Source organism: Nannospalax galili, unplaced genomic scaffold (assembly GCF_000622305.1).
Source record: "Nannospalax galili isolate Female #2095 unplaced genomic scaffold, S.galili_v1.0 scaffold137, whole genome shotgun sequence".
NCBI lineage: Eukaryota > Metazoa > Chordata > Mammalia > Rodentia > Spalacidae > Nannospalax > Nannospalax galili.
Genome location: NW_008340203.1, coordinates 2,492,264 through 2,560,647, shown reverse-complemented (window position 1 = coordinate 2,560,647; position 68,384 = coordinate 2,492,264). Strand labels below are relative to the sequence as shown.

The 68,384-nt window shown below is 45.7% G+C and overlaps 4 protein-coding genes across 6 annotated transcripts in view; 1 reads left to right on the top strand and 3 right to left on the bottom strand.

Annotated features, from left to right (window-relative positions):
* Positions 1 to 21,884: 21,884 nt before the first annotated feature.
* Positions 21,885 to 28,196, bottom strand: Aoc3 (amine oxidase copper containing 3). The gene is made up of 4 exons (XM_008835347.3): positions 26,466 to 28,196; positions 24,661 to 24,946; positions 24,175 to 24,304; positions 21,885 to 23,480 (listed from the first exon to the last, which is right to left on the bottom strand). The coding sequence occupies exons 1-4, from the start codon at positions 28,063 to 28,065 to the stop codon at positions 23,205 to 23,207; spliced, it is 2,292 nt and encodes a 763-aa protein (XP_008833569.1). The 5' UTR covers positions 28,066 to 28,196; the 3' UTR covers positions 21,885 to 23,204.
* A 450-nt stretch (positions 28,197 to 28,646) lies between these two features.
* On the bottom strand, positions 28,647 to 35,152 carry Aoc2 (amine oxidase copper containing 2). Of its 2 annotated transcripts, XM_008835345.3 has the most exons (4): positions 32,234 to 35,152; positions 29,887 to 30,172; positions 29,558 to 29,687; positions 28,647 to 29,251 (listed from the first exon to the last, which is right to left on the bottom strand). In XM_008835345.3, the coding sequence occupies exons 1-4, from the start codon at positions 33,819 to 33,821 to the stop codon at positions 28,985 to 28,987; spliced, it is 2,271 nt and encodes a 756-aa protein (XP_008833567.1). In that variant the 5' UTR covers positions 33,822 to 35,152; the 3' UTR covers positions 28,647 to 28,984. The 2 variants fall into 2 exon arrangements, with proteins under 2 accessions (XP_008833567.1, XP_029420455.1); XM_029564595.1 differs by lacking the exon at positions 29,558 to 29,687 and having other exon boundaries at positions 29,105 to 29,251.
* A 180-nt stretch (positions 35,153 to 35,332) lies between these two features.
* On the bottom strand, positions 35,333 to 42,838 carry Psme3 (proteasome activator subunit 3). The gene is made up of 11 exons (XM_008835344.3): positions 42,572 to 42,838; positions 41,895 to 41,927; positions 41,742 to 41,804; positions 41,469 to 41,573; positions 39,905 to 39,953; positions 38,815 to 38,927; positions 38,559 to 38,627; positions 38,364 to 38,431; positions 38,226 to 38,280; positions 38,015 to 38,101; positions 35,333 to 37,063 (listed from the first exon to the last, which is right to left on the bottom strand). Exons 1-11 carry the CDS (start codon positions 42,611 to 42,613, stop codon positions 36,983 to 36,985), a joined length of 765 nt encoding a protein of 254 aa, XP_008833566.1. The 5' UTR covers positions 42,614 to 42,838; the 3' UTR covers positions 35,333 to 36,982.
* Positions 42,839 to 63,665: 20,827 nt separating this feature from the next.
* Positions 63,666 to 68,384, top strand: part of Becn1 (beclin 1) — a 16,164-nt gene continuing 11,445 nt past the window's right edge. Inside the window, exons 1-3 of one of the 2 annotated variants that reach the window (XM_008835338.2) lie at positions 63,666 to 63,820; positions 64,078 to 64,206; positions 68,075 to 68,142. In XM_008835338.2, the coding sequence (XP_008833560.1) occupies positions 64,080 to 64,206; positions 68,075 to 68,142 (195 nt within the window). In that variant the 5' untranslated portion in view covers positions 63,666 to 63,820; positions 64,078 to 64,079. The remainder of the gene's footprint in view (positions 63,821 to 64,077; positions 64,207 to 68,074; positions 68,143 to 68,384) is intronic. The other variant, XM_029564594.1, reaches the window with a different exon arrangement.

Genomic DNA, 68,384 nt, shown 5'->3' with positions numbered 1-68,384 from the left:
TAATTATGGAAGTTGGCAAAGTATAAGGAATAGGGGGAAAAGATTTACTGAAGCAGAGGGGTGTGAGAGAACATGGGGTCAGATATTAGAAGGTCTTTTAAAAATTAATTTATTTTTATGTATGAGTGTTTTGCCTACATATATGTAAGTGTACCACATGAAGGCAATGGCCACAGAGGCCAGAAGAGGGTGTCAGATCCCATGGAACTGGAATTATAGATGGTAGTTAGCTGTCATGTGAGTGCTGGGAACTGAACCTGGGTCCTTTGCATGAGCTCCTAACCACTGAGCTGTCTCTCCGGCCCCCAGATATTAGAAGGTCTTGCATGTCATACCACAGAGTTAACTGCGAGTCTCCAGGTCACTGGTCACAATACTTTTTTAATTATATCTCAATAGAATTTACAGCAGCCTATGTTCCATATTAATCCATAAATAAACTCTTTAAAAGACGTTTTTATTATGTTTATGTATTTATGTTCTCTCTTGTATTTGAATAAGCACCTGTACCAGGTGGGAATGTGAAAATCAGAGGACAACTTGCAGAAGTCTGTGTCTCCTTTCACCATGTTGGTCCCAGAGATTGAACTCAGGTTTCCAGGCTTGGCAGTAAGTGCCTTTACCTTCTTAGCCACCTCGCCAGCCCTAAGAAGCTCATTTTAAAGAGTTCATTGAGCTAGAGACAGGGTAGTTAAGAGTACTTGCTGCTCTTACAGAGGGCCTGAGTTCAGTTCCCACACCAATGCTGGACACCTCACAAGTGCCTGTAACTCCAGCTCTTGGGGATCTGATGCCTTTTGGCTTCTGAAGGCAACTGCACTTGTGTGCATATATACACACAAAAGCACACATGCATGCCCATAGTTTTTACAAATCAAAATTAAAGAATATTATTTTTGTCTTTTTTGAGACAGCGTCTCCTTGTAGCCCCAGATGTCTTGGAACTCACTGTGTAGACCAGGCTGTCCTCAAACTCACAAAGATCCGCCTGCCTCTGCCTCCCAAGTGCTGGGATTAAAGGCGTGTGCCACCACACCTGGCAATGCTTATTATTTTGATTTTATGTGTATGAGTATATTGCCTGCATGTGTGTAAGTGCAACTGAGTCATGCAATGCTTACGGAGGTCAGAAGAGGGCATTGAATCCCCTGAAACTGAAGTTACTGATGGTTGTTAGCTGTATGTGGGTACTGGGAATCCAGGTCACCTGCAAGAGCAGCCAGTGCGTTTAACCTCAGAGCCATCATTCCAGCCCCCATGAATCTAAATTTTTTCTTTTTGATCTTTTTGAGACAGGAGCCCCAGCTGGCCTGGAGCTCACAGAAATCCACCTGCCTCTACCTTCTCGAGTGCTGGCATTAAAGGCATGAACCACCGTACCCAGCTATAAATTTTTAATTAAGTAATAATTTACATGATTAAGTAAAAATTTCAAAGGGTTCAAAGGAATGTCCAGTGAAACCAGTTCTCCTGTCCCAGGATATCTAGACACCAAGGTTACTAGAACCAACTTGGTCCTGAGGGGCACATGACTTAACAGAAGGCCTCACAAGCCTCTAGCAAAAGTCCTCTCCTCACATGGAACATAGTGGGCTTCTGATGGGAGTCCTGCCCTGCACTCTGGACTTGCCCTCTCCCCTGCCTCTGGCCAGTTTTTCATCAATTCCTTTAATAACTGGGAACATTTCACGTCAAACAAACACCCATGTTTTAAGGTGCACTCAGTCCTGTCCTTTTCCCGGAGCCCAGCTGGGGCAGATTATTAGGAAATGAGTAGTCTTGGACCCTTTCAACCCACACCCTACCCCCGAGAGAGTTCCCTGATGCAGAGAAGGGAAGAGGTGAGGTCCCAAGTTACCAAGAAAACAAACAGTGAGGTTAGGGAGGTCCTATGAGATGAGCCGCCTGTGAGCAACTATTTTTAGCTATGAAAACACAGCAGGACTGGGCTAGGAAGTAAACAGCCAGTCTGTGACTCCTCAGTCCCAATAGTGCCTGATGGGGATGGAGAGAGAGGCAGGGTGAGGACAGGCTCGCCGGCCTCCCTTCTGCAAAAGAGAAATGAAAAGTGGTGATTGCTTTGTTTTTCAGACTTTAAGCATTTTGGGGCTGAGGATGTTCTTGCCTAGCAACTTCACTCAATGAGAGAGCATTGGGGAGCAAGGCCCTGCCCCAGGCAGAAGGGGAGTGGGTGAGATCTTAAGCACCTTCATTTTAGGAGGTTTGGAATGGAAAGAGGTCATAGGATCCAGGGCATCTGTCCAGAAAACAGAATGCCTGTTGCTCCCCTTGTGCCCCAAGGGAACTTGGCCTCTTCTGCTCTATTGGAAGATTCCTATGACCTCCTCGTTGAATCTCATTGGACTTTATATGTCTTGCTTCCTCCCTAGTCACCTAACCATATGTGACAAGATTGATGCTGTGATTGCTATGTGTGAGGTTGCTCTAGTGAGTGCTCTCTCTCCTCCTTCTGCAGTTAGTGTGATGTTAGCCCCTAACCCCAAGGGGGTGCTGCCTGGTGTCCCATGCTTTCCCCACATCCACAAGTTCCCTCCAGAGCTGTTCCCTCCATTCCCTGCTGCTATCCTGTGGGCACTAAGCCTGGCATACTTGTCATTCTTGACAGTCACTCACTAGGTGCTATCTGTATATTTCCTATTTCCTACTCTTATTTTATGTAGTGTTTGTGTGTGTGTGTGTGTGTGTGTGTGTGTGTGCGCTCATGAATGTGTGGATGTGATTGCCAGTACATGTACACATGGAGGTCAGAGGTAGATGTCAGTGTCTTCCTCTATTGCTCTCCATCTTACTTTTTGAGGCAGGGTCTCTCTCTCTCTTTCTCTTTCTCTCTTTCTCTCTTTTTTTTGGGGGGGGTCTTTTTGAGACAGGGTCTCCCTGTAGCCCCAGCTGGCTTGGAACTTGCTTTGTAGACCAAGCTGACCTTGAACTCACAGAGATTAAAGGCCTGTGCCACCATGCCCAGCTTCGACAGGGTCTATTACTGAACCCAGAGTTTGCCTGTTTTGGCTAGACTGCCTGGGCAGTGAGTCCCAGAGCTCCACTTGTCTCTGCTGCCAGGTACCTGAGTGCTGGGATTATAGGTGCAAGCTACAAGCCGCTGCCCGTGCCTGGCTTATGTGGCTGCTGGGGATCTGAACTCAGGTTCTCATGCTTGTGCAGGAAGCTCATCATTACCTACTATGCCATCTCCCCAGCCTCATTTCCTCTCTTGGTGCTCCTGGCCAAGGGCTCTGTCTAGACCCCTAACTCCGTCATCTGGTAACTATCTACTCCCCTTTCACTCCTAACCTCAAGCAATCTGACTATTGGCAAGAGGGACTTTTTATAATATAGTTCTTTTCACTTGTCTTCTAAAAAATGTTCAGTTACTCCATTGACTACTTAATGAAGTTCAAGCTCGGGTTCACCCACAGTCAGATCCCAGGATATCTTTCCAGTCTCCTGCCCTACAGTCCTTCATGACCCCCACATAACAGATATGCCTTGGCTGTCCTAACACCTTTCTTCTTTCCACGGGGAAAAGATTGTAAGAGCCAGGGAGAAGGTGCATGACCATATGGAAACAGTCCTATAGGTACCTGGGACCCTTCTCATGCAAACCTACAGCAATGGTATCAGCATGCACAAGACCCATGCAAACTTAGGGAGACAAAAACCCAGCACAGAATTGTGGAAATGAACAACAGGCCTCAATCTTAGATAATTATTGGCAGCTGATTACTGCTGGGTGAGGAAGAGCTGATCTTCTTGAAGGGAGAGATTCTAGATAGGCTGACTAAACCCCAGTGGATGAACTTGCAAACTTGCACTGAGGGACATCTTGGGACACTAACTTTACATAATAGGCCTTAATACAATTGAAAAAATGAATGAACTCCAGTGGGAGGGGGCTATGGGAGGGTGCCAAAGGGGAAGGGGGTATAAAGATGATTTTATGTATGAAATACACAAAAATTCAATAAAAAAATTTTCAAAACAAATATCTGGTAGGTGCTAGTTAATAAAAAGTTGAATAATAGCTAACATTCACTGAACATTTACTATGCATAGGATCAATTTTAGGAAAATGAATGAATTAATTCATTTAATTCCCATAATAATCCTGAAGTAAATTTTATTACTGTCTGTATTTTACAGGTGACAAAATTGAGGTACAGGGATGTTAAATATCTCTTCCTAGGTCACATTTGCTGGATCTGAATCCCAATGGTGTAGCATCAAAATCACCTTTGCTTGCCCAGAATGAGGAAACAGCATTGATTGATCTACTGCCTCCAAAGCAACCTCCACACACATTTGAAAGAGTAATATAAACGACCAGTCCAGTTCCCCAGTATGCGCTTCTAACCCTCCATGCCCTCTTGGGTCTGCCTCTGGGCTCTCGGTTCCTCCTTGGTTGTGTGGAGAACTGCTTCTTCAGACCCACGCATATATATCCACCTTCCCAGGATATTTGGCCTCCCCTCTTCCCTGCAGTCTTTGCTGGGCATGAGCTCAGGTAGTGCAGCTCTCTCTTTCCATCTGGAGAGGAGATGCTTAGGCTTGTTATGTCAGAATTGCCCTTTGGCCCAGTGTTCCAGGTAGACAGTAGAACAAGGGAGGTTTTTCACCCGGGATCTTTGGACTTCCACTCTTTTTGAGGTAGTCATGAGAAAATGGATGTGAAACAGCTTTTACATTTACGACAAAAAGTTCTATGAGTGGGGTGCGGGGTAGAGCGATGGCTCAGTGGTTAAAAACTTGCAGCTCTCCCAGAGGACCTGAGTTCAGTTTCCAGCACTGGGGAGGTGGAGGCAGTAGAATCAGAAGTTCAAGTCATCCTTGGCTACATAGTAAATTGGAGACCAACCTGGGCTACATGAGACCCTGCCTCAAAACAAGAAATAAGAAGCTGTGCTCTAGAATTTAGGTGTGAAGTTCACGAGTGGACTTGGTGTCAGCAGATGTCAGCTGACATTTCCCAGGATTCTTGGAGATGGTTTCTGGATGCATTTGCCACAATCCAAGGTATGCACTGAATCAGAATCTAGACTCATCCAGGGAGACTATTTTTCAGAAAAGATCTGGATCTACCCATGTAACACCTGAAGACCAATATATTTACTCACAGTAACTGTCAAAGCAAAAGCATTGATTACAACAAACAGTTTATTTACAACAAGAGATAGCAGTGGGGCTGGTGAGATGGCTCAACAGGAAAAGGCATTTACTGTGCATTCTAGTTTGCTTTCTGTTGCTGTGATTAAAAAAAAAAACAAACCACTGTCAAAAAGCAACTTAGCTTTTTGGCTTATATTTCCAGGTTACAGTCCATTGTTGAGAGAAGTGAGGGCAGGAACCCAAGCAAGAACTTGAAGATGAAACCAGCCCACTGTGGGTAGCATTATTCCCTGGGCCAGTGGTCCTGGACTATATAATAAAGATAGCAAAGCACAAGTCTGCATGAGAACCAGCATACAGTGTCCTCCATGGCTTTTGCTTTTGTCAGAAAAACAAGAGTCACCATGTTGGGAATGTCTTCTGCCTGTAGCATGTGCAGAAAGCCAGCTGTTACCCAGACCACCAAGTCCTAACAAGGAAGAAAGAAGATCACAAGATCTGAGTTTGCTAGACATGCCGATCCACCACAGTGACCTCCAAGGAAGAATCCAGCCCATACTCTTGTATAGGAAATCATCAAGTGTCTTGGTTTGTTTTGGTTTTTGGTGCTTTGAGACAGGATCTTTCAGGATCTTTAACTCACTTAATATAGCTGAGAATGATCTTGAACTTCTGATCCTCCTGCCTCTATCTCCCAAGTGCTGGGGTTAAAGGCATGGGCCACCACACTTGGCTATGAAGTATTTTTCTTTTCTTTCTTTCTTTTTTTAAATTTTGTTCTTATTATTTTATGTGTATGCATGTATTGTGCATATCCATGTGTACCCATGTCATGCAATGCCCGAGGAGGTCAGAAGAGGCTGTCAAATCCCCTGGGACTGGAGTTATGGACAGTCGTTAGCTGCCATGTGGGTGCTGGGATTCGAACTGAGGTCTTCTGCAAGAACAACCAGTGTTCTTAACTGCTGAGCTATCTCTCCAGCCCTGAAATATTTTTCTTAGTGAGTTTTGAAGAATATGGCTGGGGAGTGAAGTGGCTTGTTCTTGGTCCATGCCCCACTCCCCCATTCACCTTCCCGGCCCTGCAATAAGCTTGTTGGTGAAGTGAGTAAAGTCCTCGGTGGGTGTCCCAGGGGTATTCACATTGGAGAAGCTGGTGCTACTCAACCCCTCCTCCTTCTTTTGGTCACAGCCAGTCAATACCTACAGGAGATTTTGATTAGACTAAGGGTCATCAGCCTGTCACTGAAGTAGGAACACAAATGGAAAATAAACAGAAGTCCTGACTAACTGAATCTTTTCTTCCCCTCAGTCGTGCAAATAGAACCCAGGGCCTCAAGTATGGTAAGGCAGCACTATACCACTGAGCAATAGCCCCAGCCCTTACTATTTATTAATACAGGGCCCTGCTATATAGCCTAGGCAGGTCTAGATACTCAGATCCTCTGCCTTTGTCTCCTGAGTCCTGGAATTACAGTTGTGACTACCACTCCTGGCTGCATCATATACTTTTACTTCTTTTTTTTTTTTTTTTTTTTTTTGGTCTTTTTGAGACAGGGTCTCCCTGTACCTCCGGCTGGCCTGGAACTCACTATATAGACCAGGCTGGCCTCGAACTCACAGAGATCTGCCTGCCTCTGACCCCCGAGTGCTGGGATTAAAGGTATACACCACCATGCCCAGCTTACTTTTACTTTTTATTAAATTTATTTATGTATTTATTATAATGGTGCCATGGGGGGGCACATGTGCCACAGCATGCATGTGGAGGGCTGAGGACAACTTTGTGAAGTTGGTTCTGTCCTTCCATCTTTATATAGGTTCTAGGAATTAAACTCAAGTCACCAGGCTTATGCAGCAAGTGCTTTTACCCACTGAGCTCCTCATTTTTGTTTTTTGTCTTTGAGACAGGGTCTTACTATGTAGCCTTGGCTGACCTGGAACTCACTTCAGGCTGAACCTGATTTCATAGAGATCTACTTGCTTCCAAGTGTTGGGATTAAAGGTGTGTGCCACCATGCCTGGTGCTGGTCTTTATTTATTTTTGGAAACAGGGTCTCACTCTATAGTCCAGGCTAACATAGAATTTACTATGTAGCTCAGACTGGCATTGAACTTATGGCGACCCTCCTGCCTTAGCCTCCTGAATTGGGATTACAGGCAAGACCCACTATGCCCAGCTTCAAAAAGAATTTTCAGTTGGTCATGGGGCCTTCAGCTCCCCCCTGTGACATCCTTGTCTACCTCAAAAGATAATACTAAAAGCTACCACTCATGTAGCAGGTCAGCAGTGTTGCTGGGGAATTGATACCATACATGTTTTCTAGGTGTTGGTCCAGACTCTCACAGTAGCAACCTTGATAGAACACTTTCTGGATGGTTCAGCAGGCAGCGTCCAGGGCCTTGTGATCTACCAGAGCTCCAATCCAATGGGGTGCAGGTAAAACCCAGCCTCTGAGAGACTGTAATAGAGGCCAAACCAGGCGGCCCAGTCCTCTGATTGCAGGCCACAGGGGGTGGGTGAGCATGGTCATTGTCACCAGGTTGTGTCCCTGATGTTGGTAGAAGCAATAGTGATGGAGGAGCCCAGTGGTCTGGGGCAGCTCTCTGTAGTAGATCATCTGGTCAATATCCAGCCACCCTCTGGCCAGCAAGGGGTGGCAGTAATAGGGCAGGGGGCCAACCACGCTGCTCCACAGTCAGTCACGTCCCACATGTAGAAGCGATGAGGCAGAGGCCCCACAACCAGCTCACTCGCCTAAGCCAGTCACCAGAACACTAAAACAGGTAGAGAAGAACAGACACCCATAGCTCAGTTTCCACCACCCTCAGGCTCTTGTTCAGGGTGCAGATGGGAAATAGAAAGACCAAGTGACAGACAGGACCTCAGCAAGGGATGCCTCTCTCAGCCTCAGGAGGCTCCTGGTCTCTGGATGGTGCTAAGGGCAGAGATACAAGGAAAACTAAAAAAACAAACAAACAAAATCCCAGAATACATGAAAAGAAGGATGATTAGGGGCACAGTGATGGTTGTAGGCAGAGCTAGCAAGAACCAGGGGGTCAGGTCAGGTGCAAAAGGTGAAGCTGGGGTAGGAAATCAGACTTTGAGTGACCCATAGAAGTCTCTGTCCTGTTCCAAATCAAACAACACACTCAAGACCAGGGGTGGGGAGCCAAGTGGGTTGCAGGGTGTGTTCTGGAGATTACAGCTGGTAGGAAGCAGAAAGCAGCAAGGACTCTGGCCTCCGGCACCTCTGTCTACCCTCTCCTGGCTGCAAGCTGCAGACAATCTTGCCTGCCCCCAGACTCCCCAGCTGGATTCCCTCTTTCCCTCCTTCCTTCCTGTAGTTTCTAACACTTCTGGAGCTCCTCCCCACCATATTCTGTGTCTTCTCCAGCACCCACAAGCCTCTCACTGGAAGCAGGAACGCCAGGAGCAGCCATAGGAGGAGCTGGAGTGCACGGCTGAGCCATAACCTCTTCATGGAGGTCCTGAGTGGTTTAAGCACTAAATAGGAATGTGTGGGGTGCTGAGCAGAAGCTGGCTGTTCTTTGATGAGATGAGGACGAGACGGGCCATGTACCTGAGACCCTCATGTCCCCTTGGACAGAACTGACTGGCAGGTCAGGTCAGAGGCCAGGTGGAGCTGAGGGAATTGGTGCCCAGTTAACCTAGCAACCAGTGCTTCCAACCCAGGAAAGTCCTCTATGATGGCTAGTATGTCAACTTAACAGGATCTGGAATGGCCTAGGAGACAAACCTCCAGGGACACCTGTGAGGGATCGCTTAGCTTCTGTTGTGCCTGTGAGGGGTTGTGTTGATTAGGTTAATTGACGTGAGAAAACCTACTCTAAAAGTAGGTGAACACCATTCCCTCAGGGCTTGGGTCCTGGACTACATAAAAAAGAACATTGTCAAGCTGAGTGTGATGGCACGCCTTCAGTCCCAGCACTCAGGAGGCAGAGGCAGACGGATCTCTGTGAGTTCAAGGCCAGCCTGGTCTACATAGCGAGTTCCAGGACAGCTGGGGCTACAGGGAGACCCTGTCTCAAAAAGAGAAAAAAAAGAACATTGTCTGCTCTAGCAGAGGACGCCCCTCCCCCTGCACTCCCCTACCCTGTTCTATCCCCACCTCCCACATGGCAGCTAACAACCATCAGTAACTCCAGTTCCAGGGCATCCAACACCCTCTTCTGACCTCTGAGGGCATTGCATGGTACGGGTGCACTTACATATATGCAGACAACACACTCATACACATAAAAAATAATAAATAAAATAATTTTTTAAAAAAGAGAAAGGTGCTGGGCTTGGTGGCACATGCCTTTAATTGTAGCACTTGGGAGGCAGAGGCAGGCAGATCTCTGTGAGTTCAAGGCCAGACTGTTCTCCATAGCAAGTTCCACGTCAGCTGGGGCTATAGGGAGACCCTGTCTTTTAAAAAAGAGAGAGAGAGAGAAACTGGGCATGGTGGTGCCCACCTTTAGTCCCAGCGCTCCGGAGGTAGAGGCAGGCAGATCTCTGTGAGCTCGAGGCCAGCCTTGTCTACATCATGAGCTCCCTGAAGCTACAGGGAGACCCTGTCTCAAAAAGACCAAAGATGAGAGAGAGAGAGAGAGAGAGAGAGAGAGAGAGAGAGAGAGCTGAACACCATCCAGCCCTCTCTGCATCCTGACTGCAGAGACCATGTGACCAGTTACTTCAAGTTCTGGGCCCTACCCTGGAATTGGGAGCCCCCTCAATGCTGCCTTTCCTGAGTTTCTTTGTTAGATTATTTTATCATAGCAACAGAAAAAGTAAATGAGACACCCTCTTCCAAAATGGTACAAATGCACCTCCGCTACCACCACATTGTCAAGGCTGGCCTCACAGCAGCAAAAAGTGACTACCACCTGTAGCAGCCTGAGGAGGCTTTTTTCAGAGTCCTCTATAAAACACAGTTCTCATATCAAAGAGAGTGAGAGACAGTTTATTCCTGAGTCAAATTTGACTATGGCCTTGGATTTACTTTGCCCCAAATAGCCTGTTCCATTGTAGAAACGGTTTCAGGGAGTTTTTATAGTTACAGAACCAAAGAAAGTAAAAAAAAATGCATTTTCAAATATACTAGTTGGTACCTCAGGTATGTGGGTTACAGCAAAGGGAGAATCTGCTTTGTATTTCAGATGCTATCTAATTGTGTTCTTGGCTTTGGGGTTGTTGGGTATCAGTAGATGCGGAGTTAATACATTCCAAAGGGGTTTGATTGGTTTTGCTTTCTAATTTTTTTGGGGGGGGGCTCTATTTGAGACAGGGTCTCCCTGTAGCCCCAGCTGACCTGGAACTCACTATGTAGACCAGGCTGGCCTGCCTCTGCCTCCCAAGTGCTGGGATTAAAGGTGTGCACACCATGCCCCACTAGTTTTTCAATTTTTTTGAGATGTGGTGTCATGTGGTCCAGGCCGACCTTTTGCTCATTTTGTAGTGGAGGATGACCTTGAACTACTGATCTTCCAGCCTCCACCTTCCAAGTGCTGGGATTCTGGACTTGAGCTACCACGCCAGGTCTCCAAAGGTTTTGGCTTACAGTCCCAAGGATGTTAGGTGAGATATACTGGTAAGCAATAAATTACTATTAAGGAAGCTAAAAATGGCTCAAGATAATTTGCCTCTGGACCTGTGGCATCCCCCTCTCTTCAATCATGATATTCTAATCAGTCAATAAGCTGTATAGAATCTTTACATATCTGTGACATTTTTTCTGGGAGCATCAGTTCGCAGAAACTGGGATTATTGGTTTAAATGTTGCAGAAAACAATTTCAGAATGACTCATTATCAAGCCCAGTTGGCATTTATTAAGAAAAGGATTTAGAGCTGGGGGTGGTGGCTTACACATGTTATCCCAGCACTGGGAGGCTAAGGCTGCATGATTGCCCTGAGTTCCAGGTCAGTCTGGGCTACAGGGTAAGACCCTGAGTGTGTTTATGTGCAGGTTTATATGTGTGCGCGTTCTTGTGCGTATACATGTGTTTGATGTGTATGCACATTACATGCATGTGCAGAAGTAGGTGTATGTCATGCATGTATACTCGTGTACACATGTGTATATATGTGAGCGTGATCGTGTGTGCTCATGCATACATGTATGTGCACCTGTGTTTTGTGTTCATATGTATATATATATGTGCCATGCACATTTGTGTTTGCATGTTTGTTCACAGTGTGCATGTATGTATGTGTGTAGGTGCTTGTGTGTACGCATGTTCCTGTGTTCATGTTTGCATTTGCGTGCATGTTTCTCTGTATGTCTGCTCATGTGTACTTATGTATGAGTGTTTATGTGCATGTGTGCACATGTTTCTGTGTGTACATGTTTGTATGCATGTGTGCATTTGTGAGTGTGCATGTGTGTTGTGCCTGTGTATGTGCATGTTTGCTCTTTGTGTGTGCATATATGTGTGTGTTTGTACTTGTGACCATGTGTGTATTTGTGCGTGTGCATGTTTGTGGTAGTGGGGCTCTAACCTAGGGCCTCTTTTTTTTTTTTGCAGTTTATGAATTCATTTTCATTAGTTCACAATTCCTAGCCATACAATATTAAGCAATATCTGGATTCTTCTTTCCTTTTGTTTTTCTAGCTGTACAAGAACTCCGGAAGGTTTTTTTTTTTTTTCTTTCTTAGTGCAGGTGTTTTGATGGTTTGCTTTTCCAATTTTTTAAAAGTAATTTACTGAGAGAATTGTCTACTGTTTACTCATTTCTGCCATGTTTTGCTTCCTGCATTTTGGGGCTCAGTGTTAGGTAAATATATAATTATTGTATCTTCTTGATAGATTATTAGATTTTTTTTCATTTTAAAAGTATGCTTTCCTCCAGTGAATTAAATTATTTTTATTTTATGTGTATGAGTGTATTGCCTGAAGGTATGTGAGTACACCCATGTCGTGCAATGCTGCAGAGGTCAAAAGAGGGCTTCGGATTCCCCTGGAACTGGAGTTAAGGATTTCATAGCTGCCATGTGGGTGCTGGGAATTGAACCCAGGTCCTATGCAAGAACAGTCAGTGCTCTTAACCACTGAACCATCTCTCCAGCCCCTATTATTTTTTTAATGGGATTTTTGGCTACTCTAACATTCCCCCCTCTGAAGAGGTAACCCTAAAATCTTTTAACCTGGGACCTCTTATATGTCACATGCTAGGCAAGTATTCTGTCATGATGTCATTCTAAGGATGGATGGCCTTGCTCATATCTAGGGTATTCAGTGGATGGGATCATAGGGTAGGATAGGATAGGATAGAATAGTCTCTTAGATAAACAGAGGTCAAAGGGTCAAAGGACTCCTTACTATGCTGGGTCACAAGGACTTTAAGACCTTCTCTTGACTCACAGGCAGCAGGGGAAGGGCTCCTTTCCATTTCTATCTCCTCTCAGTTCCCCCCTCTTTCTGCCTCAAGGGTGTCACTGTCAACTGAAGAAAAGCCTTCCATCTTCACTAGCTCCAGATCCCAGAGTCTCACCTCACCTTAAAATGAGCGCCCCTGACACACAGGCCTGAAATTGAATTTCTTGCCAACCACGGGGTTTGGGACTTGAACTGGTTATCTGTTTTTGTTGTCTATTTATTTATATTTTTTTATGGGGCCCTAGCCTCTTGCATGTTAGACTACCGATGAACTGCCCTCCCAACTGGTTATCTGATATTTAAAAATAAACTTGATAGCCAGGTGTGGTGGCACAAGCCTTTAATCCTAGCATTCGGGAGGCAGAAGCAGGCAGATCTCTGTGAGTTCAATGCTAGCCTGATCTACATAGCGAGTTCCAGGCCGGCTAGGGCTACGGGCAGATCCTGTCTCAAAAATACCAATAAATAGGGGCTGGAGAGATGGCTCAGCAGATAAGTGCACTGACTGCTCTTAAAGAGGACCTGGGTTCGATTCCCAGCACCCACATGGCGGCTACGAACCATCCTTAACTCCAGTTCCAGGGGAATCTGAAGCCCTCTTCTGACCTCCGTGGCATTGCATGACACGGGTGCACTCACATACATGCAGCCAATATACTCATACACATAAAATAAAAATAATAAATATTTTTTTAAAAAAGAAAAAATACCAATAAATAAATATATAAATAAATCTAATATTTAATACCCTTAAATGTTGGAGGTAAAATTCACAACCAGTATTTCATCCACTGCACAAACCATGGAGATGAGGGACTGGAGAGTTTCTTACAGTTGAGGCATAGTCAACAGAACAACTCTAATGAGGCAGGAAGTGGCCACGGGAAACAGGTTGTGCAATTTATTTATTTTTTTAACTTAAAAATAGCCAGATATAGCCAGGCGTGGTGGCGCACGCCTTTAATCCCAGCACTCGGGAGGCAGAGGCAGGCAGAGCTTTGTGAGTTCAAGGCCAGCCTGGTCTACATAGTGAGTTCCAGGACAGCTGGGGCTACAGGGAGGCCCTATCTCAAAAAGACCAAAAAAATAAATAAAAAATAGCCAGATGTGGTGGCACACAGCTTTAATTGAGCACTTGGGAAGGAGAAGCAGACGGATCTCTGGCCAGCTGGGGCTGCAGGGAGACCCTGTCTCAAAAAGACCGAAAAAAATTACATTTATTTATTTATTTTAGTGTGTGTGTGTGTGTGTGTGTGTGTGTGTGTGTGTGTGTGTGTGCTGTCAGAGGACAACTGACAAGAGTCAGTTTCCTCCTTTTACCATGCAGGTCCTGGAAATTAACTCAGGTTCCCAGGCTTACTGGAAAGTGCCTTTACCTCCTGAGCATCTCTCTGGCCCTTTATTTTTATTTTTAGGAGACAGAGTTTCACTCTGTAGCCCAGGATGCCCTTGCCTTGAACTCATGGCAACCCTCCTGCTTCAGCCTCTCAAGTGCTGGGATTACAGGAATGAACCACCATCATGTGCCCTCAGGAATATGAAAGAGTGGGAGTTGAGGAGGTGACTCAGTGGATAAAGTGTTTACTATACAAACATAAAGACCTGAGTTTGGACTCTCAGAATCCAGTAGCTTGTGTCTATAAGCCCAGCATTCCTACAGCCAGATGGGAGGTGGGGACAGAGGGGTAGGGGAGCAAGGGATGAGTCTGAGAGATGGGAGTGTGGTAACAGAGAGAACACGGTGTTTCAGATGACCTAGAGATTTCCTGTGAGTGACTAGGTATGACAGTAAGGTGGGGGACTTTCACCAGGATGAGGACAAATATGCGCAACAGGATTCTGGGAGGGATAGGTTGGAATTTGAGGCTCCTTTGAGCTGCCCCAGTGAAGATGCAGAGGCAAAAGGCTCCTGGAATGCAGGAGAGCTACTCTAAGCTAGAAAGACAGATGTAGGCAACAGCTGATATCAACAGTGAAAAGTAAGGTAATGTGAAGTCACACAGGGACGATTGTTAGAAAGAAGGGAGTGCTAGTGACACAATCCTGGAAAGATTCAGAAATTCCTCGAAAGAACTCCTGGAAAGTCTTTTTAGAAAGAATAAATGTAGAGGAGGTGTCAGAATGTGAGGGAGGAACGAGTTCTAAGAGAATAGTAGGTGTCATCAGCACTGAGAGGGCCAGAGAGAAGAGCTCATCAGCTTTGCATTGGAGAGGTCATGACGTTTGCCAAAGCAGTGGCCACAATCCGTGGATCACCAGAGGAAAGACAGTGGGTTGAGGGGTGATTGCCCAAGGTCAGGAACCAGACCCACGAGGTATAGACCACTCTTTGGAGGAAGGAGAGTGGGAAAGTGAAGAGAGAGCAGAAGACTCCTGCCGATAGGAGCTATGGGGCCAGACAGCAGACTGATCTGATCTAAGAAAGAACTGATCTGTGTTGAGAGACTGAAAATGCAAAGTCTCAGCTGGAAGGCTGAGGAAAGAGCATCACAAATCCAAGGCCAGCCAGGCCTGTCCAGCACGTACGAGGCCAGTCTGAGCTACACTGAGACCCTTTCTCAAAAAAACCTAAATAAATGAGTAGAGAGAGAAGATATCAGGATATTCTGGAAGGAGCTGGGTCGGGTGGGGTGGCTTTGCCTCCAAGATAAGGCTGTGGAATTTTGTAAAGAAGCAATCAGGAGAGCACAGAGCCTTACCCACCCCCACCCCGCAGACGCTTAGTCATTTTGCGTTTGTGTTTGTCCAGCCACACTATATGTTGTATAAGTGTACAAGGATGGTCCAACCAATTATTGGGAAATTGGTTTCCTAGAAAGGGAGATTGATTGGTGGGTGGGCTCTTACTTTGATCAGCAATTAACAAGCTGTTCTCTGACCTGGAATAGCTAGCTCTCCACTCTCCTCCCTCTACCACAGGAAACTTTTATCTCTGTCAAGATCAGTTTAGACACCCTATCCCTTAGGAAGCCTTCCCCAGTTCCTGCCATTGTTTTCCTCTATTCTTGACTGTAACTGCAATTTTATGGCCTCTCTTTCCCCTAACTGTAGAAACTGTCTGTTCACAAAGCCAGGTGTGGTGGGGCACACCTTTAATCCCAGCACTTGAGAGGCAGAGGCGGCCAAGGAACTCTGAGTTGGAGGCCAGCCCGGCCTACATAGTGAGCTTCAGGCCAGCCAGGGCAACTCTGTCTCAAAAAGACAAAAAAAAAAAAAAAAAAAAAAAAAGAAAAGAAAAATTGTCCAATAGCTCTCTGGTGCTCTCTCCACAGTGCCTGGAATTTAGAAGCTTCATAAAAACATATTTTTGAGTGGCGGGCATGGTAGTGCACACCTTTAGTCCTAGCACTTGGGAGGCAGAGGCAGGCGGATCTCTGTGAGTTTGAGGCCAGCCTGGTCTACATAGTGAGTTCCAGGAGAGCTGGGGCTATGGGGAGACCCTGTCTCAAAAAGACAAAAAAAAAAAAAAAAAAAAAAAAAAAAATTTTGAGATGGGGGTCTCTTTAAGTAAACATCTTAGTAACTTTTTCTTTACTGTAAGAAAGTAACACAGGGAGCTAGAGAGATGGCTTAGTTGTTAAGAGTACTGGCTGCTCTTCCAGAGGACCAGGGTTCAGTTCCCAGCACCCACATGTCAGCTAACAATTGTCTGTAACTCCAGTTCTAGGGAATCCAATGCCTTCTTCTGACCTCCATTAGCATTGCACAGCACGGGTACACTTAACATACATAGAGGCAAAACACTCATACACATAAAATAAATTAAAAAATGAAAAAAAATTGGAAGGAAGGTTTGTTTCTAAAGGTCCAGTGCATCATGGTGGGGAAAGCTTCATGGATCAGAGTATTTCTCATCCTGGTGGACCAGGAGTAGAGCAATATTAAAGGCCCACCCCAAGGGACCTACTTCCTCCAGCTTCCTTCTTGCTCCTAACTTTCTAAAGCCTCCCCAGATAGTGCCACCATCTGGGGACCAATCACTCAAATCACAACTGTATGGGGTCATTACATATTCAAGCTACAGCATTCTGATCTCAAAGGCTCATGGTCATTTTATAATTCAAATGCATTTAGTTAAGAGTTCCCCAAATTTAACAGTTCCAACATTGTTTTGAAAGTCCAAAGTTTAGTTTCTTCTGAGACTCAAGGCAAAAGCTTAGCTCTGAGCTCCTGTAAAATCAAAAAGAAAGTTACATACTTCAATATATAATGGTGTAGAGTAAGTATTCCTAATCCAAAAGGGAGGAATGTGAACATGGAAAGGAGGGATGGGACCAAAACACAACCAAAACCCACCGGGGGAAAACATTAAATCCTGTAACTCTATGTCCTGCAACTGGGACATAGTGTTCTGATGTGAGCTCCAATGGGCTTGGGCCACCGTGCTCCTGTGACCTTGCTGTTTGAAGTTCACAAGGCCTTTCTCTGAGGCTGACTCTACTCCTTATCTGATGCTTTTCTTGACAAATGTTCCACATTCCTGGCATCTTCGGCATCCTGGGTCTCCACTGTAGTTTTGGCTCCATGATGAGGGCTTCACACACCGCCCTTTCAGGAGCTCCCTACCCTGAGACCCTGCGCCACAGCTGTCTGACCACTTAGGCCTTCCTTAAAAATCTGGGTGGAAGCCTCCGTGAGCGTGTAAGTTTTCTTGCATTCTGTATGCCTGTAAAACCAGCACCATGTGAATGATGCCAAGGCCTGCCACCAGCTTGAGAAGTAGCTGGTTCCTCCTTGAAACATAACTGCAGTGGCCTCTGAGTGCCAGAGTGGCTGAACCTGGGAAAACATTTGCCTAGGATGCCCTGTGTGTGCAGAGTGCCTAAGCTGCTCTCTCTTCCCAGTTCAAATGAATGTACAGTTTTACACTCATGCCTGTGACGTTTGAGGTCTAGTAATTTTCTCTTGTCTCACTGACAAGAGAAAAAAAGCTTCTCTTTTATGTTGTTTTAGTTTTTGTTTTGAGACAGGGTCTCACTATGTAGCCTTGGCCGTCCAAAATTTGCTATGTAGACCAGGCTGGCCTCAAACTTACAAAGAGCTACTTGCCTCTGCCTCTTGGGTGTTGGAATTGATTAAAGGCATGTGTCTCAATGTCCAGCCTAGCTTAATTTCTCTTTACTGCACTAATTTATTTAACATCCACATTCTCCTTGTTCCTTTCAAATAGTTCCCTTTGAGAGCATATTGTATGTTTTTGTTTTGTTTTTAATATTTTATCTATTATTTTTATGTGTATGTGGGTATTGCCTGCATGTAGGTAAGTGCACCTGTGTCGTGCAATACCTGGGGAGGATGGAAGAGGTTGTCAGATCCCTTGGAACTGGAGTACGGACGGTTGTTAGCTACCATGTGGGTGCTGGGATTTGAATCCGGGTCTTCTGCAAGAACAGTCAGTGTTCTTAACCACTGAGCCATCTCTCCAGCCCCTGAGAGCATATTGTATGTTTTTAAAAATATTTTATTTGGCCAGGCATGGTGGCGCACACCTTTAATCCCAGCACTCGGGAGGCAGAGGCAGGAGGATCATTGCAAGTTCAAGGCCAGCCTGGTCTACACAGTGAGTTCAGGTCAGCTGGGATTACAGGGAGACCCTGTCTCAAAAAGACAAAAAAAAAAAAAAAAATTTATTTGGAGCTGGGCGTGGTGGTACACGCCTTTAGTCACAGCACTTGGAGGCAGAGGCTGGCAGACCTCTGTGAGTTCAAGGCCAGCCTGGTCTACACAGTGAGTTCCAGGTCAGCTGGGGCTACAAGGAGACACTGTCCCCAAAAGACCCCTCCAAAAATTTATTTGGGGGGCTGGAGAGATGGTTCAGTGATTGAGAGCACTGACTGCTCTTGCAGAGGACCTGGGTTCAATTCCCAGCACCTACATGGTAGCTAACAGCTGTTCCTAACTCCAGTTCCAGGGAATCTGATGCCCTCTTCTGACCTTCTCAGACACTGCATGACATGGGTACACTTACACACATGCAGACAATACATTCATATACATAAAATAAAAATAATAAATAAAAAATTTTTTTGAGACAGGGTCTCCCTGTAGCCCCAGCTGGCCTAGAACTCACTATGTAGACCAGGCTGGCTTTGAACTCACAGAGATCTGCCTGCCTCTGCCTCCCAAGTGCTTGGACTAAAGGTAAATAAAATATTTTTTAAAAGATTTAAAATTGCATGTATATATGTGGGGGTTGGTCGGAAGTAGGTATACAAGTCAGGTGGCACAGAGGCTAGAAGACAGCTTTGGATCTCCTGGATCTGGAGTTATAGGCAGCTGTGAGCTACCCAGTGTAGGTGCTGGGAACCAATTTTGGTTCTTCTGTAAGAGTAGTACACAGTCTTAACTGCTGAGTAATTTCTTCATGTCTTGCATGTCTTTCAAATATTTCCACTCTGCTTTTTTTTCCTCCTTCTTTGGACAAAGTCTCACACAGCATAAACTGAACTCACAAGGGTTCCTTGAATGTCTCATCATCTTGCCTCCACATCTTGAGTGCTGTGATTACAAGAGTATGCCACTACACATGGTTTCTGTGGTGCTGGGGGTTGAATCTATGGCTTTTTTGGAACCATTCTGACATTCCCTTCCAAAATCAAAAATTCTAAAAAATAGATGGTCATAGTTATTCATAGTCACAACCCTACTCCTGGTACTAATTTTCTGTATTAATTTTCTTTTAATTAATTAGTTTTTGTGTGTGTCTGAAAAGATAGGAAAAATATCAATTTAAGAAAGGAAGATTTGTGGGTTGGAGAGAAAGCTCAGTCATTAAGAGCACTGACTGCTCTTACAGAGGACCTAGGTTCAATTCCCAGCACCCACATGGTAGCTAACAGGTCTGTAACTCCAGCTCCAGGGAAATCTGACTTCTTCTGATCTCCTCGGGCACTGCATGACACACGTGTTTACACACGCAGGCAATACACTCATACACATTAAAAAAGTAATAAAATATTTTTTAAAATTTAAGAAAGGAAGATTTATTTTAGTATAGTTTCAGGTTCAGTTCATCATGGTAAAGGGGGTATGGTGTCACAAAGCAATTCAAATCATGGTGGGGCCAGGAAGCAGAGAGAGAGAGAGAGACAGGAAACAGCCAGGGAGAATATGCCCCCAAGGGCCCACCCCCAGTGACCTACTTCCTTCAGTTTAGCCCCATGTTCTAAGTTTCTAGAGCCTCCCAAAATAGTGCCACTATCTTAGGGACAGAGCACTCAAATCATGAAACTATGGGGGACATTACATACCTAAATCATACAGTATATGTATCTGGCCTTGAACTTATGATCCTTCTACCTCAGACTCCTGAGTCCTGGGATTACAGACATATGCCACTATAAGCCTTTGTTTACTGTGAGAGAATTCTTTCTTGCCTAGCTGGAACTTGGAGCTGAACCTGGAGAGGCTCCCAGAGGAGTGGCAGGTGGGCACATCTTGTATTCCTGAGTGGGTGTCTGAGTCTACATTCCTGGAGAAGTCCTGGTCATGCCCTTTGTTTAATCAGCTTCTTGTTCTCAGGTCAACAGCCCCCATTCTAAGGATCTGAACCAGTTTCTTCAAATCATCAAGATGTCAGTTCATTGCTATTCACTCCTAACCATCTGATAAACGTGAGGTCAACACTGTAGAAAACTTCAGCAGTCTATAGAAGAGACTAGATGGGGCAGAGCCCACTGCAGTCCTCCTGACCTGAGCTGGGCTGAGATTCTAATGCTCTAGATGTCTAGATGTTCATTCTGTCTCCCCCTGTTTGGGGTTGAGGGAGGGAGATGGCAATCATTATCCTTATAATAAGATATGAACAGACATAACAGTCACATTTTCAAATTAAATTGTGTGAAGTCACACACACACATACACATACACACACACACACACACACACACACACACACACACACACACCACACACCACCACCATATACAAACTCTTGGGCTCTTTCATCTAGAGATGGGCTTTGAGGAAATGAGTTTCAAATGAAGATAGAGGCAGGTAGCATTCCTTTGTCCCCCTTCTCATTAGCACTGGCCATGGAGCCATCAACTATGAGAAGGGACCATAAGGTGATGTGAACAAAAGGATATGCATTTAAAGAATTAACTGTTTAGGTTAGAAGAATGAGAACAATGTAGGCAAGCAGTCACAACTGGGCAGACACACCCTTTTGGCTTCCATGTCATCATAATATGCTGGCCCTCCATCCCTCTCTGCTCATCCCAGGCCACATTATAAACGAAGCCAGTCATTGCTGGCCCCTGCTCTTTACGGGTCTTTCTCCCTGTTCTTTGGGATCTGTTTTTTCTCTATGAATTGACTCTTTCTCCATTGTTCCACGTCAACCTAGGGTAGAACCTGGGATTGGGGCAGGACAGAGAAGATGGCGAAAGGTTCCACAGTGTCTGAGCTCTTGGAACATGATATCCCTCTGGCCAGAAGCTGAGCACCATCCAAAACTGTTACCAGGACTTCACTTCCAGGACTAGCCTGGGCATCTGGTGAGTAGAAGCCCCCCTCCTCATTGCTTCTCATTTTCCCCTCCTCTAAGAGAGACAGAGATGGATCATTGACTGAAGTTTAACATTTCCTGAGACAGACAAGAAAAAGTAAAGGAGGTACTAGAAGTCATGAGTCTGGGTCTCAAGAACTGGAGAACTTAGTCTTCGGACCACCCCTTAGCCCACTGCCCCACCACACACCTATGCCACAACAGCATGTTAGTAAAAAAAAAAAAAGGCAGTTGTTTGGATCCACTAATTTATTCTGATGAGGCAACATAGTCACATGGTTCAAAATTCAAGATGTACGGAAGGTGTGCAGTGCCAAGTTCCCTCATTCACCAACTTCCTCTCTAGGGGTGATCAGCATTACCTCCTCAAAAATGCAGAGATAAGCAAATATATATTTATATCCTCTTTATTTTTATTTTTCATTTTTAAATATTTATTTTTATTTATGTGTCTATGTGTGTGTCTGTGTATGGGTTTATACACATGAGTGCGCATGCTGATGGAGGCCAAAAGAGGGCATTAGATCCCCTGGAGCCAGAGTTACATGTAGATGTGAACCATCCGGCATGGGTGCTGGGAACCAAACTTGGGTCCTCTGTAAGAGAGTACATGCTCTTAAATGCTGAGCCATCTCTCTAGTCCATTTCTTTTGTGTTTAACAATGCTAAGGATTAAACTTTGTAACATGCTAGGCAAATACTCTACCACTGAGCCAAAGTCCCAGCTCTTTGTTTAAAATTATTTTGGGGGGAGGTCTTTTTTGACATAGGGTCTCCCTGTAGCCCCAGCTGGCCTGCTACTCGCTATGTAGACCAGGCTGGCTTCCACCTAACAGAGATCTACCTGCCTCAGCTTCCAAGTGTTGGAATTAAAGGCATGCACCACCATGCCCAGCTCAGGCCTTGGTTTGAGAGAGGGTCTCACTATGTAGTTCAGTCAGACCTCAAACTCTGATCCTCTTGTCTCTAACTCCTGAGTGCTATGGTCACAGTTGTGTACCAAAACATCTCCCTATATTCTCCTCCTTTTAAAAACACAAATGAGGCGTGAAATATATACATTTTGACCTTTTTCACTTGAAGGTCACCCCCTATTAGTATGGAATGACATATAAATGGTTTTCAACTTTAGAGATTGGATAGTAAGGCTATATCAGCATTGGGTCAGCCAATTCTCTAGGAAAGAATATTTCTTTGAACCATCCCCAGTGCAGACCCCAGGAGAGACAAGTAGTAAGGGAAGCCTAGAGCTGGTCCCACGGGGCCAGGCCCCTCCCCATCATACAGGCTCATTTGCATGGCTGCTTATAATTGGACAGCCTTCACTGGGGCATAGAGGGCCCAAGGCTGCTTGCTTCCCACCTTTGTTCCTCATACATGGTTCCTAGTGTCCCAAACAGGCAGCTGCAGAGCACTGAACCCACCGTCACACATGGCCCTGGAATAAAATGACCATTCTCTATGGTCACAGCACCCTCAAACCACTTGCAGCACTAGATAGAGGTGCTACTGTCTCTGTGACCATCTTCTTATAGAGAGCAAGCAATAAAATGGGCAAAGAAGCACACTCTGCCCCACAACAGACTCCGACTCCTGATATTGACAGATATTACATGACAGACAAGCATAGTCCTCTACAGTGAGGTGTCTCATTTCAACTTTGATACAGAGCAGGCAGGGACCTCAGGAGGAGGCAAGACAGAGAAAGGAAAGAAGGGACTTGTGAGAAAAGGAATGTTGGCAGAAGTCTCTTCTAGCTCATCCATGGATATGTGGGACTCAAGGGAGCCTACCTTGGGGTCTCCAGAGAATAATCACCATTGCAGGGTCTTCAAAGCTGATTTAACAATTTTTAGGAAAGCCGAAAAAAAAAAAAAAAAGAACCATCTGGAAAAGATATATACCCATCACTCCAGGCTCCTAGCCAAGCCATTCTTCTCCCAGAGGCAGGAACTCAGTAGAACTGGGATCAACAAAGCCCTTGTTCCTGAATATCAGGTATCACTGGCTCAGGATGCTCTAGGCGGGGAGTGAGAGGCAAGGGAGGGGAGCAGAACAGAGAGGACGAGAGGACATCAAGGATGTGGGGAAGGAGAAGAGGAAATCATTCTGCCCCATACAGCTGTTGTTTGTTGCATGCCTCCCACCCTGACCCTGGGTCCCTTGGCTAGACTGTCCATCCAGGACCACTTAGTTGTGAGCAAAGCCCGCATGGGAGAAGGCAGGGAGGTTAGGGGCACAAGTAGCAGTCTGGGACAGGCAAGCCAGGGGGTTGACCTCACAGGTCCCAGCATCCTGGTCCTTCAGGAAGTAGATGGAATCAGCAGAGTAGAAAGAGGGGTCTTCATCAAAAAAGTTGTAGGGCCGAAGGAAGAAGCCCACTCCATTCCCCACGGTCACTGTGTTGGGAATGTCTTCTGCATGTGGGATGTGCAGAAAACCAGCTGTCACCCAGGCCACCAAGTCCTAGCAGGAGAGAAAAAAGATCATGTGATCTGCTAGACATGCCAACCCTGCACAGTGGCCTTTCAGGGAAGTCAGTTCATTAGCCAATGGATCTTGAATCTTTAAATATTTTTTCCTTCTGATGTCAAAACAAAAAGCTCTTTCCATTCTGGGAGCAACACTGTTATCTCAGGGCCTGGCTTGCACCTGATCTCCAATGTTTTCCATGACACAGCCCTCTGCTTACCCTCCCCAGAGGGTGATACCCACAGGCTACTTCAGCTCCTCTCTCCCAACTCTCCAAGACTCCTTAAAGTACAACTCTGGGGAGAAGCATGGAAGAGGGACCATCAGGCGTTGGAAGGCAGAAGTAGGCTGATATGGAAGATACCTTCAGCAGTCAAGGCAGATGGGAAATATGGTTTTCCCTGGTAATGCTTCCAGCTCTACATGAGTCCTAAGGCCTGGAAGGGGCTCTGTCCCCAAAGCTGTGACTCTGAGGGTTTTAAGCTTGAGACAGATCCCTGTCTTCACCCAGTGTTTGCACATGACCTCCCAGCTCTGGAAGATTCTTTCCAGCAGTAATGATCACTAAAGTGCAGATGACAAGAGTCAGCTCTACCTCTGGAGAATTCAGATGGTTCTCAGGGACCCACCCAGGAGAAAGTGAGGTTCAGTCTTGTACCCCACTTGTCCACCGCCACAGTCAGCTTACCTCTCCAGCAATGGTCTCATTGTTGATGAAATCAGCAAAATCCACAGTAGGGGTCCACGGGTCATTCTGATTGAAGATGCTAGAGCTACTGGGCTCCTCTTCTTTCCGCTGGGTCACAGCTAAGTGGTACCTAGAAAGGCACTGGTCAGGCCTCCATGGTCTCTAAGCCCATCCTGATGCCTGCTTATGAAGAAAGAGAGCTCAGTGCTCCCGCCCTGCTTATGCATGTGCTCACAGCAATGTTAGGCTACAGAATCCATCACCTATCTGCCATTTCATCATATACACCTTCCTCCACCCCAAATGGAAAAGAATTCTCCCTCTCTAGCTTTTGCTCTCCAAGGGAAATGAGCCCCACTATGCACAGGTCAGGCAATGTCCCCAAGGCCTAACAAACAGTCTCAACTGTTTCCAGGTGTCCCTTTACCATTCTGGCTCCATTCCCATGCTTACCTCCCCAACCTCCCCTAACTGCCCACCACTCACCTTCCCCAGCTGAAGGCTCTTTCTATGGAGCTGCTCCGAGGCAGCGGATCCCCAGCAAAGCTGAGTGTCTGGATGCGGTAGGCCCGCCCATGACCCCACTTGTTGCTGTGGTTGCTGGCCAGGTACACATAGCGTGGGGTTGCACCTCCCAGGGGGAAGGCTGCCTGGTCTTCTGTTTCCAACAGCTTCTGTGTCACCTGCAGCCTCTGTATCTGGTGCTCAGGGTGCCATGGCACAGATGAGGGTACAAAGGTCATGTCTTCTGCCCAGGCCCAGTTCTTCAATCCTATGTAGAGCGTGTCAAGGCTGGTCATATGATGACCCTGGTCCTCTCTAGCCCCCATTTGCAACCAAAAAGCAGCTCAGGACTGACTGCAGCCTCTGCTTCCCTTCCCTGTCCCAAGATCTCCCCAATCCTTCAGACAACACTGTTAATCTATAAACTGAAATATTTTTCTAGGATCTCATTCATTCATCTTTTCAATTCCTTTTAGTGGTGAGGACTGTGCTTGCCCTGGAGGACAAAGCTGAATAAAACCCCCACCATTACCCTCAGGCTCTTACCCCAGAGGAGTAAAACACAGGCTGGCCTGCAGGGTGGGGAAGCTCAAGTGAGGCAGGGTAGGAGTACTGGTGCTGGCAGGGACAGGACCACGCCAGCCCCCAGGGGAAACCTTCAGACTATCCTTCAAGGTTATCTTCAAGAGAATGGACTTGGAAAGTCATTCTAGGCAAGAGTAAAGTTAAAACAAAGAATCTGTGGGCTGTGCATCGAGAACCAGGGAGGATGTGTGCGCAGCCAAGGCAGAACACTGGGAAGAATCTCAGGGCAGGTTGGAGCTGGCCCAAGAAGGGAAGCACCTGGTAAGTCATTCTGCAGGTGACATCCTGCAGGTGCTGTGGAAGGGGGGAGGCCGTTGGGGGTGGCAGGCTAGCATGGGTGGGGCAGTCATCCCTCTGTACACAGCGTGGACCTTGGAACTGAAAGTGTAAGAGCAGAGGTAGCAGTAGGGAGGTGGGGGTGAGTTTGAGGGAACATGGGGGAGGGGGTTCAATGTGACCAATTTGATACACTGCATCAAATTCTCAAAGAATCAATAATATATATGCATTAAAAGAGTGGAGGTAGTAGAGAGGGTTGACAGGGACCCAGTGAGGGTTCTAAGGTATTTCAGAGGCAGGAGAAAAAAAAAATCAGTGTAGAGAAGAAAAAAAGGGAAGGACAAAGTCTCCAGGAAATCAGAAAGCATCGGTTGTCTGTGACCACAAACTCCAGGAACTATCTGGAAATCTCCTGAGTATCCAGTATACTCCTGTAGTAAAGTGAATGGCACCCAGAGAGTGATGGAAATTCAGGGGAGAGAAGGGCCCATCTTCCAAGGAAGTGTAGAACAATGGTTGTGGCATGCATGACCGGCTTTCACAACAGAAGGCAAACATCCTCCAACACCCCAGCACCACAGGCCAGACACAGATCCCAGTTGATAAACAAACAGCTGCTTCCTTGAAGGCCCACATAAGCTCAAAGGACCCTGTGAAACTAAGTCCTACCTTCTTCCTGAGTTTAGTCATTCCCCAAGATTTTCTAAGGACATCACATGCATAGTTGGCAACTTTGCACCCACCCAGGCAGGGAGCTAAATCCAAATAAAACCCAACAGCCCACTCTCTCCCAGTCAGGCCAAAAGGAAATGTAAAAACCCTAATCTTTTTTTTTCAATGGATGGCCTACATGAAACCCACAGCAAACAGTTAACACTTAATACCCTCCTGGAAGAACCCTTGTCTCTCTCAGGACCTCTTACCTGCCACATCCAGGTCCACTTTGAAGTGGGCACTGTGGGTGTGCACTGTGCCCAATGTGTGCTGTGCAACTCGGTTCCCAAACCGTTTGCTGGCACCAAAGTAGAAGGCTGAGCTGATATAGCCTGTGGCATGGAATTTGACTTCTATGGCCCCATTGGAGTGGAAGACCATGTCCCACACATAGTCGTAGTTGAGCAAGGTGGACACAGATCTGACCACCAACACTGTCTCTGCAAGGCCCCCAAAATAGTGAGAGGAGAAATCTGAGTGGTGTCGCCTCAGGGGGAGGCCTTGGTTCTGTTCAAACACACAAAAGGCATCACGTAGTGTCTTGGGGGTCTGGGACTCCTGAAGGAAGTGCCAGTCTACATAGGTGGCCAGGTAGGGGCAGTCGACTCCACGGGTCAGGGGCGTAGAGTATTTGCCAATGCCAAAGTTACCATCCATATAGCAGGTCAGCATTGCTGCTGGGGAATTGCCACCATACAGGGCTATGGCTTCCTGGACGCTGATTTCATAGGCCATTCTTTCCCCCTGAAAGCGGATATCAAAGATCCTTGGGCCACTGAAAGCTCCAAGGCCAAAAGAGAAGGTCCACAATGAGGAGGCCACTTGAGTACCCTGGACACTGAAGCGGGGGCCCTGGGGATGGAACTGCAGAGGGGGAGCCGGACCTGGTGGCACTGAGGACTTCAGGGACCAGGACCCACCTGTGCCATTATTTGGAAGCAGTACCACATTCACCAGGCCAGCTTCAAACTGGTCCTCCAGCTGGGCCAGACTCTCATAGTAGCGACCTTGATAGAATACCTTCTGGATGGTCCACTGGGCAGGGTCCAGGGCCTTGTGGTCTACCAACAGTTCCAGTCCAATAGGGTGCAGGTAAAACCCAGCCCCCAAGAGGTTGTAATAGAGGCCAAACCAGGTAGCCCGGTCCCCTGATTGCAGGCCACGTGGGGCTGCGGTCATTGTCACTAGGTTGTGTCTCTGGTGTTGGTAGAAGCAACAGTGATGGAGGAGCCCAGTGGCTTGGGGCAGCTCTCTGTGGAAGATCATCTGGTCGATATCCAGATACTCTCTGGCCAGTACAGGACGGCGGTAATAGGGCAGGGGGCCACCATGCCGCTCCACAGTCACATCCCGCATGTAGGAAGGGTGAGGCAGAGGCCCCACCACCAGCTCACTCACATTGGGCTGAGATTGTGCACCAAAGAAGACGATGGCCAGTGCTTCCCGGGCAGGTGGGGGGCCCCCTCTGTCCAAGTGGGCCAGGGCTACAGCCTTAGGGGGCAGTTGCAGCTCTACTGAGAAAACGCAGTTGTCTGAGGGCCGAGCCTGGGCTGCATCCACCAGCCCTGGGCCCAGCTGCCGGGTCAGAAAGCTCATCACAGCTGTCAGCTCTTCAGGGCTCAGGTCTGCGAACAGGTGGCTCTGACCAGGGTGTGTCCGAGGCTGGGCACTGGGAGATACAGAGGGACAGTGGGGAGGTTGGTTAGGTCCACCCCCATCTCCACTCCTGCCAGCTAGCAAGACACAAACTAAGGCAAAGATTGTGATGACAGCCAGAGCAAGGAGTACCAGGGTGGTCTTCTGGGTCATCGTTCCTGAGTACGAACAGGTTTCTACCAGGAAAGGACTTCTCCTGCTGCTGGACTGGGGTCTCCAGGCCTCTAGCTGAGCTTCTCAGTAGTCTGAAGTCTCTGCCAAGGGTGCGAGGGAGCAGGGAGGGCTGGGGCCAGCATTGGGAGGCGGGTCTGAACAGGCTGCTGTGATTTCCACAGACCTTACAAGGCTTTGTCCTTCAGGCTCCAAATCAGATTCTGCTCTCTGGGTCAGGGTTGGGGAAAGCTGGGGTTGAGGGAAGGGGGAGGAAGCCAGCCTGTACATGGAAATCCACGACCAGCAAAGAGTTGGGTAAGTCTGATCCATAGCCCCTGTGCCCCCAAGACCAGTTTCAACTCCAACCCCCACCTTCCCAGGGCCAGATGTTCTCTTTCCTGTCACAGCTTCCAAGGAAACCCCCACTTCCAGCCCCTTTCTCAAGCAACATTCCTTGGCTTCTTCTACCCACCCCGCCTGTTTTCTGTTGCTAATTTCCTTGGCCCAGAGTCCTTAATATTCCCCCTGGGAACTGACATGCTTTCAAAAGCCAAACAGAATAAATTCAAGTGAAATTCCTGTTAGACATTTTATTATCAATTACACATAATAACTATTCCTCTTGGATACACCCACATGTGAAGACCTGGTGTAATGGTTAGATTTGAATGGTAGGATTTGTGGGGTTTTTTGTTGAGTATTCAAAAATCATTTTTATAAGTTTGTCATTTTAAAAATGGGCAGAAAGGAGGAATCAGTCAAAGAAATACACAGGGTTTTCATGTGGGAAGAGACTATTTCTTAAGGAACTGAGGCTGTCAGCCCAGGGAGGTGCGATAAAAACAAAGGGCAGGAAGAGCAGCCGAGTGAAGGTGCATGCTCACTTCCCTCTCCCCCATGGTTTCAGCCTATCCTCAGCCTAGAAGCCTTGATAGGAGAAGGAAGGCAAGTCTGGGACACAGGCTGCCAGCTGTGGGGTGCACGCCACAGGATTGGCACTGCAGAGGCCAGCATCCTGGCCCCTTTCAAAGTAGACATTGCCAGGGGAGAAGATGGAAGGGTCTTCATCAAAGAAGTTGTAGGGTCGGAGCAAGAAGCCCACTCTGTTGCCCACGGTCACTGTGTTGGGGATGTCCTCAGCATGGGGAATATGCAGGAAGCTGGCTGTCACCCAAGCCACCAGATCCTGCAGGAAGAGGAAGAGGAGGACTGGAGGACTTTGGAGGCAAGAGTCAAAGAATCATCTCAGGCATGTTCCCAACCTCCAGCCTTAGAGGCTGGTTTCTGCCTCTGCCCAGCCACATTCCTATACATAATACCTAGTAACCTGCATTAAGAGGGGTGTCAGTGACACATGGCTAATTTCTCCCCAGTAAGTTTGACCTATGTTGGTCCCCATATTAGGACTAGAAACCATTCTAAGCTTTGACTAGAAGCTGGGCAGCCAAGATGCCAGGAAAAGAAAAGCTGTTCTCTTTCTAAAGCCACTAACCTCTCCTAGGAGGGTTTCATTGTTGATGAAGTCAGCAAAGGCCACAGTGGGGGTCCTTAGGTCATTCTGGTAATATATGCTGCTGCTCTGGGACTCCTCCTCCTTCCTCTGGGTCACCACCAACTGGTATCTGACCAGGAATTGTAGGAAGGTAGTGTTGGATAAATGAAGAGCTTTACCAACCCAGAAGTCCTTTGAGACTCTGGGACCATTTCCCATATTATATCCACCTGGATCTAAAGGCAGATTCAGGGTAGCAAGTCTAAGGTCTGTAAGGGCCAGAAGGGGACAGGTCCTTCCTTCACACCCATTCCCAGGGCTTGCCTCACCTCCCCCAGCTGAGGGCCTTCTCTGTGTCACTCTCCAGAGGCATGTGTATACCAGAGGGACTGTAGATCTGGATTCGGTACCCGCGCTGGTGACCCCAGACATTGGTCTGGTTGCTAGCCAGGTAAAGGTAGCGGGGAAGGGCGCTTCCCCAGGAAAATGCAGCCAAGTCCTCCTTGCTCAGGACCTGCCGGGTCAGCTCCGGGCGCTGCAGCCGATGCTCCGGGTTCCAAGGGGCTGCCACGGGTTTAAATACCACATCTTCAGCCACCACCCAGTTTTGCAGCCCTGTCAGGGTGAGGAAAGAGAGAGTTCCACACCTGGTAGGGTTGGTCAGACAGGCCTTGTGGCTTCCTTGATGCCCCTCACACTGGCCTGAACAAATATACCAGTATACCAGTGAGCATGCCATGCTAGGAGCCGAGTCTGGGTGCTAGCTCCTATCTTCCAATCTGCCATGTTCAAGGATAACCATTAGTCACATATGGCTCTTTAAGTACACACTATTCTCTAGTCACACTAGCCATATTTAAAGGGCTCAGTATCACTGAGCACAGTGGCACACATCTGTGACTTAACATTCCTGCAGAGGCAGATGACTGCAAATTCAAGATCAGCCTGATCCAAGACAATCAGGGCTTCATACTAAGTATGTGAGACCCTGATAAAACACAAAGAAGTTCAAGGCCACCCTATTACATTGTAAGATTCAGTTTCAAGATACAAAATACACATGGCTAGAGGCTCTTGTATATACACACAGTACAGATTGCTCAATAAATGGAAAGCCAGGCATTGGTGGAGCATGGCTTTGATGCCAGCACTGGGGAGGCAGAGGCAGATTGCTGTGTGATTAAGGCCAGCCTGGTGTACAGAGTTCAAGGCCAGCTGGAGCTACAGGGAGGCTCAAAAGATAAAAAATTTTTTAAAAAGATAAATGGGAAAGGACATGCAGCTGACTGGTTACATTCTTGTTAGGAAAAACCCAGTCCCCTTCCAATCCTTGTTATATTCCTCCCAGTTCTGGGGCATCAACTGTCTCAACAAAGTAGATATACTTCCAGTCTCACAAAAGTGAAATTTAGCTGGGCATGGTGGTGAATACTTTTAATCCCAGCACTCAGGAGGCAGAGGCAGGAGGATCTTTGAGTCTAAAGCCAGCCTGGTTTATTGAGTTTCAGGGCTACATAGTTGAGACCCTGTCTCAAAAAAAAAAAAAGAAAAAGAAAAAAGTGTGATTGATAGCTTTCCACCATCATCCAGGAACATCTTGGGTTTCTATTGTACCCAAAGTCTGCATCATCTAACACAGCACATGATCACTCTCTTCCCGCTGGTTGGGGCTTTCAGTTCTTTAAATGTGATCTACAAGAAGGCACCTCTGGCCCCATATCCAGGAGCCCATAATGTACACGCTAGTAACTTAAAGTACCTCTTGTGACTTCCCAAAGCAGGCTCTTTAAATGACAAAAAGGCGAGGAGAAACTTCCAACTGGAGTCACAGTCCAAGTATGTCAGATTAAAATCTATTTCTATCATGTTATATTTAGCTCTCCCCCGCCGCACAACCACCAGAGGAGGACACATAGTGCGCAGGGCACATGCCAGGGCTTCAGGACATCTGCTTGTTATTCTACTGCACTGCACTTGAACAGTCGCTTCTGGGCCCCTCTCCCCTGCCTGCCTTAGTTTCCCCAACTGTAAAATAGAAGTCTGGTGGATTTCTAGATTTTTTTTGGGGGGGGGGGTTGTGTGATTTAATGAGTTTTTCTGTTCTCCATAGAATCTGCCAAGAGCTGCAAGCCTTGAGCTTTGAGCCCTACTAGAGAAATGCTTTTCCACACTTGTGGCCAGTCTGAGACATGTCACAAGCACTGGAGTTCTCCACAGGGCAGAGCTTGCCCTGATACCGCCATCCCACAAAGCAGGTCTATCCCTACCTGAAAAATTTTCAGCCAGCCTTCTTATGCCCATGCCTTCTCCAGCCCTATGGATTCTCAGCGCAGCCAGCCAAGTGCATGGCTCCAGAACCATCCAATTCTGACAGGGTCAGTTCACTCTCCCAGTGTCCCTCAAGGATAAGGAAGCCAGGCACAGCCATTATACTTTAATCTAATTCCACAATTTCAAGTCCAAGGGGCCAGGGGATGGGAGCTGGACACAAGAACCCCTTTTACCTTTGGCCAGACACCCAATTCTGAATACAGCTGTGCTCAAGACACTCCTTGCTCCCCCCTATGATCAGAGATGTTCAGACTGTACTCCTAACCTCTTGGAGATCTGATTCATCTGGGGGCTTCCTGCCTGTACCCCATTTCCCAACCTTCAATCCTCATCCCAAGAACTCACCTGCCACATCCAGGTCCAGCTTGAAGTGGAAGGCATGTGTGTGCACTGTTCCCAGGACTTGTTTTCCCACACGATTCCCAAAGAGGAGGCTCTGGGTTTCTCCACTTAGGAAAGCTGTGTTGATATAGCCTGAGGCATGGACACGCCCTTCAAGTGCTCCATTTGGGTACAACATAAAGTCCCAAATGTAGTCATAGTTGCCCACAGATGACACAGACCTAACCACAAGGGCTGAGCTGGCCAAACCACCATAGAAATGACTCCCAATGTAATTGTGGTGCCTTCTAAGGGGTAGCCCCTGGGTCTCCTCAAATACACACACAGCCCCTGGGAGCAGCTGAACTGCCCCTGTACCCACTAATATATGGATGTCCACCATTGTGGCTTGATAGGGGCAGTCAACTCCCCGGACTAAACCTCGACTGTTCCGGCCAAGACCATAGCTGCTATCCAAGTATCTGGTCATCATTGTTGTGGGTGAATCAGCACCATAAACAGTCAGGCACTCCTGGACACTGACTTCATAAGCTACTCGCTCACCTTGGAACCGAATATCAAAAATCCTTAAGCCACTGAATACCCCATGGCCAAAGGTAAATGTCCAGAGGGGTGTTACCACTTTGCTCCCCTGTACACTATACGGGGGACCCTGGGGTGAGAACTGTAGAGGGGGGAGAGGGTCTGGGGTGACTCGAGACCTCAGGGAGGAAGCCCCATTTAATGTGGGTAGAGGGACTTGAATCACTTCTAGGAGGCCAGTCTTAAACTCCCCTTCCAACTGGGCTAAGTCTGCATAGTAGTGTCCAAGGTAGAAGACCTGCTGGACAGCCCAACGATCAGGGTCCAGGGCTTTGTGGTCCAGCAGTAGCTCCAGTCCCACAGGGTGAAGAAAGATACCAAGCCCTGAGATGTTATGGTAGAGAGCTATCCAGGTAGCCCGGTCCCCTGAGCGTGAGCCACTAGCAGTGGCATGCAGAGGTGCCAAGGTGGAGCCATTGTAGCTCAAGACAGAAGCCAGAAAGGTGGGTGCCTTGGGTAGCTCCACCTCTTTCAAATGCCTCCATATCTGGACAAACTCAGCTCTCAGCAAGGGACGCCGGTGATAAGGCAGGGGGCCACCATGCCGCTCCACAGTCACATCCCGCATGTAGGAAGGGTGAGGCAGAGGCCCCACCACCAGCTCACTCACATTGGGCTGGGATTGTGCACCAAAGAAGACGATGGCCAGTGCTTCCCGGGCAGGTGGGGGGCCCCCTCTGTCCAGGTGGGCCAGGGCTGCAGCTTTGGGTGGTAGTTGCAGCTCTATGGAGAAGATGCAGTTGTCTGAGGGCCGAGCCTGGGCTGCATCCACCAGCCCTGGGCCCAGCTGCTGGGTCAGAAAGCTCATCACAGCTGTCAGCTCTTCAGGGCTCAGGTCTGCAAACAGCTGGCTCTGACCAGGGTTTGTCCAAGCCTGGGTACCAGGAGGTATAGAGGGGCACCGAGGAGGCTGGCTCGAACCACCTTGCTTAGTCAGCAAGACATAGGCCAGAGCGAAAACAGTAACAAGAGAGAGCACCAGGAACACCAGCACCACCTTGAGATTCATGGCTGAAGCTGAGGGCTGTCATCAGTCCTAACAGCAGCTCTTTTCTGTTTCTAACATCAATGCAGGGCTTATATGCAGTATGATGGAGAGAAATGGAGAAAACTCCACCCTGTGGGCTGGACAGGAAATTTCTGGCCTTGACTTATGTAATTCTGTTCCAACTTTCAGTCCTGTGGTTTGTTTGTCATTACTTCCACATCTATAGCTTCTTCCTTGTTCCTAAATTCCTACAGTTAGCAGTCAGTAGCAACTATAGATTTCTATCATTTAGAGGGGACAAGGAGGCATCTAGACTAATGAAGAACTTTATCTTGTACCCTCAACAGTTCGGAGAAGGCAAACTGATGCACAAGCCTGGCCTATGTGACACATGCAGGAAACTAACAAAAGTTTTATTGTCATTATTTTTAAAGGCACTAATGAATCCTTTAAAAAAAAAAAGTTTCCTCTTCACAGAATTATACCCCAACCAACAGTTCCTGGATCCACTGCCCAGTCCAGCAATAAGCACTCAGTTCTGCCTGTGACCAAATGTCATGCCCCTGATTCAAAGTCTCATCAGGCCTTTTCTATATAGTTAGGAAGAGTGGCTGAGGTTCTGAACTGGACTCACTTGTTCAGATCTGTACCCTGATCCCATCTAAGTTGTGTGAGCTTAAGGAAGATTCTTGTCTATAAAGAAGGCATAGTAGGGTTTGGTGTCTCATGCCTATAATCCCAGCACTGAGGAGGATGAGGGAGGATTGCTGAGAGTAGAGGCCAGCCTGGGCTACACCATGAGTTATAGGTCAACTAGGTAAGACCCTGTTTCAAAAACCACAAACAAGAAAGCCGTAAAATTACCCTACAGATTGAAGACTGAAAGGTGATGATTACGCACAGTGTTTTAACACCACCAGACAGGGTAGACAGAACTGCTAGCTAGTGGCACTAGTCTCTGAAATGGAAGAGTAGATGTACCTCCACTGAGGGCCTTAAAATTTCACACAATGAGGGCTCACTGGAAACCAGAAGCCTACTTGCACAGTGGAAGTGAGGAAACTATTTCAGAGGGAGATGGAACTTCCTAAGAGCCCTCTGAGTAATTTTAAACCAAGACCAGTAGTCTCCTCAACAAACAGCATTGTTTAGAGAGGGAATGAGTCTGAAGGAAAGAGGGGACCGGGCAGGGCAAGCCCTGACCAGGCCATTCCCACGTGGAACTACAGCAGCCTCTACTGGCAGCTCATGGGTATCACCGAGGAAAGAAGGAACTGGGATCTTGCACTGGGATAGAAGGCAGCTTGGGTTTAGGAAAAGCTTTTACATAATTCAAATAAACACAATGAAGGAATCACCCTTCCCTCTTGCTGGGCAGAAATTTCAATCTTCCCACTATCTCAGAGAAAACAGATAGCTCAGCTGGCAAAAAGACACACAACAGGGTGGCCAGAGGCATCTGTAGAGGTGGGGGTCTGAATGTTTGTGCACCATCACTATGCCCCTAGTCACCAGAGTACGGCACCAGGGTCTGCAGCTTTAGAAAGAGGTCAAAGTACCTGTATTTTTAATAATTTCTTGACATGGTAAAAGAATCTTACATTACAATCCAAGGGCGGTAGGGTGAGGAAGGGCAGTGGAACAATCAAACAAAAAGGGAAACTGAGAAACACATGGTTGGAGGAAGGAAGGGGTTTAGCTGGAAGGGATCTGAGGGGTGGATAGGAGTACTGCCCAACTAAAATGCAATTGGTTTGTTACTGAGCACTATTCATGGAAGAGAGCATCCGACTCCTCTTCTACAGAACACTGGGAGTGAAAGGGACGCATCCCGGGTGGAAATAACGACGGAGTTGGAAGACAGACAGAGAAGAAAAGTCAGACAGATGCTGAGTCACTGGCAGGGTGGCTGCAGGAGTCAACTCTCATTAGAGAATAAGAAAAGCGGGGGGCTCACAGGGTTAACAGAAAGGCTGGAACAAGTGACATCTCTGGAAGATTTGAGAGAGGAGGCAACTCTTCTATGGGTTTCATTTGCGCAGCATATTTATACACACACACACACACACACACACACACAAATGTGCACGTGTATGTGCACACACACATATACACAAAATTACTGCTTTCCCTGGAAGCACAATACTATAAATAAAGAGAAATGTTTCCCAGAGGAAAAGGAGCAGCATCATTCGGACCTCACACCCTGTCTCAATGTACGACTGCCCTGGGAGAAGGCAAGCAAGAGTCGGAGGACAAGCCTTTGCATAACACCAAAAAGAACCTGAGTCACAGAAGAAGGGGCCTTCATCAGCTCTCTGCTTCTCGGCTCTTGGTTCTCCTTCAACTTACCCTGGGCACCAAGCAGCTACATTATCGGGAGAGGATGGGCCTGGGACTTCTGCCTGGGTGGATGGCTAAGATAACTATCACCTGCTGAAAGGTGTGTGTATATGACAGGGGCTGAGGGGGTTGGGGTGCAGGAAGGAGGGCTATGTTGTATAATGGGTAGGAGGCATGCATGCATGTCCCTGTATGTGTACACATGTGCATGTGAAAACCCTGTTACAAAAACTTCCAAAGGCGCTCTAGGGACTCAGCTGAAGGTTTAACGTGTCCCTTGTCATGCTCAGATTCAAAGTGGGATGTATGGAAATGGAAAGCCCTAAGTGATCACCAGGGCAACTGTGGCAGGAAGGACCCAATGTCCCAGAGAAGCAAGAGACACTAGCCTTATGACAGGAAGAGAGATGTTTCTTCTACCTCTGCTACCCCAGGTCCTAGAAAACCCTTAACACTTTCCATACAGTTCCTTCAGCTTTTAACCAACTAATCAAAAGGAAGAAAACACAAAACTTAGAAGACAGGAAGGAGGGAGAGAAGGGGAGAACGAGAACCACACAAGTTTTCTTGTGCCAGCATCTTGCACAAACCTGGAGTTCTCCAGAAATTAGGACAGGCTGGGTGTGGGGTATTAGGGAAGGAGACAGAAGAGTTCCTGAGGCCTGAAAAAAGAGGTAAACACGTCACAGAACTAGATGAGTTTCATTAGACTAACTAAAAACAGAGAGGTGTGATTACTATTTCCAGCCAGTTTCCCCATCGCGATCGTCATGTAACAAACCAAGGCAGTATCGGTCTTGAGCCAGACTCACAGAGTCCCCTGGCCCTGGCCCTGGCCCTCAGTACAATGTCTCTGCATTGCTGCTCCGGGGCCGTTTGATCTTCTCGATATTTTTCAGGATCATATCATGTAGAGTTACCTAGGAAAGGAGACATCAGTAAATCACTCATCTGTTCCATTCCTACCTCACCAAGAAAATGAGCTACCGCAACAAAGCCCCCAACATTCATGTCATCCCAATCTCTCATTTGAACCAGTGTTAAGGAAGGCTGCACTACCTCTCCTGTACACCTGGGCTGGCTGTACACAAGGCCAGCTTGCCAAGGCTCCAAGTTCCTACACACCAAGCATTCAACACACCAAGAACTGCACTAAGTCCTTTACTATATATACTATTTCAGCCGGGCGTGGTGGCGCACGCCTTTAATCCCAGCACTTGGGAGGCAGAGGCATCTTGCATCTTTATGAGTTCAAGGCCAGCCTGGTCTACATAGTGAGTTCCAGGACAGCTGGGGCTACAAGGAGACCGTGTCTCAAAAAAAGACCAGCTTCTCATCTCACAAGAGTCCATCTGAGCACTGTCTGGCCGTGGGGCCGGTGCCCTTTTTTTACTTACACACATATATATATACACAATTTCAGTTACTATTAAAAGCTCATTTTTGTGTATTAAGTAGTCATCTAACTCCCATTTTAGAGAAGAAGCTGAAGTCTAAGATTGAACAAGATCAAGACCACACCTTACAGGAGTATGGTTCCAAACCTGTCTTTCTGACTCTAAGACCCATCCTAACCACACCATGTCTCCTATACCACCCTACTTAAAAAGAAAGATCCCCTTGATGATTTCATGGTCTCAGTACCCAGCTGATAAGCAGAATCTGTTTTACTCTGTTTTGTGAGGTTAAGGGTTTCACTATGTAGCCCAGGCTGGCCTCAAACTCTGGATCCTCCTGTCTCAGCCTCCTGAGTAGTTGAAATTATATACACCAAAACTACTCATTTTATTCTGAGCCCCAGAGTTTTCAAGAATTTATCACAGATCTAAGAGAAGCCAGGAAAACTGTGGGCAGGGACCAACTTTACTCACATATTGATTCCTCAGTTCTGATATTATGAGCCGGAGGCTGATATATTCTTTTTCATCAATCTCTGTTACGGTACGGCGATAGTCCTCCTGTATAGGGGGCAAGGGAAAAGGGTGGTCTTCTAAGGCCCAACTGCCCACAGCCAGTTCATTCCTAGTCATGGTCACTTTTATTGTGCCACCCCCAACCCCAGGCCACAAAACCCTTACTTACCACATGGGGATATTTAGCTATTTTAGAAACCAATTTGGCTCTTGTAATATAATATCTGGAAGGAGAAAAGAAGAGGCACAGCTGCAGGAGACCCTGACCATGCGTTTCATCACCCCAAGGTCCTGGGCCCAGCCCTACCTAGAAATCTGGTCCAGATAAGATGCAGCTTCACTCTCAACGGTTCTTAGTTCTGCAACTGTTTCCTCCTGGAGGGAAGAACAGGTGAGTTAAATTACTTCCACATCACTCCACAGCAGCGCCAAAGAAAAAGGGGAAATGGACAAAGCAGGGGAGGTCCAAGTACCTCCCCAGTTTGCACTGCAAGCATATTACCTGAATAGAGACCCCAAAGTTGTTCCCATCTTCTATTCTGGGAATTAAGAGCTGTACCCACATTTTGACCTAGAGAGTGAGAAAACCAAATATACAAATAAGGACCTTGGGTCCTTCCTGCTAAAGCCATGAAGTATGGGGACAGATGCCAGGGACAGAGGGATCAAGATACCTAGTCCACCAACCCCCACCCATCGTTTCATAATTCAAAATGAAGCTATTTGGGTTCAGGCCACAGGTCACTAGCCTGTCTCACCGTGTTACATTTCTCGATCAGCAGCCGGATCTCAGGTTTCACCTTCTCAATAATGTCTACCAGCTGCTGGTTACTTTTTAGCATCCCATTGGGCATCACAAACACCTTGGTTCCTAGAAGAGATGTGAAGGTCACATGTTTAGGGTAAGATAAAGGTAATAGCACTTTCGACCTTTCTCTTCTTTCCTAAGCCCCTGAGATGCAATGATCTTAGCTCTATTTCTTTTTCTTTGAGACAGGGTCTCACTATGTAGCCTGGCTGGCATGGAACTCTAAGTAGACCAGGTTGGCTTCAAACTCAGAGACCCACCTGTGTCTGCCTCCTGGCTGAGAATAAAGGCAGTACCAGACCCCAGCTCTGCCTTTTTGTTTAAAGATGGCTCAGCAGTTTAGGAGCACTGGCTGCTCTTGCAGAGACCAAGGTTGAGTTCCCAGCACCTATTATGTTCCAGTTCTAGGGGATCCAATGCCCTGTTCTGGCCTCCATAGGCATGGCACACATGTACTTACATAGATGCAAGCAAAATAGTCATACACATAAAATAAAAATTTTTTTAAATTTAATTTTGTATGTCCCCACAGAGGCCAGAGGGGCTAAATCCCTCTGGAGTTGGGAGCTATAGGTGGTTGTGAGCCACCCAACGGGGGTGCTGTGAACCAAACACATGTCTTCTGGAATAAGTGTATATGACCTTTGCCTTATATCTGTCACAACTCTACTACGACACCACTATCAGAATCACAGAGAGGTGTACGGACCAACAGATGAACAGCTAAAATGGGCCAGAACTTAGAAAGACATTAAAACAAATATATGCCTTATAGACAGACACCGAGTAATAATTATATTAAAAGGGAGAAAATAACATGGAACTTGGACTCCCATGATAAATCCGAGATGTGTGGAGTCTACCTCCATCCAATCTCTCTTGGCAATCCACACTAAGTCAAACCCTCCATGTATACTGGGAGATAATAATGATCATGTTTGGAGGACTTGTCAACGCTGATCCTGGGAAATAAAATCAAATCTCATTTTTTGGGCTGATAGCAGATATGGTGAGGTGAACTGGTTTGGGGCAGCTCTTACCTTGGAAGGCCTCTTCACATTCATCCAACCTGCGCTTCTTGTATGTGGGCTAAGGATACAAAAAGGCAGGCATTAGCTTGCCTTCAATACCCACATGCCCACCAAAAAACACTCCTCTAGCACGTTTAATCACTTCCTGGACCCCATAGGTTGTCTTAGCAATTAGGTTCTTGTGTCAAATTTACACTCTAGTTGAGAAGACCAAATCTACAAGAAATAAAACATTAAAGGCAGTTGAGGGGGCACCAGGCATGGTGGCATACACCTTTAAATCCCAGCACTTGGGAGGCAGAGGCAAACAGATGTTTGGTTTTGAGGCCAGCTAGGTTTACATATCAAGTTCCAAGTCAGCCAGGGCTAAATAGTGAGACTCTTGTCTCTCTCAAAAAAAAAAAACAACCCAAAAACAAACAAAGAGGAGTTGAGGGGGTTGCAAGATGGCCCAGTGGTTAAAGATGCTTGCCACCAAGCCTGACAACCTGATTTCAATCCCCGAGACCCACACGGTGGGAGGAGATAACCAATCCCTGCAGGCTGTCCTCTGACCTCTACTTGTCCATCATGCCCCACCCAATTTTTTTTTTAAAGCAGTTGAGCAGGGACAATTTTTTAAAAAATGGGAAAAAGGGCCAGGCATGGTGACACACATCTTTAATCCCAGCACTCGGGAGACAGAGGCAGGCAGATCTCTGTGAGTTCAAGGCCAGCCTGGTATATACAGCGAGTTCCAGGATAGCTGGGGCTACAGGGAGACCCTGTCTCAAAAAGACAAAAAAAAGGGGGAAAAAGGAACCAACCAATTTTGACTCCAAAATAAACACAATATTCACTCAACAAACACAGAAACACAAAACAGCACCCTCTACATGCCAGGAGCAACTTTAGGAGCCTAGAATTTCACTATGCATCCTGACTGGCCTTCAATTCACTAAGTAGCCAAGCCTGGCCTTGAACTCACAATCCTCCTGCCTCAGCCAAGCTAGGAGTGCTGGAATTACAGGCAAGAGCCACCACATTCAGCTTAATCAATTATAATTAAGACAGTTCAGGAAGCCAGAGATAAAAATCCGTGGTACAGTGTTTACCTAGATGCACAAGACCTTGGGTTTGACCTCCAGGACAGAATAAGGGAGAGGATTATCAGGGGTAGTAATGTAGTTTCAACAGTGCTATAACAGAATGTGGACACACGATAAAGCACAGGTGCTAAAGACACAGAGATCAGGACTACAATTATATAGCAAGAATGTCCCTTCTCATAGTAAGACATATCATGCTGAAAAGAAGTCTTATTTGGAATCACGGGAAGAGCCTAAGGAAGTCTGTAGCTGGTTTAAAACTATTTAAAACATGCTAACAGCAAGAGCAGCACAAACATGTTCATCTCATTTAAAATGAAAATAAAGGTCTAAAAAAAGTCTGCTGGAGTAATCATACCTAAAACAGAGTCTCAGATCCCACAACCAAATCCCACCATCCTCTGTATACATTCTGAAATGTGTCAGGAGCTAGAAACCAAGAACCCACTACTTAGGAATACGACCACAAACGTTAAGACACTCACACCATCCAGTCCATCGTGGCTATTGGTGAGAAGGATGGGGTCAGGGACTGGGAGATTCATGTCTGAGTGGATCTGAGTTAGGTCATGGATGTTTAGGATTGGTTCCTGAAAGAGACATTCACCCCAAAACAGCATTAGTTTTTTTAAGCCGAAAAAAATATTTCATGTTGAAAGACAAGAAATGAGAATTCTTCACAGTGCACAACAAAACAGAGTCAACATACAACTGGTCCCATTTATAACAAATATTGGGACCAAAGAAATGTGTCTTACCTTCAAAAAACTATCAAGTTCTAATAACTTCTTTGGGAAAAAATTTGCCACCAAGTCTTCTGCCTAAATAGAGAAAACATACCTGAATTAGTAAGTGTGGAAAGTAACTCCCAACTATTAACTAACGCTCATTTTCTTATTTACTTCACTCACCTCACTTGTGATCCGCTCTCTGAAAGAATCAACCTACAATGAACGAAGAGAGCGATTCAATACCTGGCAACCTAAGGACAAAGATAGAGTGCCCCAAATCCACCTGTCTCTCCCTCACCTCAAAATTATAATGAGAAAGTGACAGGCCCCAAGGCTGCAAAAACTTAATTTTTTTGAGGACTCATTTCTCCATTTCAGAAGTTATTGGGGCTTGAGGGCAGCACCTGTCTCTCCTCTCCTCTTCCTCCCTCCCTCCCTGGTCTGAACCTGTCTGAATTTGATAACCCAACACAAAGCAGACAGGAAGAAGTGAGCTCATAAACGCGCCAACTCCCACCCAGACGTGGCCTAAATCAAGCGCAGGGTCAGCAGCAGCGTCCGGGGGCGGGGACGTTGCTGGGCTGGGGGAACTTCCAGCTGTCACTACCTAAAGCATAGCGTCTAACGCGTGTCCGCGGAGGTGTCCCCGGGGCGCTCTGTCACCAGACGCGGGACAGAGCCACGCTACACCGTCCTCTCCTCCAATGCAGTCTCCAGGAGTGGGGGGCTGGGTTGAGCTGAGCGGAAGCTCGGAGCTGCTGTCCCCAGGGAGACAAAGGCGCCAAGGGGAATGGGGAACCGGTCAAGCTGCTGAGGGTGCGAAGGAGGGGTGGGGAGGCCCGGAACCGTGCCGCTACCTTGAGCTTCACTTCCTGATCCACCTTCAGCAACGAGGCCATGGCCAGGCCGAGCCGTGTCCGCTCCGCTGGGTGCCGGCGGTACTGTGAGCTCCGGGGAGGGCACCGGAGGGACCTGAGGAATCTCCGCTGCCCTCGGGACCCGGCTGCCCTCGCTGGCTTACTCACCGCTAGCTCGTTCCCTCCCTCCGTGCCGGCCTGCCGCCTGCCCGCCCGCTGCCTGCTAGCTCTCTCGCTCGCCCTCCCGGCTTTCGCCGCTCACACCGGAAGTTACGTCACAGCCAATCGCCGGGACTCCGGCGGACTGTGCACGTGCCCTGCGCAGCCGCGATAAAGTCCGGCTCTGCACGTTGCGGGCGCGGCTGTGGGCGGTCAGCTCTAGTTCCCTCGGATGATGAAGTGGGACGGAGGGTCTCGCAGGGTGAGGGATGCTGAGAATGGCGCCTTCAGGGCACTCAGGAACGGTTTGCTCTTCTGTCGTCCCAGAACTCGCTTCCATCGTGGGATTTCCTGTGCCGCTGCCGCCCGAAAACTAGCCGTCGCGCCCCAGTGACGTCAGCCGGAGGAAGCCCGCGGCCCGGGTGTGGAGTTGCCAGGTCCCGGTTGCGACTCCTTCTTCTTCCGCGGGCTACAACCAAAGAGAAGACAAATTCCTTTGTACTAGGCTCTCCTTGTTGTAGTTATCATAAACGTGCAGACCTCAGACGTCAATTACCTGAGGGGCAAATTGGTGTACAAAAGAGAGTAGGGTCAAAATAGTGTTTCCAGTGAATTCTGCACCAGAATCACACCTTCCCAGATTGTTGCACAAACTATCCATTTTGCTAAGGGAAGCCTGAGACAACATCCCCTCATTCACTAATTTATTCTATGTAGCTCTCAGCAATAAAATGGGACAGAGTACTGTGTTAGACCCTATGGCAGTGTTGGGAAGAGACTAGAAACATGTAAGTCATGTGTGTAAGTTAAAGTCTTCTAACAGTCACATAGCTCTCTCCTGGGAGCAGCTCTCCTGTCTTGGCCCCTCACACCTGAAAATGTATGCCTGCTCCAAGCTCATCTCTACCCCCTACTTGGTGTGGAGCACCTCTCAAGCTATTGAGTCGACCCCCTATCTGCAGTGGTGTTGAAACAACCAGACACTGGCAGATGAGAGCCTCAGCAGCTTGGCAGTCCCAGGTCCCCTGACCTCATCCCTTGCCGCAGCTTCCAAATCAGTGCCATTTCGAGGGACATGGACACAGTAGCCAAGTTCATTGGCGCGGGGGACTGCCCACAGTTGGGGTGGCTGGATCTGGGACTGGGATTGGGACTGTGTATGGGAGCCTCATCATCGGTTATGCCAGGAACCCATCTCTGAAGCAACAGCTCTTCTAGGGCTCCTTTGCCTAATGGTGGGCTTTCTCATCCTCTTCGCAGTGTGAAACAGCTGCCTCCACCTCCCATAGTTCTTTCTCCCTTGTCTCGTCTGTCCTGTACCTTTTCCTGTACCTTAGGAAGTCTGGGGAAAGCGGTTGGCTCAGAGTTTGACAGAGTGAAAACAAATACTATATTAATAAAAAAAGATAAAATAGGGGCGGGAGAGATGGCTCGGCGGTTAAGAACACTGTTCTTGCAGAAGATCCAGGTTCGAATCCCAGTACCCACATGGCAGCTAACAACTGTCCATAACTCTAGTCCCAGGGGATCCAGCAGCCTCTTCTGATCTCCGTGGGCAGTGCACTACAAGGGTGCACTTACCTACACGCAGGCAATACACGCATACACATAAAAATAATAAAAAAAATTTAATATTTTTTTAAAAAAGATAAAATAAGGGCTACAAGGATGATTCAGTGGTTAAGAGGCTTACTACTTTTTCAAAGGACCCAAGTTTGGTTTCTAGCACCCATATCCAGCAGCTCACAGTCGCCTATAATTTCACTTCCGAGAGATTCAGAGCCATCAGCTGCAGAGGGCACCTGCGTGCACATGGTGCACATAAACTAACAGAGGCATACACATATCCATATAAATAAAAATAAAAATATTTTTGCTTTTTTTTTAGATAAGGTTACTCTGTAGCCCCAGCTGGCCTGGAACTCTCCACGTAGACCAGGTTGGCCTTGAACTCACAGAGATCTGCCTGCCTCTGACTCCCTAATGCTGGGATTAAAGGCGTGCGCCACAACGCCCGGCTAAAATTGTTTTTTAATTTTATGTGTTTGACTGTTTTACATGTATGTAAGTGCACCCATGTCATGCAATGCCAAAAGAAGCCAGAAGATGGCATCGGATCCTCTGGAACTGGAGTTAACAGCTAGTTGTTTGCTGCCTTGTAGATGCTGGGTACTGAATCCTGGTCCTCTGCTAAAGCATCCATTGTTCTTAACCACCAAGCTAAGCCATCTCTTGTGTTCTAAATTTAAAAAAAAAATTTTTTTTTGGTCTTTTTGAGACAGGGTCTCCCTGTAGTCTCAGCTGGCCTGGAACTCACTATGTAGACCAGGCTGTCCTCCAGCTCACAGAGATCCTCCCGCCTCTGCCTCCCGAGTGCTGGGATTAAAGGTGTGCGCCACAACTCCGGCTTAAGAAAAAATTATTAAGAAAAAAAATATGGGACTGGAGAGCTGGCTCAGCGGTAAGAGCACTTGGCACAAAATCTGACGACCTACATGGTGGAAGGAGAAAGCCAACTTTCTCAAAGGCTGTCCTCTGACCTCCACATGCACCATGGCACTCACAAATAAATGTAATAAAAATTTTAAAAGAAAGAATACGTGGGGCTGGAGAGATGGCTCAGCGGTTAAGAGCACTGACTACTCTTGCAGAGGTCTGGAATTCGATTCCCAGCACCCACATGGCGGCTACGAGCCATCCTTAACTCCAGTTCCAGGGGAATCCGAAGCCCTCTTCTGACCTCCTAGGCATTGCACGACACAGGTGCACTCACTTACATGCAGGTAATACACTCATACACATAAAATAAAAATAATAAAATATTTTAAAGTAAAATTTAAAAAATAACATGTAAAACAACTAGCACAATGTTTAGACATAAGGCAGGTACAGAAAAATAATGACTATTGTTAGATGAATGACCTGATAGTGCTTAGCATAGTGAAGTTATTCTTTAGACATTAATTCTTTTATCCCTTTTATGTCCAAAGTCCTTTTCCACCTATTCAAGTGCAAATAGCCCATATGAGAGCATCCACCACACTCACATCTAAGTTTTCCCTTTAACTCTGCTTAACCATTAACACAAGTCCCAAGTAACTTTTCACACCAATCTGAAACTTCAAAAATTCTTTCCCAAATTAACTTGATCCTATTTTAAGTGTGCCACTATTCTGCATTTCTCTTGGAATTTATAGCTTTAGCATGTTTGCGGCTTTGTTCTCAACTGTTCTGTCTTCAGCTACATTGTAAGAAGACAGATGCACTCTCCTGTTCCCTTCCCCAAAGGTTTTTATATAGTACTCCATCAGCTGTCCTGGAACTCACTATGTAGACCAGGTTTGCCTCGAACTCACAAAGATCCGCCTGCCTCTGCCTCCCAAGTGCTGGAATTAAAGACGTGCGCTACCATGCCCGGTGAAAACAATTTTTATTGAATGAACACTATTCATTTCTAGGTGCTAGAAAATCATGGGCTCACAGATGTCTGGCTTAATTTAAATCCATGTCCACAGATCTCAAGCAAATACATGATATTGCCTAAGGTCTTACTACATGATCCTGACAAGTTTTCTCACACACTAATGACTGTCACACTTTCTCATCTCCTAAAACCTTCAACATTCTTTCTCTTTCACCTCGAGTTTATGGTCTTGGCTCATTCTTTATTGACAAGGCAGAAATGAATGGAAGTTCCTTACCACGAAATTGCCAACCTACCAACACTTTCTGCCTTTCTTCTTCTTCTTTCATTGAAGGAAGTGTCTCTCTTCCTATGAAAACGCAAACCTTCCTTTTGTACATTGGGTTCCATCTATTTTCAGTTCTCAAGGAAATGCTTCAGCAATTTTTCCACCCTCCCCCCACCAACTGAGACAGGAATTTGTGTGTACCTCAGGCTAGCCTCAACCTCACTATTGTAACCTAGGCTGGCCTTGAACTTCCCATCCTCTTGCCTCCTCCTCCTAAGTTTTGGTACTACAGGTCTGTACCACCAGGCCTGGCTGCAAATAATTGGACTTTAACAATAGCTAATTTTGTGCTCTTTGCCCCACCCCCTCTAACAACTAATGTATGAAATATAATTATTATTTTTAATGAAATAAATGTTGTTTTATCCTAAACACTATTTCTAAAATATAGGCACTGATAGTGTAAAAATAAATGCAATGGGGCTAGAGAGATGGCTCAGTGTTTAAGAGCACTGACTGTTCTTGCAGAGGACCCAGGTTTGAATCCCAGCCACCCACATGGCCACTAACAACCATCTGTAACTCCAGTTTCAGGGGATCAGATGCCCTCTTCTGACCTCCACAGGCACTGCACAACATAGGTGCACTTACATACAGACAGGCATAACACTCACACATATAAAATAATAATAAATAATAAAATGAACAAATACGCTCAACAGTTTGAGGCTGGCCATACCTACCAACTCCCCAGCCTTTCTTCTCCCTGATTGAGTCTTCCACTGAGATCTGAACTAACATAGATGTTCTGCTTAATCCCCCAGAAGGTAGGGTGGGCCTTTCCTGGATCCCTGAGCTGAGGTCTCCATAAAGAAATCAGTGAAAGTATTGGGCAGCTACTTTGGAAGATGAGGCAGGAGAATCTCTTGAGCCCAGGAGTTCAAGGCTAGGTTGAACAACAAAGTAAGACCCTATATCACAAACAAACTAACCCTGGCAGTTGCAACTCTGTAGAGACCCTAAAGAAAGTGGGAAAAGTAGATCCTTAAACTAAAATTTCTCCAGAAAAATCCCTTGGTGGGAACGGTATATCCTGAAGCCCTGGCACCAGGTCAGGAAATGTCTCCCAGGAAAGGATTTGTCATCTCACAGTTTGATAAATTAGCTTTTCTTTTGGAGCTATTTGGGTTTTTTAAATTTTGGTTTGGTTTTTATGGTCTTTTTGAGACAGTCTCCCTGTAGCCCCAGCTGGCCTGGAACTCACCATGTAGACCAGGCTGGCCTCAAACTCACAGAGATCCCTGTGCCTCTGCTGCCTGAGTGATGAGACTAAAGGCGTGTGCCACCATGCCTGTCTGGAGCTATTTGTTTTTATTTTATGTGTATGAATGTTTGCCTGAATGGAGGTATGTGTACCATGTACAGACCTGGGGTCCATAGAGGCCAGAAGACACATTGGATCCCCTGGAACTAGAGCTACAGATGGTTGCTCCACATACCATCCATCCTCACTTTTCTTCTAAAAAAGATCCTTGATTTGGGGGGGGCAGTCGTAACCCCTATGTGACACCTGTGTATTACAGGGATGGGCTTGACTGATTGAAGGGCAATCCCAAATTTTAAGCAGCAGTTAGATTAAAATTGGCATCTGTTATGAGTTGCACTCATGAGCCTGCACAATCAGTTTGCTGGAGATTTCTGCAAGTTTTTCACATTCTTTGGAAGAGTTTCTGGAAGCAATTTCTCTTGGTCTCTCTCAAATGGGATACAAACACAGAGAATAAATGTACCCCTAATGTCCAGTAGCAGCATCCTCGGGACCCAAAGGGATGAAGACCACTGATGGAAGGAAGAGCAAAGGCATGACAAAAGCCAGGACCCCAGAGATACTCACTGGGCACTGAAAACCAGCCTGCGTTGGACTTCCTGTTGTGCAGATCCATACAGATACTTATTACTTCAGACTGCTTGAGCCATGTTTTCTTTATGTAGTCTCTCAGCATCCTAGAATGCATATGTACTTAAATAAATGGGAGCTTTTCTATGATAGTGCTTTGTAACCTACATTTTTGCATACTTTAATCATGTAAATTTGCTATGTAAATATACATCTCACATCACCATTTTAAATATTGTCAAGAAAATAAGAAAAATTCTTGAGAAATTTCCATTCTTTGATGATGTTCTGGTAAATGATGAGGGACTGGAGAGATGGCTTAGTGATTAAGGGCACTAGTTTCTCTGGCAGAGGACCCAGGTTTGGTTCCCAACATCTACCTGGTAGTTCACAAACATCTGTAACTCCAGTTTCAGGGGATCAGATGCCCTCTTCTGACCTCCACAGGCACTGCACAACATAGGTGCACTTACATACAGACAGGCATAACACTCACACATATAAAATAATAATAAATAATAAAATGAACAAATACGCTCAACAGTTTGAGGCTGGCCATACCTACCAACTCCCCAGCCTTTCTTCTCCCTGATTGAGTCTTCCACTGAGATCTGAACTAACATAGATGTTCTGCTTAATCCCCCAGAAGGTAGGGTGGGCCTTTCCTGGATCCCTGAGCTGAGGTCTCCATAAAGAAATCAGTGAAAGTATTGGGCAGCTACTTTGGAAGATGAGGCAGGAGAATCTCTTGAGCCCAGGAGTTCAAGGCTAGGTTGAACAACAAAGTAAGACCCTATATCACAAACAAACTAACCCTGGCAGTTGCAACTCTGTAGAGACCCTAAAGAAAGTGGGAAAAGTAGATCCTTAAACTAAAATTTCTCCAGAAAAATCCCTTGGTGGGAACGGTATATCCTGAAGCCCTGGCACCAGGTCAGGAAATGTCTCCCAGGAAAGGATTTGTCATCTCACAGTTTGATAAATTAGCTTTTCTTTTGGAGCTATTTGGGTTTTTTAAATTTTGGTTTGGTTTTTATGGTCTTTTTGAGACAGTCTCCCTGTAGCCCCAGCTGGCCTGGAACTCACCATGTAGACCAGGCTGGCCTCAAACTCACAGAGATCCCTGTGCCTCTGCTGCCTGAGTGATGAGACTAAAGGCGTGTGCCACCATGCCTGTCTGGAGCTATTTGTTTTTATTTTATGTGTATGAATGTTTGCCTGAATGGAGGTATGTGTACCATGTACAGACCTGGGGTCCATAGAGGCCAGAAGACACATTGGATCCCCTGGAACTAGAGCTACAGATGGTTGCTAGCCCTCATGTGGGTGCTGGGATTTGAACCTGGGTCCTCTGCAAAAGCAGTCAGTGCTCTTAACTGCTGAGCCATCTCTCCAGTCCTGATAACTTATTTTTTCTAAATATTTTTAAACATTTATTTATTTATTTGGGGCACACACATGCCACAGGGAGCATGTGGAGATCAGAGGACAACTTGCAGGAGTCTGGTTCTCTCCTCCCACCACATGGATTCTGGGGATCTAACCCAGGACTTTTTTCGTACTAGGCAAACACTAACAACTGAGCTACATCTCCAGCCCTGAAAACTTTTCTTAAAGCCCAAATCCACACATTCATATTTCCTGATTTTTGTTTCATCTCTTCTTTTTTTAAAATTTTATTTATTATTATTGTGTGTATGTACATTGTGTATGATGGGGGGGCACACATGAGCCACAGCACACTTGGGAGCCTGAGGTAGGGGGTGGGGAGTTTGAGGCTAAGGCTAGCCTCAGCTATATAGTGAGACCTTGTCTCAGAAAACAGAAAGGAGGGTCAGGTGTGGTGGCACATACCTTTAATCCCAGCACTCAGGAGGCAGAGGCAGGTGGATCTTTGTGAGTTCAAGGCCAACCTGGTCTACATAGTGAGATCCAGTCTCAAACAACAAACAACAAACAAACAAGACAACAACAATAAAAACAAACCCAAAGAAACAAAAAAGCAAACTGGTCAAACAACAACAACCCTGTATGGAAACCTGTTCTGATTTCCCCCCATCTTCAGTGGTAAGTTCTATTTCCTTTGCTGAGTCTTGATCCTCTGCTTCCCTTCAGCATGTTCCAAGACTCAGTCTAATGTCCCTTTTTTCTTCACTGCTCACTGCTTGCACTTTCTCCCTAAGAAGTCCCACCTGCACTCACAGCTTTGGGCATCTCAAAATTAACAAAGCCAACCCTGAACTCTGATTCCACCTAGTCACTCAAACTAAAATCCTAATCCTCACCTGATTCCTCTCTTTTCCTCACCTTCCTGCTTTCAGTCTGTCCGTAGGTTCTCTCAGGATGTGTGTACCTGCACAATGCATCCTGTGAGTTTGCTTTTCTGTCTTCCCTACTCTAAGCCAGTTAGCCTTGCTGGGATTATTACAAAAGGTTCATATCTGGTCTCTACATTTTCACTCTGGCCACCCTACACTCTTCTACTCTCCACTCAGCATCCAAAGTTATGGGTTTTATAATACTTTATTTATTTTTTAAAGTTTTTGAAATGATTATTATTTTTTTTGGTATTCTTTGAGACAGGGTCTCCCTGTAGCCCCAGCAGTTCTGGAACTCGCTATGTAGACCAGGCTGGCCTTGAACACACAGAGATCTGCCTGCCTTTGCCTCCCAAGTGCTGGGATTAAAGGCGTGAGCCACCATGCCTGGCTAAAATTATTTCATGTATGTGAGTGCACCTGTGTTGTGCAGTGCCATGGAGGTCAGAAGACGGCGTCGGATTCCCCTGGAACTGGAGTTAAGGATGGTCTGTAGCTGCCATGTGGGTGCTGGGAATCGAACTCGAGTCCTCTGCAAGAGCAGTCAGTGCTCTTAACCACTGAGCCATCTTTTAAAATGATTTTTATTTTGTGTGTTTGAGGATATTGCCTGTCTTTTTTCTTTTTCTTTTTCTTTTTTTTTTTTCTTGGTCTTTTTGAGACAGGGTCTCCCTGTAGTCTCAGCTAGCCTGGAACTCACTATGTAGACCGGGTTGGCCTCCAACTCACAGAGATCCTCCTGCCTCTGCCTCCCAAGTGCTGGGATTAAAGGCCTGCACCACCACGCCTGGCCTTCATTTATTATTTATTATTTTATGTGTATGAGTGTATTGCCTGCATGTAGGTAGGTGCACCTGTGTTATGCAATGCCCATGGAGATCAGAAGATGGTGTCAGATCTGGAACTGGAGTTATGGATGGTTGTTAGCCACCGTGTGGGTGCTGGGAATTGAACTGGGGTCTCTGCAAGAGCAGTCAGTGCTCTTAATCACTGAGCCATCTCTCCAGCCCCATAAAATTATGTGTTTTTTTTTATGAGGTAAGGCTCATCATATATAACCCAAACTGACCTATGTAGCTAAAGGATGACCTTAAACCTCTGCTCCTCCTGCCTCCATCTCCCAAAAGCCAATATCAGATAATACACACATACATTTATATATAATAGCACCATACCAAAAAAAAATTTTTTTGTCTTTCTGTGACAGGGTCTCCTTGTAGCCCCAGCTGTCCTGGAACTCACTATGTAGACCAGACTGGCCTCAAACTCACAGAGATCCACCTGCCTCTGCCTCCTAAGTGCTGGGATTAAAGGCATGTGCCACCACACCCAGCCACCAAAATTATTTTTTACTATGTCAACCATGGCTATATGTAACAGCACCTGGGAAAGGCTGAGGCAGGAAGATGGGAGGTTCAAGATCAGCCTAGACTATACAACAAGTTCCAGTCTATCCTTGGATGTGACAGTAGCTATTCAAGCATCTATTCAACTTAAATATACGTATCTGTGGCTCAGAAATCTCCAGTCCAGGAACATACCCAATAAAAGTATTCACCAGAAGATATGAACAAGAATGTTTGGGGCTGGAGCGGTGGCTCAGCAGTTAAGAGCACTGGCTGCTCTTGCAGAGGACTGAGGTTTGATTCTCAGCACCCATGTGGTAGCTAACAACAGTCTTTAACTCCTGTTCTAGGGGATCCAATGACCTCTTCTGACCTCTACAGGCATCTCATGACATGGGTGCACTTACACACATGCAGGCAATACACTCATATGTATAAAATAAAAATAATAAATAAAACATTTTTTGGTCTTTTTGAGACAGGGTCTCCCTATAGCTCCAGCTGGCCTGGAACTCACTATGTAGACCAGGCTGGCCTTGAATTCACAGATATCCACCTGCCTCTGCTTCTGGAGTGCTGAGATTAAAGGCATGTGCCACCATGCCCGGCTAATAAAAAAAATTTTTTTTAAAGAATGTTTGCTGAGTGTAGTGGTGCACCCTTTTGATCCCAGCACTTGAGAGACAGAGGCAGGCGGATCTCTATGAGATCGAGGCCAGCATGGTCTACATGGTGAGTTCCAGGCCAGCTGGGGCTACAGAGAGACCCTGTCTCAAAAAGGCCAAAAAAAAAAAAAACAATTTCATAGTGGTACTATTGACAGTAGTCCTAACTGGAAGGTATCCAAACCACCCTCAACATAGCATACATAAATGCATTTAGTAGAGGGAGGATAGGAAACTATGTGGCCCAGCCTGGCCTCAAACTCATGATCCTCCTGCCTCTGCATTCCAACTACCTCTTTGTAGTCCATGGTTTTTGCTTTTGTTTTTATTTTTGTCTTTTTGAGACAAGGTCTCCCAGTAGCCCTAGCTGGCCTGGAACTCACTATGTAGACCAGGCTATCCTCCAACTCACAGAGATGTGCCAGCTTCTGCCTCCCTAGTGCTGGAACTAAAATCATGCACCACCACACCTGGCTTGTAGTCCACGTTTAAGTAGAATGTTTTTGTTTGAGACAGAATCTTGTTAAGTAACTTTGCATAGACTAGAACTTGCTATGTCAACTAGGCTGGCCTAGAACTTCTAGCAGTCCTTCTGCCTTTGTCCCCTAAGTGCTGAATTATAAGCATGCACCAGTATGCTCTGCATTTTAAATTATTTTTGAAGCCAACCAGGTCATGTCTCTTCCCTGCTTTCTGCTTGGATGGTCTACCAGACAACAGAACCTTTTTGATTTCCCAGTGGATATAATTCCATTCACCCCTACCTTTACTTATTCCCATCACATCATCTTTTATTTACATTATACCTACTATATCCATTTGCTAGACAGCGGTACAAAGTACCACCAGCTGGGCAGTCTAGAAAGAGAGAAATTTATTGTACAAGTATGGGTGCCAGCAGTCCAAAACAAAGGTGTCAGGGAGATTGTGCTCCCTCCCAAGGTAGAATCTGCCCCAGGCCTTCTCCTAGCTTAGGACAACTTCAGGAGTTCCTGGGGCTGGAGATGACCTTGTGTTTCTGCACATCATCTTTCCTCTGTATGTGTCTGTCTTTGTGATCAGATTGTCCCCTTTTAATGGTACCATCATCCTAATGCACTCACTAAAACTCAATCAGCTGCAAAGGCACTATTTCCAAATCATATTCAGTGTGTTTGGGGGGGACAAAATTCAACCCATAGCACCTACCATTATCTGAAATGATCTTGTTGACATGTCTATTGTCAAATTTTCTCCTAAACTATTAGAAAAGTCAACTAGTTACTGACACATAGTAGGTTCTCAATAAATATTGTTGGATCAATGAGTTAGGACATATTGATTATTTACAATCCTTCACACTACATATAGAAACTCTTGGGCTGGAGAGATAGCTCAGCGGTTAAGAACACTGGCTGTTCTTGCAGAAGGCCCGGGTTCAAATCCCAGCACCCACACAGCAGCTAACTGTCTATAACTCCAGTCCCAGGAGATCCAATGGTCTCTTCTGTCTGAGAAGAAGTGCACTTACATACATGCAAGCAATATATACATACACACAAAATAAAAAAACTAATTAAAAAAATATAAACTCGTGTGCTTTCCCAGCAGCAGAGCTCACAAGACAGTTTTATATACCAGGCATTGTATGGTTCACCTGTATCAGCACATTTCATCAGCACAATAATCTGTGTGATCTACACCATTGTATAATATTCTCCTTTATCAAATGGGATTTCAAAACAAGGCATAGCAGTTGAATAATTTGTTTCAGGTCACAGGCTTGGTGTATAGTAACAGTAGAATTTTTGTGTTGGGGGGACAGGGTCTCCCTGAGCTCTAACTTAATATATAGACTAGGTTGGCCTTAATCTCTCAGAGTCCCACCTGCCTTTGCCTCCCAAATGCTGGGACTAATGATGTGTGCCACCATGCCTGGATAACAGTAGATTTTGAACCTCTGCAGTCTGGATGTACAGAGCTTTGGGCATAACTGCTGTGTGCCCTTACCTTTCTCTAGATGTGGGCTAATTTTCTATGGTTTCCTGAGGGGCAGCCAAGTAGGAAGAAATGTAAGAGCTAACCAGTCACACCAGACCTAGGTGAGAATCCTATGGGTATGATTCCACTTACCTCCTGGAGTAGAGTCTTATGCGGAAAGATTCAAGAGAAGGGAGGATTGTGAAGACTGTGTCTAGGTAGCAATGCTGGGAGAAAACCAATCAAGTTCCATAAAAAATCCAGCACAAAAAACAGGAAGACAATATGGCTTTTAAAGTAATAGAAAAGTTAGCCAGGTGTGGTTGGGCACATCTTTAGTCCCACCACTTGGGAGGCAGAGGCAAGCGGATCTCAGTGATTTCAAGGCCAGCCTGGTCTGCATCGTGAGTTCCAGGCCAGCTGGGGCTACAGAAGGGAGACTCTGACTCAAAAAGACAAAAAAAAGAAAAAAAGAAAGAAATTCAAAGTCATCCTTGGCTACAAAATGAGTTTGAGTTTGAATGTGAAGGCAGCCTGGGGACACATGAGACCCCTTTAAAAAAAATGAAAGAGCGCTGGCTGCTCTTGCAGAGGACCTAGGTTCAATTCTCAGCATGCGCATAGTGGTTTATAACTGTCTGTAACTCCAGTTCCATGGGATCCAACACCCTCTTCTGTCCTCCTTGGGTATTTCATACACATAGTGCACTTATACACATACAGACAAAACATTCCTACACATAAGCCAGGCATGGTGGTGCACACCTTTAATCCCAGCACTTGGGAGGCAGAGGCAGGTGGATCTCTGTGAGTTCAAGGCCAGCCTGATCTACATAGTAAGTTCTAGGACAGCTGGGGCTGCAGGGAGACCCTATCTCAAAAAAAGCCAAAAAAAACAAACCAAAACAAAAAATTCCTACATTTAAAAAAATAAAAATAACAAATCAAAAAAACTTTTTGTCTTTTTTTTTTTTTTTGAGACAGGGTCTCCCTGTAGCCTCAGCTGGACTGAAACTTGCTATATAGGCCAGACTGGCCTGGAACTCACAGAGATCTGCCTGCTTCTGCCTCCCAAGTGCTGGGATTAAAGGTATGTGTCAGCATGCCTGGCCCAAAAAATTTTTTAAAGGAAAATTAGCTAAGTAGACCATTCATGAAAATTTATTTATTTACTTATTTTATTATTTTTATTTTATGCATATGAGTGTATTGCTTGCATGTGTGTAAGTGCACCTGTGTCATGAAAAGCCTGAAGATGTCAGAAGAGGGTTTCCCCTTGGACTGGAGTTACAAATGGTTGTCAGCCACCTTGTGGGTATTGGGAATTGAACCCATGTCCTCTGCAAGAGCAGCCAGTCCTCAACCACTGAGCCACCTCTCTAGTCCCCATGAAAATTCATTTTTAAAAAATTGAGAACATTTAGAATCCAATAAGTAAATAAGCCAAGAATGAATATGTAATTCCCAGGAAAGAAACTACAATAGGCATCCACACAGTAAACTTTTCAACCTTATCAGTAATTGATATCAGTGTTGTCAATTAAAATAATGAATAGCTGACATTTTCTGCTTTAGTTTCCCAAATATATGTTACCTAATACTGGTCCAGGCATCATGAAATGGACTCTCTCATACATTACCTGAGGCAGAATATAATTATGTGCAATCATTTTTAAAACAACTGCCAATGTTAACCAAGAGAAATAGCCACTCTTCAGTTCTCCTAATTTTGAGGCTCTATCAGAAGGAAGCCATCAACTCTTCATTGTCATATTACTGCAATCACCCAAACTGGAAGCAATGGAAATTTCCAGCAAAAAGAAATACATTAAAGTAGCATATCTGTAATATGTAGCCACAGGAGTGCTAATTACAAAAACTGGAGCAACATGGAAAATGTTAAATTTGTTTTACTATATAGTGTGTGTGCATGTGTGTGTGTGTGTGTGTGTGTGTGTGTGTGTGTGTATGGTAGGCGGTGGGGGGGGCAGGCAGGTCTTACGAATCATGTGTGGAGGTCAGAGGACAACTTTGCGGAGTCAGTTCTCTCCTTCTACCATGTGTATTGGAAATGTAAAATGGTACAGTCATTGTTGAAAGTAGTCTGGTAATTCCCTAAAAGGTTAAATATATAGGGCTGGGGAGATAGATCTGTGGGTAAAGTGCTTGCTGCACAAGTGTAAGAACCAGAGTTCGGATCCCCAGCACCCATATAAAAAGCTGGGCACAGAGGAGCTCATCTGTGACCTCAGCACTGGGAGGGTGGAGATAGGCTGATCCTAGGGACTCACTGGTCAGCTAGCCTAGCCAAAACAGCAGTCTCCAAAGTCACCCAGAAACTTTGTCTCTAAAAATAAGATGGAGTGGTTTGCAAGATGGAGTGGCTTGCAAGATGGTTAAGTAGGCTTGCTGCCAAGCCTGATGACCTGAGTTCACTTAGTGAGATCTGCTTGGTGGAAGGAGAGCCCCAACTCCCACAAATTGCCCTCTCATCTCCACAGATGCATTGTGGCATGTACACACCCAAATGCATGTATACACATATAAAACAAAAAAAGTGAAATGGTAAGGGAGAGCAATAGAGGAAGACACTCAGTGTTGACCTCTGGCCTCCACATGTGCATCCATGGATGAATATACCTCTACACACACACCTGGGCAAGTGCGCATGCATGCAGACACAAACACACACACACACACACAGATGCACAGATGCACACACAAGGATTTATCCAAGGGGGAAAAACATATACCCCCACAAAAATTTGTAGACAACTTTTCACAGCAGACCTGTGGTGGCCTACATCTATAACCCCAGCATGGAAGTAGGAGGGTTATCATCAGTTCAAGACCAGACTGGGCAATGTAGTGAGTTCCAGGCCAGCTGAGGCTACAGGGACACCCTGTCTCAAAAAAACAAGTAATAATAATAACAATTATTATTTTTATTTTTAAAAATTCTAAAATTTCTTATAGTAATGGATGCATAACTCCATGACTATAATAAGGACCATTCATTTATATGATTTTCATGGGTTAATTTTATACTATTTGAATACAGAAAGTCAATGGGAAATTTGTCTTGTTTTTTGAAACAATCTCACTATGTAGTCCTGGCCAGGCTGGAAGTCACTATGTAGAGCAGTCTGGTCTTGAACTTACAATGGTTCACCTGCCTCTGCCTCCCAAATAATGGGGTTAAAGGCGTGTGTCACCATGCCCAACCATCAATGGTAAATTTATCACAAAAACATAATTGTCCCATACAAATGTAAGTTTTAAATGATAGACACCAAAAAACCAACAGTGTATGATTTGATTCCAATGAAATATTTGGAAAAGGTTAATTTACAGAGACATAAAATAAATTAATAGTGGCCTCAACCAGGTATGATGGCACATGCCTTTAATCCCAGCACTTGAGAGGCAGAGGCAGGTGGACCTCGGTGAGTTTGAGGCCAGCCTGGCCTACATATCAAGTTCCAGGTCAGCTGAGGCTACAGGGAGTCCTTGTCTCAAACAAACAAAAGAAAAATAGTAGCCTCAGGTTAGAGGTAGGAATGAAAATTAACTGTAAAGGGGCCCATAATGATGATAATACAACTTGCTATATTTAGTAAACATATTGAACTGTACACTTAAAATGAGTAATCTATGGTGTGCATACTTGAATAGATATTTTTAATTAGATTTTTAAAGATTTTATTTATTTTTATTTTATGTTTTTGAGTGTTTTGCCTGCATGTATGTAAGTGCACCCCTGTCATGCAAGGACCTCAGAAGCCAGAGGAGGGCATTGGCTGCCATGTGGGTACTGGGATTCAAACCTGGGTCCTCTGAAAGAGCAACCATTGTTCTTAACCACTGAGCCCCCAATAAAGGTATTTTAAAAAACAAAGTAACACTGGGTGTGGTGGTGCACACCTTTAATCCCAGGACTTGGGAGGCAGAGGCAGGCAGATCTCTTGTGTTCAAGGCCAGCCTGATCTACATAGTGAGTTCCAGGCCAGTTGGGGCTATAGGGAGACCCTGCCTCAAACAAAACAGAATGAACAAACAACAACAACAAAAAACAAAGTAACTCCCTCTACCCAGAGTCCAGGCTTCCCATCTCATTCAAAGTAAAGATCAAAACACTTCAATTGCTACAAGGCAGAAGAGGTGAACACCAAGCTGTCACCCTCACCTGTCTTCTTCTGTACCCTATCTCTTTTCCTCTTGCTCATTATATTAGTTACTTTTCATAATGCTCTTACAAAATATCAGGCAAAAGCAATTTAAGGAACGGTTTATTTTGCTCACGGTTTGAGGGTACAATTCATCATGATGAGGGAGTCATGGCAGCAGGACCCTGAGGCAGCTGATCTCATTGCATTGGCAGTCAGGAAGTGGAGGGCAATGAATACTGAGCTCCCTTTCTCCTTTTCATTCAGTTTGAGGCCCAGCCCATGGAGTAGAGCTGCTCATCTTCAGAGTGAGTCTTCCCAAGTCAGTTAACCCAGTCTAGAAACTCCCACAGACATGCCCAGAGCTTTGTATTCCAAGGACTCTGGATTCTGCCAAGCAGACAACTGATATTAACCACTACAGTCATTCTCTGGCCTCACAGTTTTTGTTATTGCTCAATTGGGCACCCTCTGTCCTTAGGGTCTTTGGTCTTGCTGGTCCCTTAGCCTGGAACCCTCTCCCTTCAGATGTGTGTGAGAATTTCTTCCTTATCACGTTCAAGTCTTTATTCAAATATCTTTCTTTATGAGACCTTTCCCTGGAAACCTAAAACTACACCTTCCCCTATTGTACAAATGTTTAAAGACTCTTTTTTCACTTTTCCTCCTGCAGAGTTCTTATAGGGTCAGAGATAAAGCTCAGTGGTAGAGCACTTCCCTAAACATGTATAAAGCCCCATTACAATAAGAAAAAATAGTTATCATTATGTTCATTATATATACATACTTATTTACCTTATGTATTATCCTTTTTTTACTGCTAAAATAAAGTTACAGAGGTATTGATAGTTGTCTTTTTATTGTTGCTGTATATCCAATGCCTACAACAGTCTTTGGCAAGCCCTCAAAAATTTCATTGAATGCACAAATAATATTTCATAGCTTATTTCATGTTTACTTCACTCTCTTTAATAGTTGCATAGTTTCCACTAAAAAAGCAATCCCACAATTTACTTAACCTCATTACTAACATTTACTAGTAAAAGTTTATATGTATCAGTGGCCACTCAGTTCCCACATTCAACCATGGATTGTAAATAATACCTAATTGCACCTGTGCTGAACATGAACAGACTTTTTCCTTGTCATTAATCCCAAAACGAGTTAATCCAATAAATGTCTACATAGAGCTTACATTGTATTCAGAGGTGTTAGTAGTAATCTAGAGATGATTTAAAATATACAGGAAAATGTGTTTAGACTATATACAAATTTTATTTAAGGAACTTCAGCATTCATGTATTTGGGTACCCATGGCAGGCGCTGAAACCAATCCCCTGTGACAATGAGGGATGGCTAGACATATTTTGGCAATTGTCTATTAAAATTTTTTCTAGAAAGAGCTTTTTTTTGGTCTTTTTGAGACAGGGTCTCCCTGTATCCCCAGCTGGCCGGGAACTCACTATGTAGACCAAGCTGGCCTTGAGCTCACAGAGACCTGCCTGCCTCTGCCTCCCAAGTGTGGGGATTAAAGGCACGTGGCACCATGCCCTGCTGAAAGAGATTTTTTTAATGGTCAAAGATTATGACTAAAGGACTGGAAAGGTGGCTCAGCAGTTAAGAGCCCTTACTGCTCTTGCTGGAGGACCACAGTTAGGTTCCCAACACCTGTATCAGGTGACTCACAACCATATGTAACTTCAGTTCCAAGGGATCCAATGTTCTCTTCTGGCCTCTGCTGGCACCTACACTCATGTGCACATACTGTTTTATGTACACATGATTAAAAAGTAAATCTTTAAAAACTGCTTCCCCAAAATTTTAAGATTATGAATAAAATTGTAGTAAATATTCCCAAACTGATTTCCAAAAAGATTGTACCTATTTACAGTCCTAATCAGTAGTATTCAAGAGTTCCTCAAACTCTCATCAACAGTGAATGTTTTCAGGGGCTGGAGAGATGGCTCAGCAGTTAAAAGCGGTAGCTGCTCTTGCAGAGGACCCAGGTTCAGTTCCCAGCTCTCATATGACAACTAACAACCATCTGTAACTCCAGCTCCAGGGGATCTGATGCCTTCTTCAGACACTGCATGCCTATGGTGTGCTTACATCCATGCAGGTAAAACACTTATACACATAAAATATAAATAAATAAAATTTCAAACAAAACAAAAAACAGTGGATGTTTTCAACCAGTTCAATATTTATCAATCTCAGAAGTGAAAGATGCTGCCTCACCTCAGTTTAATTCCATTAACCTAATTATAAGTAAAGTGAAATATCTTTTTATTATTTTGCATTTCTATGAGTTGTTTTTAGTCTTTTCCCATTTCATTGTGAGTCTGATGGTAGGTCTTTTTATTTATTGGAGCTCTGTATATTAGGAAAACCTGCCTTCTATGTTATAAGCTGCAAGCTATTAGCCACATTTTCTTCTGTAAATTTTGTCTTTGATAAGAAATTTTTTATTCTCAGGAATAATATGCAGTGCTTTTATTTTGTGGCTACTGGTTTTCATGCCATGTTTAGGCAGACTTTCCACACTATAAGATTATAAAATAATCCGGTCTTGCTTTCATCTAGTACCTTCAACCTTTTTCTTTCTTTTTAGGTGATACTGGAGACTGAACTTAGCCCATCTCCCCACCACCAATGTAAGCACACACTCTACCACTGACCTGCACCACCCCCAGCCACAATCATTGTATTTTTAATTTAAATTTATTTATTTATACTTTATGTATATGAGTGTTTTGCCTGCATTTATGTAAGTGCTCCTGTGTCATGCAATGCTTGTGGAGGCCAGAAGAGGGCATTAGATCCCTTGGAGCTGGAGTTAAGGATGGTTGTTACCTGCCATGTGGGTGCTGGGAACCAAACCTGGGTCCTCTGCAAGAGCAGTCAGTGCTCTTAACTGCTGAGCCATTTCTCAAACCCCTGTTTTATTTATTTATTATTTTTATTTTATGAGTGTATTGCCTGCATGTATGTGAGTAAACTCATGTCATGCAATGCCACAGAGGTCAGAAGAGGGCTTCGGATTCCCCTGGACCTGGAGTTAAGGACAGTTCATAGCCACCATGTGGGTGCTGGGAATCGAACCCGGGTTCTCTGCAAAAGCAGTCAGTGCTCTTAACCACTGAGCCATGTCTCCAGTCCGTTTTATTATTTATTTATTGATTGATTGATTTATCTATCTATTTATTTACTTATTTTTGTCTTTTTGAGACAGGGTCTCCCTGTAGCCTCAGCTAGCCTGGAATTCACTATGTAGACCAGGCTGGCCTTGAACTCACAGAGATCTGCCTGCCTCTGCCTCTCAAATGCTGGGATTAAAGGCATGTGCCACCACGCCCAGCTGTTTTATTTTTTTTACATCTATTTTTTTGTATATGTCCACATGTATGTGTGTGCATGTATGTGGGGATTGCTTTATGTGTGTACACATATGTATATGTGTGCATGAATGTGTATGTGTTCAAGGGTGTGGGTGCCCATGTATGTGTATGGGTGTATCACTGTGCACATCTAGAGGTCAGATAACAACCTTCAGGAGTCAGTTCTCTCCTACAATGTGGATTCTGAATTCAGGTTATAAGGCTTGGAGTCAAGTGCCTTTATTCACTGAGCCATCTTGTTGGCACTTTTTGCTTGTTTTTTTCAACACAGGATCCCAGGCTAGCCTCAAACTTGCTGTGTTGTAGAGGGTGGCCTTAAACTCCTGATCCTCTTTCCTCATTTTCACAAGTGCTGGGATTATAGGAATGAGCTACCATGCTCAACTGCATCATCATCATCATCATAATCATCATCATCATCATCATCATTATTATTATTATTATTTGGTCTTTTTTTTTTTTTTAAGCAGGGTCTCCCTGTAAGCTCCAGCTGTCCTGGAACTCACTATGTAGACCAGGCTGGCCTTGAACTCACAGAGATCCTCCTGCCTCTGCCTCCCAAGTGCTGGGACTACAGGCATGTGCCACCACGCCTGGCTCAACTGCATTTTTGATGCTTAAATTTGGAACTAAGTTGCAACTTCTTTTGGTATAAACAATGAGCAGAAGATTCTGCTCACAGTTGTCTACATGGCTCTTTGATTCCCACCACCATATATTAAATCACTCATTGCCCATTGCTTTGAAATACCACTCTTATCACATACTAAATCTCTCTGTATCCTGGTATATTTTAAAACTCTTTTCTGTTCCATTGACCCATTTCTTCCTGCACCAAGACAAAATGGACTCTACTAGTGAGTCACAACTCAAAATGTTTTAGCTTTATAATTTTATAATACTTCCTACTTCTGAAAGTACTAGAATTTTCCTAATCAATGATTGAAAATTGAAAATATAAAATACTAAAACTTATCCCCACCCAACATACTTCCTCAGAGGGGAAGTATTAAATCTGACTCTCCTAAAGAGACACTGTAAACACTGACACTGAAGGAATAATAAAAGTAGCTGGGGGTGGGGTGGCTCTGTGGTTAAGAACATTTGCTGCTCTTCCAGAGAAACCAGGTTCGATTCCCAGCACCTACATAAAACATTTGTAACTCCATTTCAAGGGGAGCCAACACCCTCTTCTGGCCCCTGTGGGCATTGCACGCACGTATAGCACTTACATAAATGCAGGCCCATACACATAAACTTAAAAATTAAATCTAAAAAAAAATTTTTTTAAAGGAGCTCCGCTTGGAGGTAACAAATCTTGCGAGAATCCTCTAAATGAGAACAGAACATGGGCTTCTCCCCACTTTCCTGACAACCTCAGCACACCCACCGGCCCCTGCTGCTATTCCCTACTCAACCTCTAGAGGACGCCGCGGCCCGGATAAATTGGGGACCTGCAACAGCCCCCCTGGCGTCCGCAGCGCTGGAGGCATCACGTCCGGTCGTGGGCGGAAGTCTTTCGCTAGCGGACCCGGAAGTAGCTGAAGACCGGGCGATGGCCAGTCTGGAGGTTTCGCTCGCGGTCGGACTCGAGGCTACGGTGCCCCCGCGGTAGAGCGAGTCTGAGTGGCGGGCTTCCGGGTGCTCAGGTGAAGCGCGGTGGGGTGAACTGAGTCCTTAGAGGCCTGGGCACTCTGGTGGTCCCTTCCCCGGCCCGGACGTCCAAACTGCCTTAGCCAGGCGCTGCCCCGGAAGCGGGTCCGCCTGGTACCCCAGCACCTCCGGAGGGACAGCGCGGGCCAGGATCGCCCTCATCACCACCACCGCTTAGGCAGATGGTAGTCCCGGGCCTTGAGGGTCAAGGGCGCCGACTACTCCTGACAGCGTCTTCTCTCCACTGCCGCAGGCATGGAGGGGTCTAAGGCGTCCAGCAGCACCATGCAGGTGAGCTTCGTGTGCCAACGCTGCAGCCAGCCTCTGAAACTCGACACGAGCTTCAAGATCCTGGACCGGGTCACCATCCAGGAACTCACAGGTCAGCGAGACCCGTGGACAGTGGGTGGTCAAGAATGTGGAAGGTGGGCAGCTTTAGAGACATAGGTCTTGTAGCGATCTCTGGCTTTCTGTTTCCTCGTCAGGAACATAAAGGAGTTAGGATATTTTCTCCAGAGTAAAGGAATAACCATGTGTAATAAACAGAGTTTGTTAAGGACTTGCTTTGTACCTGGCACATTACATATATTATTTCATTTAGTCTTGGAGCAATCCCTGTGGAATCCAGGTTTGAAGACCCACACCCGTAATCCGAGGACTGCCTCAGGGAGCCAGGCCAGCCTGAGCTACAGAATGAGACCCTGTCTCAAAAACAGAAAAACAAAATGAACAAACAAAACCTTGTGGAGATGTGCCATGGTTGCATTATTTTACAGGTGAAGAATTGAGGTTCAGAAAGGTTAACCGGACTTGTGGTCCAGCTAAGTGTAGTGGACTCCAGAAGTCTCAAGAAGTGAGAGAGAGGGCTGGAGAGATGGCTCGGCGATTAAGAGCAGTGACTGCTCTTGCAGAGGACCTGGGTTCGATTCCCAGCACCCACATGGAGGCTCCAAACTGTCCTTAATTCTAGTTCCAGGGGAATCCGAAGCCCCCTTCTGACCTCCGCGGCATTACACGACACGGGTGAACGCACATATGTGCAGGCAATACACTCATACACATAAAATAAAAATAATAAAATATCAAAAAAAGGAGAGAGAGAGAGTTTAAACAGGCTGGTAGACCTGGAGTCAACCTATAAGCCGTGGCTTTCATGCACCTGTCCACAACTTGGTTTCTTTACCTCTAAAATGTAAAATTGGGGGCTGGAGATACCACTTAGTGGTTAAAAGCACTGGCTACTCTTGTAGAGGAATCGAGTTAGAGTCCCAATACCCCCATGGCAGCTAACAACTGTCTGTAACTCCAGTTCCAGGAAAATCTGATGCTCTCTTCTGATCTCCATGGACATTGTATGGGTACACTTACATACATGTGGACAATGTACCCATATACATAAAGTAAAAAAAATAAAGTCTTTTTAAATGTTTTTGGAAATCATACATGCATACAATGTATTTTTATCACATCTCCCCTACACACTCCTCTCCGTTAGTCCTCCCACACCCTACTCTTCACATTTTTATTTTTGAGTTTATTGAAGATATTTTATGTATATGAGTTTTCCCACATGTATGTTTGTGTACTGTGTGTGTGCCTGGTACCCTCAGAAGCTAGAAGAGGGCATCAGATCCCATGAAATTAGAGTTAGAGAGGGTTGTGAGCCTTCATGTAGGTGCTGGGAACCAACCCAGATCTGGAAGACCAGCACATGTTCTTAACTGCTGAGCATCTCTTTAACCCCTATTTCACGTTTTTATTTATTTATTTTTAAATATTATTTTTTTAAATATTATTGCTTCCTCACCAGCTCCTCTGGGACAAGAGTCAAACTCCCTTTCCTTCTTAGGTCACTCTGAGTTGCCTTTTCTGTCATTTGCAACCACGTGAACCCAGGAGGCAGGCCAGCAGGAGGCACAGAGGACCCAGGCAGTTCCAGAGCAAGTCCCACTTCCGGGAACAGCTAGACCCCACAGCAGAATCTGCCAGCCACTGCCCGGTGCCTGTCATGTCACCCTACCCCACTGTGGCACCACGGGCCACTTGTTCCCCCTTATCCTTGCCAACCCACAGCAGGCTATGCGGACAAGCGGAGGGGATGTGGGTGTTTGGAAATCCTGGCTGTGATTCTGGCCTCAGTTTCCACATCTGCCAAGGCAAATGTGTTCCTGGATTCATGAGGTCTCTTTCCACTGCTGCCTTATCCTGTGAACCTTTCCTCAGGAGTTTCATTCTGTGGGGTCGTCTTTCCATGCGGGCAGGGGCCTCCTCTTTATTTATTTATTTATTTTTGGTCTTTTTGAGACAGGGTCTGTCTGTAGCCCCAGCTGTCCTGGAACTCACTTTGTAGACCAGGCTGGCCTTGAACTCACAGAGATCCGCCTGCCTCTGCCTCCCGAATACTGGGATTAAAGGCATGTGCTACCATGCCTGGCTTTTTTTGGTCTTTTTGAGACAGCGTCTCCCTATAGCCCACCTGGCCTGGAACTCAGTATGTGAACCAGGCTGGCCTTGAATTCACAGGGATCTGCTTGCCTCTGCTTCTATAGTGCTGGGATAAAGGTGTGTACCACCATGCCTGGCAGAACTGTGGGCATGAGCCACCGACCTCTCTCTCTGGATCCTATTTGTTTTTATTTATTTATTTTTGGTCTTTTTTTTTTTTTTTTTTTTTTTGGTATTTTTGAGACAGGGTTTCCCTGTAGCCCCAGCTGGCCTGGAACTCGCTATGTAGACCAGGCTGGCCTTGAACTCACAGAGCTCTGCCTGCCACCACACCTGGCTTATCTGTGTACCACCACACCCTTTTTTTAAGAAAAGATTTATTTAATGCATTGGAGTGTTTGCTTACATGAATGTATGTGCACCAGTTGTATGCCTGGTGATCAAGGAAGGTTTCAGAGCCCTTGGAATTGGAGTTACAGATAGTTGTGAACTGCCATGTGGGTGCTGGAAACTGAACCTAGTCCTCTGTAAGAGTAGCAAGTGCTGTTAACTGCTGACCCATCTCTTTAGCCAGCTTTATACTATTTATTTTTTTATTTTTTGGTCTTTTTTTGAGACAGGGTCTCCTTGTAGCCCCAGCTGTCCTGGAACTCACTATATAGACCAGGCTGGCCTAGAACTCACAAAGATCCACCTGCCTCTGTCTCCCAAGTGCTGGGATTAAAGGTGTGCACCACCATGCCTGGCCCAAACTTTATACATTTTTAAAACTGATATATTTAGGGGCACCATTTGATGTCTGAATACCTGTATATATTGTATTATGTTCAAACCATGATAAACACTTCTTTCTCATCCAACATTTATCATTTCCTTGTGAAAACAGACCTCTCTCTTAGCTTTTTGGGATATGCAGTATGTTATTGTTCCCTGTAGTCATCACTACAACAGAACACCAGAACTTATTTTTCCTAACTGTTCCACTGACCTTTACTACCCATCTCTCCCACCACCTGTCACCCCGAATAACCACCATTCTGCTATCAGTATATATGAGATCAGCCTTTTTAAATTTCACATATGAATGAAATTGTTCTGCATTTATCTTCTGTGTCTGGGTAATTTCATTTAACATATATCCTTCAGTCTAAAATGATAGGATTTCATCCTTAATTTTTTTAATAGCAGATTAGGTTTCCAATGCATATATATATATATTAGCTATACTTTTGTTGTTGTTATTCCTTTGTCTTTTGGGACAGGGTCTCACTATTTAGCCCAGGATGGCTTAGAACACATGATTATATTGTCCCAGCCTCCAAAGCACTAGGATTATAGGCATACACCACTATGCCTGGCTCTACTATGTAGCTTGGGCTGGCCTTGAACTCAGAGAAATCCACCTGTCTTTGCCTCCTGAGTGTTGGGATTAAAGGCGTGTCAATAGGCCCAGTCATGATGGAATTCTCTAGTATGGAATGAATCCCTGGGTGCCCTCACCTAGTTTCAACAGTTGCCACCACATTTATCACATTTTTGTCTATAGACCCATCTACTTCTTCCTACCCTGAATTATTTGGAAGCACATAAAGACTGTAAATATTTACTTATTTTTTTTTAAAAAAGAATAAGTACTCCTTAACAGGGAGGGGGGAAAGACTACAGATTTTTTTTGGGTAAAGAAGTAAAAAAAAATTGTGGTGGGGCTGGTGATGAGGCTATTTCAGATTCTTTTCCCATACTTTGATAAAGCCCTCTTGCTTTGATAAGACTGTTTCTGATTCTAGATTTTTCCTTGCCCTTAGCTCCATTACTTACCACAACCCAGGCGAAACCAGGAGAGACCCAGGAGGAAGAGGCTAACTCAGGAGAGGTAAAAGAAGTGCCCTCTCCCCATCCTCTTCATAATATGCTAAATGGGAGCTTGATAGAAAAACACCAGAATACAGACTGGATTTTTACAGGGTACTTGGTGCCTCCAGACTTTAGGGGTTATTAAAGGGTGATTACCAACAGATATTCTAGCCAGACAGGGTATTGCACACCGTAATCCTAACACTTGGCAGGCTGAGGCAGGAGGATCACAAGTTTGAGGCCAACCTTGGCTACACAGTG

What these genes read in the sequence shown, in the direction of transcription:
- Aoc3 (XM_008835347.3), bottom strand. Translation starts at nt 28,065, where the DNA reads ATGACCCAGAAGACCACCCTGGTACTCCTTGCTCTGGCTGTCATCACA. An exon ending in AGTGGACCTGGATGTGGCAG is followed by an intron (nt 24,947 to 26,465) that starts GTAAGAGGTCCT and finishes CGCTCTACATAG; the next exon opens with GATTGAAGAACTGGGCCTGG. An exon ending in AGAGCCTTCAGCTGGGGAAG is followed by an intron (nt 24,305 to 24,660) that starts GTGAGTGGTGGG and finishes GTGCCTTTCTAG; the next exon opens with GTACCACTTAGCTGTGACCC.
- Aoc2 (XM_008835345.3), bottom strand. Translation starts at nt 33,821, where the DNA reads ATGAATCTCAAGGTGGTGCTGGTGTTCCTGGTGCTCTCTCTTGTTACT. An exon ending in GCTGGACCTGGATGTGGCAG is followed by an intron (nt 30,173 to 32,233) that starts GTGAGTTCTTGG and finishes TCACCCTGACAG; the next exon opens with GGCTGCAAAACTGGGTGGTG. An exon ending in AAGGCCCTCAGCTGGGGGAG is followed by an intron (nt 29,688 to 29,886) that starts GTGAGGCAAGCC and finishes ATTCCTGGTCAG; the next exon opens with ATACCAGTTGGTGGTGACCC.
- Psme3 (XM_008835344.3), bottom strand. Translation starts at nt 42,613, where the DNA reads ATGGCCTCGTTGCTGAAGGTGGATCAGGAAGTGAAGCTCAAG. An exon ending in TAGCTAAATATCCCCATGTG is followed by an intron (nt 38,102 to 38,225) that starts GTAAGTAAGGGT and finishes CCCCCTATACAG; the next exon opens with GAGGACTATCGCCGTACCGT. An exon ending in CAGAACTGAGGAATCAATAT is followed by an intron (nt 37,064 to 38,014) that starts GTGAGTAAAGTT and finishes CTCCTTTCCTAG; the next exon opens with GTAACTCTACATGATATGAT.